Source organism: Leptidea sinapis, chromosome 38, assembly GCF_905404315.1.
Source record: "Leptidea sinapis chromosome 38, ilLepSina1.1, whole genome shotgun sequence".
NCBI lineage: Eukaryota > Metazoa > Arthropoda > Insecta > Lepidoptera > Pieridae > Leptidea > Leptidea sinapis.
Genome location: NC_066302.1, coordinates 3,636,024 through 3,708,112, shown reverse-complemented (window position 1 = coordinate 3,708,112; position 72,089 = coordinate 3,636,024). Strand labels below are relative to the sequence as shown.

The 72,089-nt window shown below is 34.3% G+C and overlaps 1 protein-coding gene across 1 annotated transcript; it reads right to left on the bottom strand.

The window, feature by feature from the left end:
• Positions 1-12,678: 12,678 nt before the first annotated feature.
• Positions 12,679-56,480, bottom strand: LOC126975877 (uncharacterized). Its single transcript, XM_050823969.1, has 7 exons — positions 56,361-56,480; positions 29,524-29,729; positions 27,418-27,571; positions 20,428-20,545; positions 15,809-15,975; positions 15,330-15,386; positions 12,679-12,823 (listed from the first exon to the last, which is right to left on the bottom strand). Exons 1-7 carry the CDS (start codon positions 56,416-56,418, stop codon positions 12,759-12,761), a joined length of 825 nt encoding a protein of 274 aa, XP_050679926.1. The 5' UTR covers positions 56,419-56,480; the 3' UTR covers positions 12,679-12,758.
• Positions 56,481-72,089: the final 15,609 nt, after the last annotated feature.

Below are 72,089 nucleotides of genomic sequence, written 5' to 3'. Positions count from 1 at the left end.
CCCGCTCCAATTGTAAACTTTTGTTAACAGTTGATTTCTTTGAGTCTGTTATTAGTTTGAAGCTTAGTAATATTAATTGTTAAATCTAAAAATAAGAACGTATTTCGTATGAATTACGAGAACAGACTTACAACCTGATCCTATATAATTACTAATGATTATACTCTCCAAATAATTGTCAAACTAAAATGGCAGTGGGCATGGCACATAGTTTGACGGACAAATGGCCGTTGGGACAGTAAAGTAATCGAATGGCGACCACGTACCGGAAGACGCAGTGTTGGTAGGCCCCCTACAAGATGGACCGACGATCTGGCCAATATCGGCGGAATACGTTGGACGAGGGCCAGGACCGATTGTTGTGGAAATCTTTGAGGGAGGCCTTTGCCCAGCAGTGGACGGCTTCCGGCTGCTGATAATGATGATGATGTTACTCTCTTAGAGGAATTAGCTGCCATCATTCTCTTGCAATACCAGAGGAATTGTAGTCCGGTCGAGGTCCGGATAATAATTACGTTTGTGGTGAGTTGTGCGAAGGTGGAACGAGGCGACAGGGATGAGGTCAAAAAGATCTTCGGAGCACTCCTCGTGATGTATACGTTAGAAGACATAAAACTAAGCAACAATTACAAAAGCTACTCGTGTACTAAAATTTACGTCCTAATCCAATGTTAAATTTAAACTCAAATACAAATTAAACAATTTATGTAAATAAGACAAAATAACCCCTATATTAAAGAAAAAGGGGCATAAAACTTATTGACATTTTTTCTTCAATATTATCAGAATAGTATATACTAATATTTTGACACAATGTATGCAAACGTATGTAGAAAAAATACTCAAACGATTTACTTGAGCAAGTTAAAAAATCATAAAGTGAACGGGTGCTACTTGTGGTGGATATATATACTTGTATGGTCCTGTTACCACGAGGTCTGCTTCATGTTTTTTTTATTTATTTTATTTTATTATTTCAAAATTAAAGTTATTATATATTTTTTTTAAATAGCTAATAAAATGCTCGCCTAATGCCTTAATTATTTACGGTATGTGTGGATTGATGTATCTACTGTATTCAATAACTCTTGTATTTTTAATTATGAATTTACTTATTTTTTTGACTACTCGTGTTAGGCATTAGACATTTAAATATTTTTGTTGCATCTTTTTGCATATATTGTAATTGAAACGATTAGTAAATTGCATTGAAAATAAGAACTTGTAATGCCGAATTTGTGTTGAAAAGAGCAAACTTAGACTTTCTTGCTCGTTCTTCTCTAAGGAAATCTGCCTTCCGAATGACCTTATGAAAAAATGACAAATATGTCATTTGAACTTGAATTTGTCACTTGAAACATCAAGTGTGATATGAGATACTTATGAAATAAAATATTTTTGATTACGAGATGGCAAGAGTCCTGATGGAATGATGCTGGTGGCTTGGGCACGGGGAAGGGAGCTGGTGTGAGACGCGACTTGCGTCGACACTCTGGCTCCTTCTCATGTCCAAGTTACGTCAGTTGGTGTTGGGGCTGCTGCTTCGACTGCCGAAGACATCAAGCGTCGCAAATATATTGATCTCAGTGAGTCATACATGTTTGTGCCCTTTGGTGTCGAGACACTTGACCCGTGGGGCCCAGAGGCGCAGAGAATGTTCAAAATACTATCTTCGCGCCTCAATAAACCACAAGAAAGGTAATTTAACAGACTATAAAAGTTAAAAATATTTAATTATAAAACTTTGTCTGTGAAAAATACGACAAGCCGTCAAAATGCGGTCAGCCGTAAAAAATATCTGTAGCAGTCGATTTAAAAATTCTTACTAAAGAATAGTTACTAAAACATCTATGATGTTTAAGTAACTATTCTATTACAATTAGTAACTTTGAAGTATGTTTTAGTTATAAAAAATTACTACATTCATTAGTAATAATCGAAATGTAATCTGTAGGTAAATCTAAAAAAATCATAAAAAATGCATGACAGCCCATTATACGAAATTTGTTTAAATTACGCAGTATCTATTGTTCATGTTATCTAACAAAGCGCCAGCTTGTTTAAAAACAAAAGCGTCGACGTTCGTTTTTATAAACAAGCCCAAACACTTCAAAAGCAATAAATTTTATTTTGTAACCCGAGCCCGTTGACCTTGGTGTCGCTAAGACACGAATGGCTCGTGCGCCATCGCGCGGTGTGGCACCTTGGTACGCGACCGAATAAGGCTACTGGAAACCCAAGCGCTGGCAGCTATCTCGGTCAACGGATCAGCCTAGCTATCCAACGCGGGAATGCTGCCAGAATTCTTAGTACGCTTCCACGTAATGATAGTCTTAATTTTACGTAGTCATAGTATTGTAAATATAGTTAAAAAAAAAAATATTTATTTATTTTTTGATTTGATTTGATAAAAAATCTCAAAATTATTTTATTTAGAATAAATGCATCAACCTGTACACACTGTCAAACATGTCAATGTCAGGAGAATGATTTGTACATAATATAATATGTATTATAATTTTTTTATTTGTGATATACCTTCACCATAATCTACTAATGTAATATTTATCTAATAGCGTAAATAATTTCGCATTTTTAATGCGTTTATAGATGGCCGGGGCTATTATGTAGTAAAAAACTGAATTTGGCAATCTATTTTTCCGACCACGTATACAGCCCAGTGGTTCACTAACCCTGCTTACTGCGCTAGAGGTCCCAGGATCGAATCCCAGTAGGTGCAAAGATGTATAATTATGATGAATATGAATGTTTGTTTCCTAGTCCTGAATGTTTATAGGTATATATGTATGTTTTAGTACGTATGTTGTATTAAATATATCGTTGTCTTGTACCCATAGTACAGGCTATGCCTAGGTTGGGGCAAGATAATTTGTATCAAAGTGTGTCAATATTATAAAAAAAAACTTATTAACATTAGGTATACCTACACATATACCTATACCTATCAAGATCGCCGGAATACGTCGGATGAGGGCAGCGCAGGACCGATCGTCGTGAAGATCTTTGGGGGAGGCCTTTGTCCAGCAGTGGATGTGTTCCGGCTGATGATGATAGTGATAATGATGAAACCTACACATTGAAAGATACTGTTATATGAATTAATGAAGATTTTGTTATTTTTACCTTTATAAAGATGCTGGTTGAAAATAAAATACAAAACAATATTATGACTATAATAAAACACAAGTTTTTTATTCACGACTAGAAGACAGCATACAACATTTATCTTATTTAAAATAAATAATATTTACAGTGTTATTTTAGATTTACTTATGACAATATTAGGTATTTATATTCACAATAATTATATGAAATTGATACTAAATAAGTAACACGCTATCTAAACCCAATAGAAATTTAATCTCTCCCTTGTAAGCATCTATGCTTTGCCCTTAATTGTGCATCCTCTAATATACTGGAAGTAAGATACATAATCACACAAATTACATATCTGGGCGTTTTTTAATTTTGTGTACCAAAGTCACGGACGAGTAAAATAAGAAGGACTTCGTGTCACCTTACATAACAGTGAGGCCCCCAAACAAGCCGGTAAACGTGTAAAAACATAGCCCCACGCATACACTTACACTAATATAAGCCGATCGGCCACCATTATGAGATTTGCCATCGTCTGTGACAGATCATTTAAGGGAGAAAAATTTATGTATCTGGTACACCCCGTAACCGCACACACACTAGCATAAAGGTTGTTAACTTAAACTTAAAAACTTGGTAATATCATGGCGCGGAGTCCTTCTTTTTTTACTAGTCCGTGACCAAAGGTTATATTTGATGAATTAGAATTATTGACAGCTAATTGATATTTATGGGTTTTCTTGTAATCTAAGTTATGTTAACATTATATTTTTTTGAAAGTTTTCATAAAAGCAAACTGATTATTGCTAAATGTTATTTAGTTGTCTCAGCTTGAGCATCTTTATGTTCTACTGAGTTACAATATGATTCCTTTTGTTTTGATAATGTTTTTTTCTACTGAGTTACGTTTTGGCCATGCGACTCTAAGATATTTTACATTATAATGTCATCACGCAAATACAGTATAGAAATAGCACTAAAAATCAATGCAATGAGGCCATATTAATACTTGCTTTAAAAAGGACACTGCTCAGAATACATTCAAGTTTTTCAAGTTTTGATTTTCATGTCGGATTCTGGTTTGTTGAGTGGTATTCACATATTGAGGACAAGGTTTTATTATTAAAAATGTATAAAAGCCCGCTCCAATTGTAAACTTTTGTTAACAGTTGATTTCTTTGAGTCTGTTATTAGTTTGAAGCTTAGTAATATTAATTGTTAAATCTAAAAATAAGAACGTATTTCGTATGAATTACGAGAACAGACTTACAACCTGATCCTATATAATTACTAATGATTATACTCTCCAAATGATTGTCAAACTAAAATGGCAGTGGGCATGGCACATAGTTTGACGGACAAATGGCCGTTGGGACAGTAAAGTAATCGAATGGCGACCACGTACCGGAAGACGCAGTGTTGGTAGGCCCCCTACAAGATGGACCGACGATCTGGCCAATATCGGCGGAATACGTTGGACGAGGGCCAGGACCGATTGTTGTGGAAATCTTTTAGGGAGGCCTTTGCCCAGCAGTGGACGGCTTCCGGCTGCTGATAATGATGATGATGTTACTCTCTTAGATGAATTAGCTGCCATCATTCTCTTGCAGTACCAGAGGAATTCCAGGATGAGGTCCGGATAATAATTACGTTTGTGGTGAGTTGTGCGAAGGTGGAACGAGGCGACAGGGATCAGGTCAAAGAGATGTTCGGAGCACTCCTCGTGATGTATACGTTAGAAGACATAAAACTAAGCAACAATTACAAAACCAACTCGTGTACTAAAATTTACGTCCTAATCCAATTTTAAATTTAAACTCAAATACAAATTAAACAATATATGTAAATAAGTTAAAATAACCCCTAAAGGGGCATAAAACTTATTGACATTTTTTCTTCAATATTATCAGAATAGTATATACTAATATTTTAACACAATTTATGCAAACGTATGTAGAAAAAATACTCAAACGATTTACTTGAGCAAGTTAAAAAATCATAAAGTGAACGGGTGCTACTTGTGGTGGATATATATACTTGTATGGTCCTGTTACCACGAGGTCTGCTTCATGTTTTTTTTATTTATTTTATTTTATTATTTCAAAATTAAAGTTATTATATATTTTTTTTTAATAGCTGTGTGATTGATGTATCTACTGTATTCAATAACTCTTGTATTTTTTATTATGAATTTACTTTTTTTTTGACTACTCGTTAGGCATTCGACATTTAAATATTTTTGTTGCATCTTTTTGCGTATATTGTAATTGAAACGATTAGTAAATTGCATTGAAAATAAGAACTTGTAATGCCGAATTTGTGTCGAAAAGAGCAAACTCAGACTTTCTTGCTCGTTCTTCTCTAAGGAAATCTGCCTTCCGAATGACCTTATGGAAAAATGACAAATATGTCATTTGAACTTGAATTTGTCACTTGAAACATCAAGTGTGATATGAGATACTTATGAAATAAAATATTTTTGATTACGAGATGGCAAGAGTCCTGATGGAATGATGCTGGTGGCTTGGGCACGGGGAAGGGAGCTGGTGTGAGACGCGACTTGCGTCGACACTCTGGCTCCTTCTCATGTCCAAGTTACGTCAGTTGGTGTTGGGGCTGCTGCTTCGACTGCCGAAGACATCAAGCGTCGCAAATATATTGATCTCAGTGAGTCATACATGTTTGTGCCCTTTGGTGTCGAGACACTTGACCCGTGGGGCCCAGAGGCGCGGAGAATGTTCAAAATACTATCTTCGCGCCTCAATAAACCACAAGAAAGGTAATTTAACAGACTATAAAATTTAAAAATATTTAATTATAAAACTTTGTCTGTGAAAAATACGACAAGCCGTCAAAATGCGGTTTTTTGTATTATCTATGATGTTTTAGTAACTATTCTATTACAATTAGTAACTTTGAAGTATGTTTTAGTTATAAAAAATTACTACATTCATTAGTAATAATCGAAATGTAATCTGTAGGTAAATCTAAAAAAATCATAAAAAATGCATGACAGCCCATTATACGAAATTTGTTTAAATTACGCAGTATCTATTGTTCATGTTATCTAACAAAACGCCAGCTTGTTTAAAAACAAAAGCGTCGACGTTCGTTTTTATAAACAAGCCCAAACACTTCAAAAGCAATAAATTTTATTTTGTAACCCGAGCCCGTTGGCCTTGGTGTCGGTAAGACACGAATGGCTCGTGTGCCATCGCGCGGTGTGGCACCTTGGTACGCGACTGAATAAGGCTACTGGAAACCCAAGCGCTGGCAGCTATCTCGGTCAACGGATCAGCCTAGCTATCCAACGCGGGAATGCTGCCAGAATTCTTGGTACGCTGCCACGTAATGATAGTCTTAATTTTATGTAGTCATAGTATTGTAAATATAGTTAATTTTTTTTTTTTTTTGATTTGATTTGATAAAAAATCTCAAAATTGTTTTCTTTAGAATAAATGCATCAACTTGTAGACACTGTCAAACATGTCAATGTCAGGAGAATGATTTGTACATAATATTATAATTTTTTTATTTGTGATATACCTTCACCATAATCTACTAATGTAATATTTATCTAATAGCGTAAATAATTTCGCATTTTTTATGCATTTATAGATGGCCGGTGCTATTATGTAGAAAAAACTGAATTTGGCAAATTATTTTTCAACTTTATTAACCTTTAGCATTTAGCCTATTAACCGACCACCTATACAGCCCAGTTGTTAGTGACCCTGCCTACTGCGATAGAGGTCCCAGAATCGAATAGGTGCAAAGATTTATAATTATGATGAATATGAATTTTTGTTTCCTAGTCCTGAATGTTTAAAGGTATATATGTATGTTTTAGTACGTATGTTGTATTAAATATATCGTTGTCTTGTACCCATAGTACAAGCTATGCCTAGGTTGGGGCAAGATAATTTGTATCAAAGTGTGTCAATATTATAAAAAAAAACTTATTAACATTAGGTATACCTACACATATACCTATACCTATCAAGATCGCCGGTATACGTCGGATGCGGGCAGCGCAGGACCGATCGTCGTGAAGATCTTTGGGGGAGACCTTTGTCCAGCAGTGGACGTCTTCCGGCTGATGATGATGGTGATAATGATGAAACCTACACATTGAAAGATACTGTTATATGAATTAATGAAGATTTTGTTATTTTTACCTTTATAAAGATGCTGGTTGAAAATAAAATACAAAACAATATTATGACTATAATAAAACACAAGTTTAGTTGTTTTTGATGATTTTTCTGATGTTTATTCACGACTAGAAGACAGCATACAACATTTATCTTATTTAAAATAAATAATATTTACAGTGTTATTATAGATTTACTTATGACAATATTTGGTATTTATTTTCACAATGTAATTATATGAAATTGATACTAAATAAGTAACACGCTATCTAAACCCAATAGAAATTTAATCTCTCCCTCGTAAGCATCTATGCTATGCCCTTAATTGTGCATCCTCTAATATACTGAAAGTAAGATACATAATCACACAAATTACATATTTGGGCGTTTTTTAATTTTGTGTACCAAAGTCACGGACGAGTAAAATAAGAAGGACTCAGTGTCACCTTACATAACAGTGAGGCCCCCAAACAAGCCGGTAAACGTGTAAAAACATAGCCCCACGCATACACTTACGCTAATATAAGCCGATCGGCCACCATTATGAGATTTGCCATCGTCTGTGACAGATCAGATTGCGTCGCAATAAAATATTTTAAAAATGCCGTCGTACGTTGTGAAAATGTGTATTAATAATACTGTAAAAGTATTTGTGGATATATTATTATTTAAGGGAGAAATAATTGTGTATCTAGTTTACCCCCGTAACCGCACACACACTAGCATAAAGGTGCTTCACTTGCTAATATCATGGCGCGGAGTCCTTCTTTTTTTACTAGTCCGTGACCAAAGGTAATATTAGATGAAAAAGAATTATTGAAAGCTAATTGATATTTAAGGGTTTTCTTGTAATGTTAGTTATGTTAACATAATATTTTGAAAGTTTTCATAAAAGCAAACTGATTATTGCTAAATGTTATTTAGTTGTCTCAGCTTGAACATCTTTATGTTCTACTAAGTTACAATATGATTCCTTTTGTTTTGATAATATTTTTTTCTACTGAGTTACGTTTTGGCCGTACGATTCTAATATATTTTACATTATAATGTCATCGCGCAAATGCAGTATAGAAATAGAACTCAAAATCAATGCAATGAGGTCATGTTAATACTTGCTTTAAAAAGGACACTGCTCAGAATACATAGTAACAATTTTTATGTTTCCTGAATGCTACTTGTCATCTAGTAGTAGTCGATTTCATGTTTATTCATACAAAAAAAAATCACGTAAACATGACGTGTAAAAAAAAATATTTAAAGCCGTAAACCATCCATAGGACAGGGCAAAAAGTCAAGGTACAAGAAAATAAAAAAACGCACATTAACAGTTCGTAAATAATTAACAAAATGCTAAGAAAGAATAAGAAATCAGAACTTTTTGTACTGTTTTTTGAATCTTGTTATATGTACATCCTGTTAACTTTATTTCATCCTCCCATCTGATAAACTGCCTACCTCGCTTGCCATCCCTTGGATACCATTCACTGCCTGGCTCCATTTTCTTTTTCTCTCATCAAATGCCCTACCCACCTCCATTTCTGTAGGTCTATTTTTTCCAGATTGTCGGTGAGTTCGTTTTTGATCGCAGAACAATGTTTCTTACTCAATCCCTTCTTGTCTCCTCCATTGAGAGGTGCATGTCAGGCCCTTTGACATTTGGCTAATCTTTTTCTTAGAGCTTTGGTCAGTGCCCATGTTTCGAAACCATAAGTCAAACATGGATGAACACATACCTCAAAGGTGTTCTTTTTCAATGCCATGCTTAGGTCTTTCGACTTCATAACCGCCTTTAACCTAAGGGTCCTATCGTCTCCTAGGAGAAGAGTCACGCGAGATAGGAAACAATGGAAAAATTTAGGGGAGGTCAAATCTGCCAAGACGCAAATTATTTATTATTAGTTTCGTAATAAATGGGCTCATTGTTATAATTATACGTACGTACAAAAAGCAATATAAAATAATAAATTCCAAGAAAAATTATCTAAAATATGTCCCAATATTGTTTTAATCTATATGCTAAAAACAATACCCAACAATTTAACTTCGTGTTACCTAACAGAAGGAATTACACAAAGTAAACTTTTAAAACTGCGAGTATTAAAAGAAAAAGGCTTTACCCTAACAGCTTTTGTCTCACAATTTAAAATTATCATAATTAAACGAACTTCCGAAGAAACTGTCGAGAGCACAAAGTTTAAGAATTTAAATTAGCTTCATGATATTGTGATGAAAGTATAATGGCTTTACAGCGTGGATTACTGATAACAGTCGAAGAAAATATTATAACGGTTATGATAAAAAATAATAATTATAATAATAAGGGTGTTGTACACTCTGGTTACGAAATTGAGGTGACCGTGCACACATTCAACAATCTATACTAATATTATAAAGCTGCAGTATTTGTTTGTTTGTTTGAACGCGCTAATCACTGGTACTACTGGGCCGATTTGAATGATTCTTTCAGTGCTGGGTAGTCCATTTATCGAGGAAGGCTATAGGCTATGTTTTTTTTTTCAAAATTAGGGATCCGTAATAAAATTGCTATTTTGTAATACAAGGTGTAAAATCGAAAACCTATTTTTGCGTGCGCTGCAAAAACTATTGACAATAGAACAAAATGATGTACAGGCTATAATATAGGCAATATTTTATTACTTTTAAAACTATCGCGTGAATTATACTTTATATGGCAAAACAACGTTTGCCGGGTCAGCTAGTATATAATATGTATGATGATAGGCACATAAGTGAATTTGCTAGAAACTGTCATAACCATAATGTTAACACCAGGAACTGACATAAACTTATAATGCCTACTAATAGGTTAAGTCGAGTTAGTAAGTCTTTTGTGGGGCTCCTAGAAAATGTTCAATACAAAAGTATTACGTTATTCAAAAGAATTGTTAAAATACGTTTGTGTGGTAAAGGTTACTATAACATAAATCACTTTCTTAATGATACCACAGATTGGGAATGAAGGGACCGCCCTCAGGCTATTAAATTAAAAGTTTAATTGTACAATATTACTTTGTAAATATATTTTTTCGATGAAAAAAACAGCCCGTTTAGTTTGCTGCGCCCGTTCTTCTCAGGTATGAGGCATTCATTTTGGAATGAGTGGTAGTTTTTGACTTTCATCCTATTTTGAATAAATATATTTGAATTGGAATAAATAGTTTTTTACTTACGGATAGTAAAACAGTTCATCAAATTTTACAAACATATACTTATATATAACTAGCTGACCCGACAGACGTTGTTCTGTAAATAATAAATAAAATACTGTTTTTTTATGAATTTGTCAATAATATTTCATAACATCAAGAATTATTTCGTAAAATATGTTTCCTGTTGTTATAATGTAATTGTTTCACAGCAGAACTGTCAAACCGTGCGTCAATAAATTCTCTCACAGAAAATATGTCCATACAAAACAAATATTGGAATTAAAAATAATTATGGGTCTCAAATCGAAATAAAAACTATCCTATCTCTCAAGTTGGACTAAACTACACTCGATGAAGTAATCCGCATTAAAATCCGTTCATTAGTTTAGGAGTCCATCGCGGACAAACAACGTATCAAGTAATTTATATATATTTAGATTATCCAGTTATCCAGGTTTTATACCGAATAAAAGAGTACCTGGTACTGGCATGATGATGCGTTAACTAGCAATTAAACATTGTAAATTTGAATTAACATATATATTATTTACGACCCTTTATCTATTTTTTGTGTAGTTTATTCTTTATTTGTTTTAATAATTCATATTCATATCACTACATATTCATAATATATATACCTACATAGTCCTCCGCCATGGCTATCTGTCTGTCTGTTCGCGATAAACACAAAAACTAGTACACCGATTTTCATGCTGGTCACCAATGGATAGCGTGGTTCTCGAGGAAGGTTTTAGAATATAACTTGTAAGGCTTTGTATACATGTTTGTATATATTAACGATATTTCTTTCAAAGAAAACGCTGTCTAAGCTCTTTGAGATATAACAAAATAATGTATGGTGGAAATAGTTATCTTAAATAGGTCTACAGAAAAGTCTGCGGGGACATATGTCTACTTCTTAAAGATATTTAAAAAAAATTGACAATTATAAAGCGGTAATGTAAGAGCTGTTAACACAAATACGATATTAATCCTTATCATTTTATAACTACATATTATTATAAAATCATTCAGAAATACATTTTTGTTTCATTTTTAACTCATTAACTTTGATTGCAAATTTCCGATGGCTTTAGACTACATTATTCCCGGTTAGTTTTATCATTAGTCCGTTCAATCTAGACCTAAAAATATGAGTGAAGGTACATAAAATCCCAACAAGCTGAAAATCAGTGAAATTGTTCAAAACATAATTATAAATAATATTTAAAATTTCCCCATCATTCCCAGTGTATGGATTTTTTTTTATTCAAGATCAAAGGTACAAAGAAAGAGTTTTTCGCGATTTTCAGCAAAACAGTAAGTTTTATCTGCGATATAACGATTCAAAAAGTGATAAAAAACACGTTATGTACACTACCTCATAGATGGCGTGGAAACGTGTGTATATTATGACGACAACAACTTTTATAACTCATTTTCTGGACCTTTGACCTTGAAAAAAAAAAACCATACGCGGGAATGATGGGGAACTTTTAAATATTATTTATAGATGTTATGCATTAAACAATTTTACTGATTTTCAGCTTGTTGGGATATTATGCACCTTCGAATGTCTAAATTGACCGGACTACATACTATTTTCTATTGTCAGAACATCGTCAGTCGGGTCAGCATGTATTTTATAAAGTAAGATTTAATTTTATCGACTACGAAATATTTCGAATATTTAGTTAATTAATGTTTTTTATGAAAATAAGGGACGAAACGAGCTGGACGTTCATTTGATGGTAATTGATGCGCCCTGCTCATTACAATGCAGTGCCGCTCAGGATTCTTGAAAAACCCCAAAAATTTTGAGCGGCTTAGATGTTAAGTCTCATTTGCCTAGTAATTTCACTAGCTACAGTGCCCTACCGACCGAAACACAGTAATGTCTACACATTACTGCTTCGCGGCAGAAATAGGCGCTGTTGTGGTATACATAATATAGCCGGCATCCTGTGCAAAGGAGCCTCCCACTGGTTTATTGGGGATTAGATAATCGTGTCACATATTGAGAATAATTATAAGCTATAGTAGTTTAGATGCATTTTAAATATTTCATATTACATTTTGTAAGTTTTTAGTTGGCAAATATAACTAAAATTTATGTATGTACAAAATATTTCATCAAACTATACTGTAAATTGAATAAAAATAAATTATTTAGATCGTAAACAATTTAAGTAATATTCATTTCAGTCGATCTGAAAAGTGTTCTTCATAGAATCCAATCCCAATAATGACTATAATTATTCTTCTTGACAATATAGTATTATCTATATTTCCTTTTTTACAATCGGTGCAGTTTTTGTCACGAGATATTTAAAATAATTACAGCCACTGCGATGAGGATCGTTGTTGATTGATGCTGATAACCTGAAAGAACAAGTAAAAATTAATTAATTAAATTAACAATTCTTGGTATGCTAAAAGGCATTTATTTTCTCAAAATTGATTCGTGATCGTAGCATATGGCTCTGTTATGCCGAGGCGAGCTAATCTTTAGCAGCTTTCAATACTATTATAATAATATTTTTATTCGTTTCACCAGTGGGAGGCTCCTTTTCACAGGATGCCAGCTAGAGTATGGTTACCACAACGGCGCCTTTTTCTGCGTTAAGGAGTAGTGTGTAAGCGTTATTGTTTTTCAGTAGGTCTAAAGGGCGTTGTTGCTAGTGAAACTAATGGGAAAACGAGACTTAACATCTTATGTCTCAAGGTGACGAGCGCAATTGTAGTGGCGCTCAGAATTTTTGGGTTTTTCAAGAATCCTGAGCGGCACTGCGTTGTAATGGGAAGGCTGTATCAATTTCCATCAGCTGAACGTCCTACTCGTCTCGTCCCTTAATGTTTATGAAAAAAATTAAACTTCAAAACTATTTTACTATTAATAAACTATTATCATAACCAGTCGTACATAATATTTATAACAGAATGCAGTTTTTTATCCTAAAAGCCAATGACGTTCTATACATATGGACATATCATTCGCAGTCTGATAACGGAACGGAAACAGTGTGCTCATAGACAATGTAAGCACACTTTTTCCCTGAGTGTAAAAGCGCTTAAATAATACATTAACGACTCAAAAATAAGACGATGTGACTTATCATCGGTAAGGTTATTTTATTTACATAATATTGATATGCAAAAACCGTAAGTAATTAATCTATTATTAATAATAAAACCAATATTTTTTCATTAAATATGGTCCAATAATTATTGTCAAGTCCCCAGACAAGACCCGCTTGTCAGAATGTAAATTTAAAATACGCAGCTGAAACTGAAATAGTGTTTACATTGCTGCGATTGACCAATAATATTTTAAACAACTGGAGTAAACGCAGAAATGTATAGACATAGCTGTCGAAGGTAATTATGGTGTCATTTGTGGTATTCCACCTTCGCACGACACGCCACAAGTTAGGTTATAATCCTCACCATCTGGATGTGTGGCGGTCCTCCACAGTGCGGTATTCAAGGAGCTTTCTTCCACGTACTACAAAGCTGTGGAATGAACTTCCTTGTGCGGTGTTTCCGGGACGATACGACATGGGTACCATCAAAAAAAGCGCGTACACCTTCCTTAAAGGCCGGCAACGCTCCTGTGATTGCTCTGGTGTTGCAAGAGATTGTGGGCGGTGGTGATCACTTAACAAGAGGTGACCCGTACGCTCGTTTGTCCTCCTATTCCATAAAAAAAATGTGCCATATTTCGGCTTTGATTTTGTATGAGGTGCTATGTCTAATATATAGATGTCATTGCTAAAAGCAAATAAAATTATTGCTCTAAAATCAACTGACACAAAGGTGGCTTGTGTATTTATTTTTTTAAAAGTCGATACGTATTGCTAATTGTTGCGTAACTATGAATTTACTGAATCAACTTTGAATATTCAACCTTTCGCAGAATAGTTCTCGAAATCGTACAATAAAATATCAAGAAGGGTGTTAAGTTTTGCGAATATGGAAGACAAGGGTAAATCCCGGAGGATATAATTCATTATCAAATATGTTCCTATCGTAGGAGTGATGTGCTGGAACGCATGTCAAAATAACAACTGATGAAACTTTTGAAAATGAAGATTGGTTAGGGTATATTATTGTGGCGGTGGTGGAATTAACTCTCCTTGGAATCAGTTAACACCCATGACCTTTTTGGCATTTATAATAATAAAAGGCTATTTATAATCAAAAATGATTATTTTAGAATTATTTTTGATGTGATTTCTAATATACTTGATACTACTAACAATTCGGAAACAAATGTCGCTCTGAGAGAGAAGAAGCGGCGCGAGAAACTCTCCCAGGATAATTTTTTGTGCTCTTTTTAATAAAATATATAATATTTTACTGATATTGCTATTGCTATTGCTATAAAATAATCATAATCTAGTCCCAGGCTATATTTTATGAAGTAGAAAATTATTGGGGTGCACTGAGCATTCAAATTCAAATATTTTTATTCAAAATAGGATATAAAATCACTTATTGAAAGTCAAAAACTACCACCCATTCCAAAAGGTATGCCTCAGACCTGAGAAGAACGGGCGCAACAAACTCAGCGGGCTTCTTTTTTATATTATAAAAATATGGTTACAATGTAAAATCGTACAATAAAATGTATCATATATAGTTGTCAGTTTTGCTTGTAGATATATATATTTATGAATTTATGTGTTATCCTAATATATTTTAATCTGTTAAATAAATAATTAAATTAAATTAATCATATGAAGTTAACAAGATTTGCTTTTAACTGGATCGGTATACTTTATATATTTTTATTTAGGCCCATTAATATATACAGAATTAATGTTGATCCCATTTTTTCTAATATCCAAGCTTGCAAAATACAACTTAGTAAAATTGTAATGTATACCTGAACCTCGCGTGGATTTTGATGATCCTGTGGGCTTGTATGTTGTATTGGGTGGATCTGAAACAAAATAAATAACGTTGGTTAATCATTACCATCGATATTACATTTTTTTTGATAAATTGTTAATATTTTATCTTATCTTAATCTTAAAACATAAATCGTTATTCATTATCATCATCATCATCTCAGCCGGAAGACGTCTACTGCTGGCCAAAGGCCTCAACCAAAATTCGCAAGGACTATCGGTCCTGTGCTGCCTTCATCCAACTTATTCCGGCGATCTCGACCAATTTGTCGGTCCATTTTGTGGGGGCCTACCAACACTACGTCTTTCGGTACGTGGTCGCCATTAGAGGACTTAATTACCCCTGCGCCATCTGTTAGCTATGTGCCCTGCCCACTGCTACTTCATCTGGGTTATATCAGTGGCTTTAAATAAACCGTTAAATATATATAATTATCATGCATTTTAAACATACCTCTATAAAATATATCTCTTTTTCTGCTGTAGTAGTTAGCAAGAGGCACTTGCATATCACAAAGTACCTCAACCGTTGGAGGAAGATGCTCAATTTTGACCACAGCACTTGTAAGTGCTGTGTATCGAGCATCAATAAGGTTCACCGTTGACTTGGCGTTCAGTGGTCTGGAAATCGAAGCACCATTTTAATCAAAATGCCAATAATAAAATAAATATGAAGTAAATTAATTTTATAATAAAAAAACATGTAAATATAATTTAATGGAGAAAGTATAATCATCATCCAGCTGATATAGACGGGAGACGTGTACTGATGGATAAAAGCCTCCCTAAAGATCTCTACGATGATCGGTCCTTCGCTGCCATCATCCAACGTATTCTGGCGATCTTGACCAGATCATCGGTCAAACTTGTGGGTTGCATACCAACAGTGCATCTTGCGGACGTGTTCGCCATTTGAGGACTTTTCTACCCCACCGGCTATCTGTCCGTCGAGTTATGTGCCCTTCAGTTTCGCAATTATTTCAAAAATATTATATTCAAAATAATTTAGTTTTTCAGCACTAATATTAAACTAATAGGAGTTCTTATTTCAAAGTGAAATAGGCTATAAGAACAGCACAGCTTTCTCTGAATTCAACTTTGTAGGGATTAGAGGAGACCATTTGGTTAGTGCCTCATGGGCAAACTAACTCCAGGAGAGTGTGCAGCCGTGTGCAAGATGTTCAAGTTGTTATCCAACTTTCGTCGGGCATCCGAATTATTTAGACTAAACTGTAAGGTAAGCAGGAAACATACGGGCCATATTTTGCACAGAACAAAGTAATTTTAAATTATTATTATTGTCATTTAGATGTGAATGCTTTACTTAAAAAATATATTATTGCCGGTTACGTAATACGTTCTGGGTATTAAACTTTTGTATTTTATTCTTGTAATTATTTTTAATGAGTCTTAAAAATTCACTTTGTAAGAAGCATCGTTAGCAACAATTTTGTTATTATGTTTCTTTATACATATAAATAAATAAATTAATATTATACTTTTGACAAGGTAATGAACTAGAAATTAGTTACAAACGAGCTTATGGATCAGTTGATTGTAATCGATCCACTACTCTTATGAAACACTAAAGGCATCAAAGGCGTCTTGTCGGCCTAATAAGATATCAACATATGGAAGTATTTTGCAGATACCTACATATAATGTCGTATCATTCTGGAAAAAAGCTTATTTACAGTAATTTGTAAACGCTTCTAGTTGATTATATAGAATTCGATGAATGCAGAGGTTAGCTTATTAAAATATTATTTTAATTGAATACTAATATTGTTAAAGTATTGGCCCGTATGTATACAGAACGCACTAGTGTTACGTAGTCTTAGAGCGATTTAGGAGAGTCGTCAAGTTTCCTAGATGTCTGCAACGGATTGTAGGAATCAATGAATATCAACTGAGATAGAAACTTCGAAACTTACTTCGGATATTTATCCGAAAGTAGTTGTAAAATATTTATTTACAAATACTTTTAAAAGTGGTGGACAGTAAAAGTGAAATGGAGTTGATATTTAATTCTTTCTTCTTGTTGATTTTATAAAATACTTTTGTGTATTATATGTATTCCTACTTGGTATTGGACCTCAAATAACAAATTTGCAAAACAAATAACATTTTATAAAAATTTTTGAAATAAGAATAACGTTGCCATGACGACACAATATTCCACATTTACTTTAAAAAATTTATCAGCCAGTCTTCGTTCATCTATACTCCCTACGATGACCGAATCCCCCGAAAATATTCTTTTCTCAATAGCTGTCACTAATTACTTCTTTTAGTCCACTTCGTTCTCTGATTTCATTGTATCCCTGTCATTCAAATTATTTCCTCATGTTCTTCAGCCTAGAGAAACTCTCTAAGAAGAAAGCGATTCACTCGATTGTATGAAACGTGCAGTTATTGATAGATTGACAGATGACGGCTATAATCTTGTAATAAACGGAGATAGCCGAGATGCACTACATTTAACTGTTCACTTTCAAACTTAACCGGATTATACTTTATCGCCAATCGGCATACTCTAATTACTACTATTGCAAACTTCTTTAAATTTGAACATTTACTCAGGCAGTTCCGCTTCTTATTACGTAGTATTTACATCCTCTTTGTCTTTCACTTATTGCCTCTTTCGTTCTCTAACATCATTGTATTCTTCTAACTCAAATATTTCCTCAGTTTCTTCCCTCGTCTCTATCGCATTCATTCTTCTATGTCCACAGATAGCATTCACAGTTAATTTAAAAACATAATTAAACTCGTAAACGTTATATTGGAGTGAGAGGCTTTCACCCTTTTCAGATATGTGAAATAAATTTGTATGTATCAATACACAAGCTTTAATTAACAAAATGAACTCATAAATCACGTTATCACTTCAAGTACCACAACATTGTGACATGTTTTAATTACGAAGTGTAATTATGAATAATATGCTATTATAATTTCTCGTATAATAAACAATCATTAAACGTTGGTTATTTTTGCGATAATTAATTAATATCTACTTGATATTGTATTGATAATTTGAACAATATGTTATTATTTCCTGATTTGTGCATTGAATGTTGGTGATACGATGAAATGATGTACTAGATTTCCATGTTTTGATGTTACTGTTTTAAGCTCTACAAACAAGAACCTGAATGCAGGGTACATGGAATTTATAGATCATACATTAACATAAATGACTTAGATTAGTGATTGGTCTCCGCTGTGCTCCAACTTGATACCGTACTACATAAGAAAAATAGGTTTCTTATTACGGCAACTTTAATTTTGTAGTGTGTATTAGTTATATTTTGTAAAGATGCTTGTGTACGTTTTGCATTCAATGGCATCTTTAAAATTTTGTATTTACGCTTCGAATTCTTCTTTAAAATTACTGATCCCAGTGTCTTTCTTATTTCTTGTAGTATTATTTTTACAAAGTTTTACATTGCAACCTAGTTATAGGCATATTAGTTACAATTATTAGCAAATTAAAACGGAACATGTGGCACGTTAACGTCACACATTGTTCGAGACTGGCTCTAGTACGCCCACTTGGGCGTAGTATTAGGTCCCGCAATTTGCGACTACGCTTGCGGTATGTAGTTGGAGTGCAGTGGAGACCAATCATTAATCTAAGATAAATTAAATTGATATAGGCTTATAAAAAAGTCAATTAATTTAGTAACCATATAAATTTATAAGATTTGGTTATTTATTTCATGTTACTTTTTAGTTTACTAGCTTAAATAAGTTTAACTTTATGTAATATGTAACATACTGTATAAATAATATATAATATAAACAAATTTACAAAAATTATCTTGCCCCAAATACCTAAGCCTATACTATGGGTACAAGACAACGATATATTTAATACAATATACTGACTGATACATACATAAATACATATAAACATCCATGACTCGGTAATAAACATCCATATTCATCATATAAATAATTGCCCCTACCGGGATTCGAACCCGGGACCTCTAGCTTAGTAGTCAGAGTCACTAACTATTCGGCTATATGGGTCGGCTATTGTTTTAGTTTTTTATTATCTTATATCTCTTTCATAAGTTAATTTTAAGAATTAATTAAAAATTTATTTTCATCTTTCTAAATATTTTGTATCATTTTCTTAAGAGTAGTGTCTATAAGCAATTCGGTTAAATTTTGTAAGGAATTTGGGTTTTTTGAGTCCATCGTCTCAAGGAAGGCTTCAATCTTCTCACGGTTTGATAGAAGTAAGATATTTACGTAGCCAAGGGATTTGGGTGAATAGTTTGGCCGTGGAGAAATTTGCTCTTTTATTTCCTACTTTACGGTGGGCATGCCTCGTCACTGCGAGAAAAGTAGGGTGCGTGGCGGATTTTATATTGTTATAGCTGGCAACCCCGTACTATTCTGTAGATTGATACATGTTTGATAATATTCTATAGCTGTTAGTTATTTTTCAGAGATAAACCATTCTTTACCATTTGCCAGTACAAGTTTTTGAATTTAAGTTTGACTATACTGGTGATAATAATATCTTTTGCACAGGATGCTGGCTAGATTATGGGTACCACAACAGTAATATGTAAACATTATTGTGTTTCGATCTAAAGGGTGCCGTAGCTAGTGAAATTACTGGGCAAATGAGACTTAGCATCTTATGTCTCAAGGTGAACAGCGCAATTGTATTGCCGTTCAAAATTATTGTGTTTTATTCTTGTGCATTCAAATGGAAAGGAGTATCAAATACCATCAACGTGCTCGTCTCATCCCTTATTTTCAATGGCAGATTATTTAATTAGAATTCAAACATAGTGTGATTATGTACATTAGTGACATTTTAGGCTATGAATATATATATATATAAATTATATAGATTATTGACTTTGACTTTATGAGACGACAGAGTAACAAGTTTTAGTGTGAAATTTTAAACTTATTTATTTTTACATTAATTATAAAATGTTTTTTTATTTTTATGTTTCATTAGAGAAATTATTTTACTAGATTATTCTTTTCATATTATATAACATAATTAAAAAAGGTAAGGTTCCTGGTAAAAGGTATAAATACCTGTTTCCAGCCATAATAACGAGTTCGGGCTGTGGAAAGACTCCCTCCACGGAACAAATAATATTTAAATATCCATCACTCAGCCTGTCCATTATCATGTCAAATCTTTTCTCAGGAACTGAAAAATAGTAATAAAATTATATTGTATTTGCTAGATAGACATTGTATTATAAATAAAAGTAATGTTTCTTATTCAACAAGACATAATCGTCTGTAAAAATATATAGTCTGACTGTATTCAAATTTTATTTAAATTCAGACTAACAATCACTGATTAAAATTCAAAATTAAACTAGCTGACCCTGACATGTTATGTACATAATAAATAAAATACTGTTTTTTTATGAATTTGTTTATAATATTTCATAATATCAAGAATTATTTCGTAAAATATGCTCCCTTTTTGTTATAATGGAATTGTTTCACAGCAGGAGTATCAAACCGTGCCTCAAAAAAATCTCTCAAAGAAAATATGTACATCCAAAACAAATAGTGGATATAAAAATAATTATGTGTCCCAAATCGAAATAAAAACTATCCTATCTCTCAAGTTGGACTAAACTGCACTCCATGAAGTAATCCCCATTAAAATCCTTTCATTAGTTTAGGAGTTCACTGGAAACAAACATCAGGACACTGGATCTATATATATGAAGATATATGAATAATTAGATAAAAATACCATAGTTCTGAGAAGAACGGGAAGAATAAATTCAGCTAGATGTTTTTAAAGGAATTATATCACTACTACGACAACTTGCAGTCAACAGCCGCACAGTCAACCAATACCGTGTAGTGGAGACTCCACTGCACAACTAGATACCGCAGGCGTAGTCGGAAATTGCGCTTACTAATACTACGCCTAAGTGGATGTACTCGAGCCAGTTTCGTCACTCACTGACGTTGACGTGTTACATGTTCTGTTAAACTTTGCTAATAATTGAAACTAAAATGCCGGGTTGCGTAGTAAAACCTTGTAAAAAAATACTACAAGAAATAAAAAAGTCACTGGGATCACATATCATCAATAAGTATTTTGTATTTTATTACTTTCACAGTTTACACAATTTGAAAGACGCCATTGAGTGTCAAGATGCCACGCACACAGCATCTAATAGTTGCCGTTATAAGAAAGCTAATGTAGTGCGGTACCCAGTTGGAGCGTAGCGGAGACCAATCATTACTCTAATACCAATAAACAACTTACAAATTATGATAATATAGCTCAACATACAGTCATAAAACATGGCAAATACAAAAATTCTATTTTATAAGGAAACTTTTCACTCTGTAAGTTTGCTACACAAAATCATGCTTCAGTAATCAAAACCAGTATCGCATATTGTAACGGTACCCAATAAACAAAGGTTGAACAGGAAAGCAATATGCAAAGAGGCAAGAGCTCTCGTAAAGGCAATCGTTATTGCAGAGGTTCCTAATGTAGATGTCGTCAAATTGCAGCGTTCGTAGAGAGCGTGTTTTTGGAACAACATCCAACGGTTTGGGAACACGCAGACTGTAATGGATACCCGCAGGTGTGACAAAGAATTAAATTACTGGAATATAAGAGTTTTAGGAATAGAGCTACTGTTTTAAATTAGTAATAATAAATACAATTAATGCGTTCTATGAGATGCGATAAGATTTTGATGAAAAAAAAAGCCCGGTGAGTTTGTTGCGCTCATTCTTCTCAGGCATTCATTTTGGAATGGGTGGTAGTTTTTTTTAACTTTCAATAAGTGATGTCACATCCTATTTTGAATTAAATATTTGAATTTGAATTAAAATACTTTGATACTTTGGTTGTAAAGTTTATGTCTATAATGTGTACTTCGTTAAATAGTTCAAATATTGGGAAAGCTTTAAAATTGATCAAATTATCAGAAGCGCATTGACTGGCTCTTTGAGCTACGATTTCTTTTAAATCGTTTAATTTTGGTATCGGGTAGTATATGCATATGATCGTCTGATTGTCATAAATTTATCTCTGTATATATATGAGTTTACTCAGTTTATAATTTTGATTCATTGAATTATATGTTCATTTGAGACGCAACGCATCTCATAGAACGCATCCTATCTTCATATATGAAGTATATTTAATAGTTATGAAATGAGAAGGACTACTTAAACGTACATGAATATACTAGCTGTCCCGACAGAAGGTGTTCTATTTATAATAAAAAAACTCTAATGAATTTTGTAAACTCCGTTCTTAGCTGACACATACTCTACAAAAGGGATATTTGTAGCGAATTTCAAGTTTCTGGTCTTTATGGTTTCGGAGCTATCGTGATGAGTCAAAATATAGATGAAAATATCTTGTCTATACTTAATATTATAAAGAGGAAAGATTTGATTGTTTGTTTGTTTGCATTGAATAGGCTCAGCAACTACTGTACCGATTTGAATATTTCTTTCACTGTTGGGAAGCTACATTATCCCCGGGTGTTATATGCTATATTACATTTCCAAAAAATTAGGGATCCCTACTAAAAGTCCAGTAATGTAACCCAAGGTATAAAAATACGTACGCGAACGACGTCGTATAACACCCGGGGATAATGTAGCTTCCCAACAGTGAAAGAATTATTCAAATCGGTTCAGTAGTTGCCGAGCCTATTCAATGCAAACAAACAAACAATCAAATCTTTCCTCTTTATAATATTAGATATACAGAACAACGTCTGTCGGGTCAACTAGTAATATATAAAGATATCACACGAACACTAAACAGAAATGACACATCCAGTTACACAAGATCTACGCTATGTCTTGTAGCTTCAAATATTGATGGATTTTATGTTATAAGGCAAATCGGTCATTCGCATTCCATTAGCTTCCCTTCTTTCAGAAGTTTATCGGTTTTGTTCATTTCACATTATTGAATAATCAATGACGATGACTCACTATAAACTTTTATTGTTCGTTAAACTAAATCTTGCGCAAGATCATGCAAGCGTTATCAAATTTTATGTTTTCTGTTTGCCTTGAATTTTGAAAAAAACACCTACTCTAACGGATACAATATACTATCTATAGATAGGGATAAATTACTAATTTCCACTGTCAGTAATTAGGTGTCAAAAATGTGAAGCTGACCAAATATACCCTATAAGTCATTCTTATCGCCTTACGGCCGTTCCCAATATTCAATCTATCTCTTACTTGAGATAAAAATCGTAACTATCGTTGACTTTTATGTCCCAATAAACTTATCGACGTTAACTCACCTTATCCGTACACGCTGTCTGTCAATGGGACGTTTATGGAAGTTTCTATGGAAATTGCAATTCACGCGTCCCAATATAAGGCGATAAGAATGACTTATCGGTTACATTGGGACAGCTTCAGATTATTGACAGCTAATTACTGACAGTAGATGCACAGTAGACATATGTGTCTATTGTGGCAGTAATTTATCTCTATCTGTAGATAGTATATTGGGAACGGCAGTAAGAGACACGATCAAAAGAGATTACAAGTTATTTATTGAATGATCAAAGTTGTAAGTTGAAGTTTGAAAGACTTTACGTCATGTTTGATACATGGGTTCTTAGATAATAATGCTGTTATGATCGAGAAACTTCTATACGCACCAGTGAGATATGAAATCGATATTTTTTCATTTCAGTAAAAGATTCAAGTTTGAAATATTGTATTCAAATTCAAATATTTTTATTTAAAATTGTATTTAATACGCTTATTGAACGTCAAAATCTACCCATTGGAAATTATGTGCCTGAGAAGAAAGGGCGCATGAAACTCAGTGGGCTTTTTTTTCGTAGTAAGAAACAATTACAAAAAAAAACGTTTGTTAACAATTCTTCTAATTTGTATTTATTAAACTATAACTGTAATTTTATTTTATTTTCTCACCAACAACCAAATTTACCAAACAGCGAAATCTTAAAAATACAGGGGATACAAAGCTTTTGGTCGTGGATCACTGCTGCCTGTGGTAGGTTATAAAAAACCTGTATTACTGGTCACTAGGATTTCACTTATAGACAGTGACTAAAAAGCTCTAAAAATCAAAGGATAGAGGTAAATGTGTGTGTAATGAGAGAGAGAGAGTGTGTGTGTGTGTATGTTAGGGAGAGGCACGGTGTATGTGCAACCATGCGTGCGATAAGGTATTCTCGGTCTCTTCGACATTTCGTAACACATTAGTTTTGTAATTTTTTTGGGATGTTGGTAAAGCATATACGTTGGTTAGCAAAATAATAACTTAAAATTCGATTGTCCGTCATATCACTATAAAACAGCAGTTTTCGTAAACAATTTCTGAATATTAGTTGTTTAATACAACTCTGCCTGGTTGGGAAGTTTACCTAAAAGCGGTGATTATGTAAATTCCCTGAGAGACTGTGATATCAGGAGAGAAAGATATCAGGGAGCAATTTCCGCCTCGCTATAAAGTTACGTTCGATACAAACTATCGACTGAAATATTAAATATGGGCAAACTTATAAACTGCTTGCAAGTTTAACATAGTAAATGTGTTGGTTGAATGAGACGAAATCCAGTTGTGGTACAAATTATCTGCACTTTTATGTATAATTATTAACTAGCAGACCCGGCAGACTTCGTACTGCCTCAATCTATATATATAAAAATGAATTGCTGTTCTTTAGTCTCGCTAAAACTCGAAAACGGCTGGACCGATTGGGCTAAATTTGGTCTTGAATTATTTGTGGAAGTCCAGAGAAGGTTTAAAAGGTGAATAAATATGAAAATGTTTGGAATTAAATAAAATCAACAATTTTGTTTTTCCTTTGATGTGTCCCCCGTGGTTCAGAAATCAAATTAAAAGATATAGCATAAAATTAATAACTAATATAATAATAATAAATATAACTGTGGAGCCATCACTCGTATACAAATAAATTTAAGTATTATAGTATTGAGTGTTTGAGCTTTGTTCGGCATCTGAGCTGAGACTTATTTATTTATTTATTTGTTAAGGAAACAAACTGATATAAAACTATAATAAAAAATGAAGTTAAATAAAATATTAAAATTACAATATTGGTATATCCTAGAATAATTTCACTGGAAATACAAAATAATACAAATACATATATATAAACACGAAACCAGAACGATAAGATAAGTAAACATTAGAATATTTAGTACAGCGAGAGACATACTGGTGGATTTGATAATGAACGATACGAGGCTTAAGGTAAGGACAGTAATTGTTGTTTTAACTTAATCTTAAACGAAGCAATAGTAAAATACAAAAACAGGTCGACAAACTTATCTCAACACCATTAAGTAGTAGAAATTGTAGCACACCGTAGTCGGCTACGTGGAATGATGACATAAGCCAAATTGCTAATAAATATAAAATTACTTTAGGATCAGATAGAGTAACATAATAGTAATGATAATAATATAACATTATTGCAGGTAATGAAATCCATAGTACAATAAAATCAAATACAAAGTTACTAATTAATAAACATAACGTCAAAATAAATGCTTTCTACGAAACAGCGTAAACGTTTTGAAGTCCGGACATAAATGACGTAACGTACGTACGCTGTATTGCGTTCAACGTGTCAACTCCTGCATTGGTGTACATTTCGGAGGGACTTAAAACGTAACATGGAAGACGGTGGAGAAGGCCTTAAGGCGACACTAAATGCCAGCGACCTTGAGCGATATGAGTTCACGGCTGCCGGCCCGCCATCTATGTGACAAAGCCAATATTTTCAAAATTCTTGCGTGGAAAACAGTTTATATGCTTACAATCCTCGTTATTCACTACTAATCTGAATAAATGAACCTACACAAAAAAGTAAAATCTATAAGAATAACTTTTCTGAGAGAAGTACCAAAAAAATGCGTCACGCCATGCCAAAAAACTTGTTTAACTTCAAAGAAAAGTGGTAGTCCAAAAAGGCTCGGCAGTGTTAACTATAACCAAACAAGCATGCAAGCATTAGCAACCTACAAATAAGACTTAAGGATATGTGTAAAAGGATTACGTAATGTTCATAGCTCGAAATGCTATACTTTCACCACAAAACTTGTCTAAAAACACTATGTTTGCGTGTTTTCTGCTTACTCTTCGCCTAAACCCAAAAACCAGTCCATAACTCAACTAACATTAGTACTATCACTAGATATATAAGACAAAGTCCCCCGCCGCTGTCTATTTGTCTGTTTGCTGTAAACTCAAAAACTACATCACCGTTTTCATCAATGGATAGCGTGGTTTTAGAGGAAGGTTTTTAATGTATAATTTGTCTAGTTTTTGGATATATGAATGGTATTTGCTGGAAAAAGTGTGGTGTCGGTAAAAAATAGGCTGAGCTTTCAAGTAAAACGCTGTCGAAACCGTTTGAGATATAACAAAATAATGTAACATGGAATTGTGTATCTTGTAAAGGTCCACAGAAAAGTCTGCGATGGCACATGTCTATCTATTAAGGATAACATACTATACATTTTTCTATTGACAGAGCAGCGTCTCTCGGGTCAGCTAGTTAGCTTATAAACTAAATAAACTTATACTATTACTAAGCATGTAAAATTATAAAGTTACTAGTACTATGTTATCGTATCATTATTATTATCAAATCAAAATCAAATCAAATCAAAATCACTTTATACATGTAGATCATAGTTTCTCAACCTTATTTTGCTCACCGCCCACTTTGAGAATATGTTTTTTTCTAGAGTACTTTCGTGTATTTTTTTGCCTTTTTAGACTATATTTTTAATCTATCCACGCCCCATCTGCGCTATCTCAATACCCCCTAATTTTCTCAGGGTCTTCTACTGCCCCCCCCGAAAGTTTCAAACGCCCACAAGGGGGCGTTATCGCCTACGTTGAGAACCTATGATTAGATCAAGAAAATGACACACATGAATGTCAAAAGTTTGTTTTTTACATTTACTGCCACTTCGGAAATGGTTGAGCTTTCAGAAATCAACATTTAACAACAAAGAACATCGCTTAATTTTTTAAGTACTCACCAAATATGGTCATAGGTTTTGTCTTCTCATCCTCAGCCAGGAAGGTGGAGACCACACAGGTATAGTTGCCAGTTAGCTCTGTAGTTGGCTGACTGATGCGTAGTGCTCTGTGCTGAGTGTACGGATTCCGTGACACTTTGAATGACAGATCCAACTGAAAATTTCAATGATAAATACAACTTGAATCCTTAGATCATTAGACTATGACATCTGTGAAAACGTCGAAAAAAAATTCAGCTTAGTGTTAACCTCTATTTTGAGCAATGCACGCACACTATCACAAAGTGTCTGACTTTAGTGTGCGTGACAAGCTACGTGTTATAATCGCCATACGTACGTCACGTTGTTTTGTGCGCATACGTTGCTGAAAATAGAGGTTAACAGTTCACCGCTATTTTTTTGAAGTATTCACAGGTGTCATAGTCTATCGAGACGTATAAATGACTAGATTTAAAAATACAATTATTTTAATAAATTGATTTCTTCAATGAAGAACATGAGAATAATTGTATAACGTAATATAGAACGCATCAAGTTGAGGGTAATATTAACCTCACCATTTTTTAACTACTATAATGTATGTACATTATAAAAGTATATTGAAAATGACCGACGGATTCATAACTACCCACTTTATACAAGAGAATCACTAGAATCCCGAATGCTTCAGTTATCCATTCCATTAGTGCAGTTTATTTATATTTAATTTATAAATTAAATAAGCATAAAAAAAAGTTGCTTGTAAAAATAACTGGAATGTTTACTTAAAAAAATAGCACTTTTTAAAGTTATGGACTCAAAATATGCTTAGATACAGCCTAGCGGAACTCTCGAAACACTCGATTGTATGAAACGTGCAGTCATTGATAGATTGACAGATGACGGCTATAATCTTGTAAAAAACGGAGATCCACTACGTTTTAAGCAACTGTTTTCTTTCAAACTTTGACGGATTATACTTCGTCGCCAATCGCGATACTGTAATTACTACTATTTCAAACTTATGTCAAAGCACGTTTCACACTAAACTAAACTTAATTTTTTATTTTCCCGCCTCTTATTACGTAGTATTTACATCCTCTTTGTTTTCATCTATCTAATTAACACTCACATATATTAATTATACAATATCAATAATCTATCTAGTTTTATAAAAATTGTGAAAATAGTATTAAATTATTTAAAAAGTGTTAATAAAAGCAATTAAATCGCAATTTACATTTCATCGGAGCCATTGGTTAGCGAGACTTATCTCGTCTATGTTTTTGTAACCCATCTTTTTACGACGCGAATTCGTATAGTACAGGGTTTCACTTTTTGGTCTGTGGTAGCCTCGGATCGTAAAATGAACTTTGTCGCCAAAGAAGATTCTAATTTTACTTTCATGCTACGATTCCTTAGAGAAATCGAAAGCAATATCTCTTAGTGCAATATTCAATAAACTGGGATTTGTAAATAGTATTGAATATCCATTTTGGAATTAACTTTTATGACAATCACATCAAAGTTATTTTACTAATGATCAAAATAGGAATCTTTTCTGCTAAGTTTGAAGTTTGGTACGGTTATTAGATAATACTATCAACTATATTTTTACCAACTTCTCGATATATGGAAGTTGGTATAAGAAATTTATATATATTTGTTTACTTGCGATGAGAGAAAGGTAAAGACAGCGACTTAAATATATCGATGAAAATGTTCTTAATATTTAAATTCAAATTTCTTACATAGAATTCATATTTTTTTGGGACTGTATTTCGGTCTGAAGGATGTAGCTACTGAAAATACTGGGAAAATGAAACTTAACAACTTATTTCTCAAGGTGACGAGCGCAGTTGTAGTGCCGCTCAGAAATTTTGGGGTTTTTCAATAATTCTGAGCGGCACTGCATTGAAATGGGCAGGGCGTATCAATTACCATCAGCTGAACGTCCTGCTCATCTCGTGCCTTATTTTCATAAAAAAAAATATTTAGATACCCGGTTGACAGACAGATAGACGGAGTCTTAGTAATACGGAAACCTTAAAATTACTGCTATTATTTATATAACCCTTCTAAACATATATCACGTATAAATAAAACAAATTAAATTTAAAATTGTACCTTGTCCTTCAGAATGCCTAAGGCCTGTGGTTTCTGTGGCGGTATCCATTGGTAGACGGGCTGAGAGCGACCGTTGTAGAACCACTTGAGAACGAGTCCCGTGACGTTGCTAGTAATGTAGTCACAGTCAAGGGTGATCGCTTCTCTGGTACCAAACTGCAGCACTTCAGGGACCCTCATGTTTACAATGCGGACTGAATGAACGCCTGGAACGAAAATTGAGTTCTGAATATTCCGCTAGGGAAATGGTTACTATTGCGGGGTTTTCGTCTTGAATTAATTCAAATAATATCTCAGTCTTTTGTAAAGAAGTTTATTTAAGTCAGTCAACAGTACAGACCATCTCAATAGCGCACTGTGAGTCATGTTTTGAGTTTTTAGTTTTGTTTATTTTTTTTTCGCGTGCATAAGATGCCCCGTCGAAAATAATAATTAAACATTCGTGTAACTTAAATATAATTAAGTAAGAATAAAGACGTTTAAAATATATGCATTTCCAATCATCTTGGATAAGACGACGTATCTGGTATACGTGGTATAAGTAAGGTAGACTTAGGGCCTCGTTCACCATGTCCAAGTAAAGCTGTTATTACTAACTTCTCAATTAACGTTAATTGGAAGCTACATGCTATGAGTATCTTTTGCCAATTTCACAAGCGAGAATTATGCCTTGAGTAACTACTGATTGGTTAAGTGAGTAATGAATCTATCACACTTCATATTCGTTCAATTTTACGTCAAATATCACTTGTCAAACGTCATTGCAGATTGTCATTTAGGATTTTGTTGAATGTTGAGCGTTCATTTCACTGTTTAGCGCCCGCTATTTGTTTACCTTTGAAACTAGAATGCATCTGGAAATAGTATAATACAGTTTTGTTATTTAGTGGTTACTAGTGTGAAAATAATTATTATGGATCAAATTAAAAGAGAGAGAAGTGCATACCTTACACGAGAGGGATATTTTGGTATTATTAAATAGAAATATCTTGGAATGTAAATAAACACATAGGTTCTTGGTATTTGTTCCATGGAAGAATAATCTAACTCGTCCAATTGATGATCAATCAAATCGAATAAATCCATATCTAATAATTTATTTTTATGATTCCTCTGAAATTCATTGAAAGATGCATAAAACAACAAGTGATAATAATAGTAGGCACATAATATGCAACTGTCAAGTAACCGAGCTAATTGGCAGAAGATGTGGCAAGTTAGTTACGGGACAGTTAATCTTAAGATTAGTGTTACTTTAAGGTCGTGAAATTCGCATGTTATGTTACTATTGACTTTACTCAGCTTACTTGATAGTTTACATGAAGTGAAAGAGGGCCTTAAACAAAAAATATAAATATACATCTTACATCTGCATTCTATCAATTATTCATTAGATATACGAGCTTAAAATTTGGGATAAACCCTGCGGTAAGCTTGATTTTTAATGTATGTTCTAAGATTTATTCATATATTATTATGCTTTGAGGTTTAATTACATCCATGAAAAATTTTCACAGTTTTATTCAAAATATTTGCCAAAAACAAAATAAATCTTTGAAAATTGATCAGTTTGCTTCCAGACTTCAAAGGTGTACTGAATTGGCCATTTATTAAAAAAAATGTTGATAATATTCTCAATACAACAAGGTTATAAAACAAGTAAGGCTAGCCAAATAATTATGAGATATAAAGCCTTCAAATCGAAAATAAATATCAAATCGAAAGTCAAACGTTGTAAGGAGCTCAATAAATTGGAATATTCCACAAAGTAGTTGGCGGAAATCCTCCGGGATATTGAGTAATTGGAACGCTGAGCGCAATAATGTCACGGGTTTACTGAAGAATATTAAAGAAAAATTATTAAAAGTTTGTTGCCGAGATTGGTTTACAATACTTTTGGTGTTAAATTTTAAATATCCCAGGGGAATGGAGAGGGATGAAACGACGCTGTAATCTTCCAATTGGAAAGCGTCGTTTTGTACTGTTATTAAATTTAAGGATCCTAGAAAAAGGTGAGGCTTTTCTTAGGCTTATGATCATAATATTTCTTATTTAAACCATACTGACTTGCTTTTGGTAAATATTTTATAAAGATATTCTGGCCGGGAATTTTCGACTTATTTATTTATGACAGGACGAGCTGAGCAGGACGTTCAGCTGATAGTAAATGATACGCCCTAACCATTTCAATGCAGTGCGACTCAGAATTCTTGACAAACTCAAAAATTCTGAGCGGTACTACAATTGTATTCGTCACCTTAAGACACAAGCTGTCAAGTCTCATTTGCCTAGTAATTTCACTAGCTACAGCGCTCTTCAGCCCGAAATACAGTAATGCTTACACATAACTGCTTCACGGCAGAAATAGGCGCCGTTGCGGTACTCATAACCTAGCTGGCATCCGGTGCAAAGGAGCCTCCCACGGGTATTTTGTATTATTACCTTTGCCTTGATGAAGATTGTTCTTAGGCTTTTGATAATAAGCACACACTATTTTCATTTTATTTTATAATATAATGTGTTCTTGTACCACCCGGACAGGGTTAAGAGCGGTTTCTTATCTTCAGAACACACGCGTGAGGTTTCAACCCTTCAGCTTATATTCTAAGCGGATACAGTGGTCCATTTATTTTTGACCAGAAGCATGGCATAATATAATCTTGTGCTTGTAAGGAGTTCTTGAAAATGACGTACATCCAACCATCTCTTAATTTACACTTATCGAGTGAAATTTCCAAAATTCCCTTCTTAGTGCCCATCTAGATTAATCTCAATAACGATATATTGAAATTAAAAATATTTGAAGTCTTAACGAGTGTAATTTATTGTCAATTTAAACATGTCTGAATAATATTTATAGTTACTTAACACGTTTCAATGATTTTCCAATAAGCGCGATCATGGGTAACTGAAGTTAAGAGAAGTTGAAGGAAATCCGGAAAAAGTTTCGGAGCTGCCTAGTATCTACATGCTACATACAAAATTGGCACTTATTTGTTGTAATATTAAGATAGATTATGTAATGTAAGCATCCTCGTTTATATATTGATAATTATTTATTCTTATCTAAATTGTATAATTTTATAACCCAAGAATCACTCAAAAAGTTTCCATACCATACCTTCTAGGAAAACGTATTCATATTGGTATGATAATGGATGGAATGTACATTATTTATAATATAAAAATATTATGCTGGCGGTGATTTCTTGTTACAAATACGAGTACTTTGATAGCCTGAGATACTGGCTTAGTTAAAATACTTGCTTGAATATTAAACTTGGTTATAATTTGCACGTAAACAATTAATTTAAAAGTTTTTTGTGGTCATATGCAAATGTAACTTAAATGATATTTGGAATTATTATAGTATTTATTTTCTTCTTATTTGTACAATTACGTAAACTTCATCGTGATATCTGTTATATTCACTGGTAATTCTATTCACGGAGAGTGATAACCTCAACTAGATTCTGCATAGTTACAGAGAAAAGGGTTATTTTTTTTAATGAAAAAAAGGAACGAGACGAGCAGGACGTTCAGCTGATGGTAACTGATACGCCCAGCCCATTACAATGTAGTGCCGTTCAGGATTCTTGGAAAACCCAAAAGTTCTGAGCGGCACTACAATTGCACTCGACACCTTGAAACATAAGATGTTAAGTCTCATTTGCCTAGTAATTTCACTAGTTACGACGCCCATCAAACCGAAACACAGCTTACACATTACTGCTTCACGGCAGAAATAGGCGCCGTGATTGATAAGGCCGGTATCCTGTGCAAATGAGCCTCCCACTGGTATAGGGGCATAACTATAAGGGTTATACTTAAGACATTTACGCTATACGCTTATAACAAGACTAAACGTAAAATTCACAAAACAATATTCGCGCAATCTTAAAACAATGTTACATTTCAACCATTACCATTTTTAAAGACTAATATTCTGGCACAAAATTGAAAGTATATCCTTCAGGGCACATTAGGCAGTCACTGATGCGAGAACATCATTATTATCGAAGTCAGGTGAATTGTTTCGCGGTTTCATAAAATCGAGACGAAAAAATTCAAGTAAATTTCCATCTTCAAATCTTGAATCACCTCAATGAGTTTTTCATTTATGATAATTGTTTTTTGAATTGAGTTTTTATTTGTATTGTATCTTGATTAGAAGGAAAAAAGAGAAATAATTTATTGACAATTTAATTAGTTTCAAATTATTGAAAGTCAGTGGGAGGTTTCTTTGCAAAATAAGGAAAAAGGACTGGGTTAACACTAAGAAGGAAATGTATATACGATGTATAAAATATGCTTTTATAACATGATCCCAAGATATGTACAAAACAAATTTGTTACAAAAATAATTGTAAAACAATGCATGGGTGCTAAAGGTTACTTTCTTAATGATGGGGAATGGAGCGACCGCCCACAGGCTGTTAAATAATAAATTAATTGTTATTATTGCCATAAATAAATTTATTGTACGATATTATATTGCAACTATATTTTTATTAATAAAAAAGGAGCCCGCTGATTTTCTTTCACCCGTTCTTTTCAGGTCTGAGACATACTTTTTGATTGGGTGATAGTAGTTGACGTTGAATAAGTGATTTAAATCCTATCTATCTATATATATAAAAATGAATTGCTGTTCGTTAGTCTCGCTAAAACTCGAGAACGGCTGGACCGATTTGGCAAATTTTGGTCTTGAATTATTTGTGGAAGTCCAGAGAAGGTTTAAAAGGTGAATAAATAGGAAAATGCTACTAAATTAAATAAAAACAACAAATTTGTTTTTCCTTTGATGTGTCCATTACATAATTTCTATGAGAGAATTTATTGACGCACGGTTTGACAGTTCTGCTGTGAAACAATTTCATTACGACAGCAGGGTGCATATTTTACGAAGTAATTTTTGTTGTTATGATATATTATTGACAAATTCATATAAAAACATTATTTTATTTATTATATACAGAACAACGTCTGTCAGGTCAGCTAGTTTTGAATAAAAATATTTGATTCTGAATGGATGGGTGCAACCACTGTTTGAGATTCGGTTTCATGGGTGCCGTAGCTAGTAAAATTACTCGGCTAATGAGGTTTAACATTCAAAGTGACAAGCGCAATCGCAGTCCCTGTCAGAATTTTGGGTTTTTTGAAAAACTCTGAGTGCTACTGCAGTACACAGGGCGTATCATTTACCATCAGGAACGTGTTGCTGGTTTTTCACTTTTCAACCAACTTCATAGAAGGAGGAGGTGCTTTTGATAATTCTTTTTTTTTATTTGAAAGATGGTGCTTCCCGTGTGGTCCAAATGTCCATGAGGAAACCAAGTTATTTGTTGTATTTAGATTTGCATATATAGCTCTAAGCAAATAATTTTCGGACGATCTTTTACCGTTTTGTGACCCTTAAATGTGCGCAGAGTATTTGACTGGGTCACATAGTACATAATATATTAAATTATTATTATTATTTATAATAGACTAAGCAGCTTTCCCTGATGCGTCTCTATCATTTGCCATATCTATCCAAATGTTTGTCCAGTCTATTCTTAAACTGATTAACAGATTTTGATTTAACCACATCCTTGGGCAATCTATTCCACATATGAACGACTCTGTTGGTCAGAAAGTGTTTCAATGGATTTGATGATGCTAATTGATATTCTAGCTTCATATCATGTCCCCTTAGTCTAGGATTGCTCTTCCTTGGAAACATGCTCTCAAAATTTGGGACATTATAATAATTATTTAGTATTTTGTATGTTTCAATTAGATCGCCTCTTTCTCGCCTGCTTTTGAGGGTGCTGAGTCCAAGCTGTGTAAGTCTTTGTTCATATGTAAGATTTTTCAGTTCCCTAGGCAACTTAGTGGCTCGCCTCTGTACCCTTTCCAACAATTCAATATCCTTAACAAAATATGGATTCCAGACCTGAAATGAATACTCCAGTAATGGTCTGATATAAGTTTAAATTATTAAAATTTAGATTATATTATTGAAAGTTATTTAAATATATAATAGTTTTATTTGAGGTGTAATCACTATTGGGATGTGATAACAATTCGATAAGGATTTTGTATATTCCATTCCATTGTAATAGCGATTTTAATACTAAGGAACATACATTATTAACATTAAAAATAGAATCAAAAACATCACCGCGAATTCAGTACGCTCACCCTGATGTAGGACCTCCGAACTTCGGAAAAACCGTGAATGAAGCTGTTTTAGACTTTATAATGTCTCACGAAAAGTTGTTTTTTCTTTTTTAAATAAGTCATTACTTTAAACGTATCATCAAATTCAAATCATGTTCGGAGTTGAAGAAAGAGGACTTAGTTCCCGCTGGTTTCTATAGTAAGTTAATTCAAAGCATTTTTTTTCAATGAAAATAAGGGACGAGACGAGCAGGACGTTCAGATGATGGTAATTGATACGTTCTGCCCATTACAATACAGTGCCTCTCAGGATTCGTGAAATACAAACAATTATGAGCAGCACTACAATTGCGATCGTCACCTGAGACATAAGATGTTAAATCTCATTTTCCCAGTAATTTCAATAGCTTCGGTGCCCTTACGACCGAAAGCCAATAATAATTATACATAACTACTTCACGGCAGAAATAGGCGTCGTTGTGGTACCCATAATCTAGCCGGCATCCTGTGGAATGGAGCCACCCACTAGTAGATATGCCTATAGTAATTTCATTAGAGCATATTCGGCTTCTAATAAACAGTGGTAGCATTAGTAATCTATTATTCATATACACATTATATATGTAGACATCGAGGGTTACTCCCAAGAGACTGGTCTAATACTAAGTGATATCTCCATAACAATCTATGTATTAGATCTTGAAATACACAGCCCTTGACAACACTATAGAACTACACTTGGCATGTATATCGACTGTTGATGCAAACAGACATTTCCAGGCACTTGACTGGAAATTGTGTAGCGCCGGTGTAGTATGGACTAACTGACTCCACAATAAACTTATTTATTTGTGATTGAGCAAAGGTTTAAATTATATTAGTGATTGAGTTTTTAAATAATTTATTATCACGGCGAGCCGCTTCAAATTCGATACTATAGTGAGGAAGAATTGATAATTTTTTTGATATTTTCCTGTTTATCGCGTAGTTTTATACATAATTGGTCTCATAACGAGAGATCTACAAAGCTCTTTTAAGCTAATTTAAAAATAGTTTAATGGTATGTTTGTATGTCCGCCATTTAATAAAAAATATACATTCAATTTGGATGGATATATTCAATTTTAAATGCGTATTTCTTAGAGAAGCTTATATATGTATTAGGGATTTTTTTTATTTCAGAGCAGGCAAACAGGCAAGAGGCTCACGGGATGGGGAGTGATGAGGCAACCGCCGATGAACATCCGCAACAATAGGTGTCATGACATGCGTTGCCGGCCTTTTGAGATGGGAGTATGCTCCTTTCTTGAAATGTCTGATTGTCAATCTTCAGGCTACCAGTCAAGGATACTTTCCCAAATTTTTATTCATTAAAAAAAGATTATTGTCACGGTGTCTTTACTTCTACATAAAAGTATCAATTAAAAAACTGTATTCGATAATTTAAGCAATATTTTCAGCTCCCCCTTATTTTTTCTAGGCAAAATCCGATTTGAAACCTATCTTGTGCATTCTTAATATAAAAGTGTATATATGGGTGTTGGTTTGTAATAGTAAGTCAAAGATGACTTACTTTACCAACGATTTTCTTGCCTGTTTCCTCCCTATAATCTAACTTATCTTCGTAATCCTTAACTTTAATATTGTACAAAATATTACTTATCAAAGAATGTTAGACTTAGTTCGACTCGTGACCATGTATCTTGCGCTCGCTTATGATACTGCCAGACTCATATCCACAAAGCAATGTAGTTTGCGACTGCTTACGATACAGCCATGATTAATATTTCCCAGCGTAGTTACGTGCAACAAAACCGCGAGATTCTCAGCAGTTTGTGCACAAGTCATGCTCACTAACTTGGCTAATATGCGCTGTATGCAACCGCCACTTACAAGCTTAGTTTTGCCTCTCATTGCCCTCATAAATTTACAGGATTGGCTTTTATTTGGTGGTAATTTGCAATTGTTTATAATAACAAGTTAATTCAATAAGTTAACACAACAGTACATTAGTATTGCATCCCTGTTAAGTAATAGTATGTAGTTTTGTAAAAATATATATACATATTTATCTATTTATAATCGCTTATAAAATGCTCACAGAATACCTTTATTTATTTTTAGTGTATGTGGATGATGAAGCTACTGTACTCAATAACTTTTGTATTAATTTACATTTACTTTTTTGACTTACACGTGTAAGACATTGACTATTTGACGTTTGAGTGTGTCTGTTGCATCATTTTACATATTATAATATTGTAATTTGGAATGATTTGTAAATCGATGTACTTAAATGTAAATCATGATATAAAAGAGTGGCAATGAGTTTCTTGCTTCTTCTTTTCATTAGCTCAACCTTTTACGAATTAGCGGTAGATTCAATAAGAATTTTTTTTTGACATTCATAAGTGTCATTTCCGTGACCTACGTGAATAAACTGGTTTTGATTTGATTTGATTTGATTTGATTTGATATCTGTTCCATATGGGTGCATTTTACAGATGTGGTCTTTTTATGCAGTAAAATTAATTTCTTTGTATAATTTTTTAAGTTTTACATAAAAAAAATGAATATTATCAATTTACAAACAAATTAAATAAATTGGATCTAATAAACTTAATATTGCTCAATGTGGCTTAAGAACTTTCATTTAATAAAAATTATAAAACTAATTTAGCAAAAAAATTACATTTTTTTGTTCAAACAAAACAAATCTTATAACTATATTTACAATACTAGGATTACATACAATTAAAACTATCATTACGTGGAAGCGTACCAAGAATACTGTCAGAATTTCCACGTTGGGTAGCTAGGCTGATCCATTGAAGGAAATAGCTGCCAGCGCTTGGGTTGTCAGTAGTCCTATTGAAGCGAGAAGATAGTACTTTGTACATTCTCCGCGCCTCTTGGCCCCACGGGCCAAGTGTCTCGACACCAAACGCCACAAAGGTGTTAGACTCACTGAGACCAACATATCTTTATTATATAAAAAAACCCTTAACGTAAATGTGACATCCGCTCTCAAGAACTCGAATGATGAAATGAAAATAACAAAATATACATTTTTTCTCACCAAGTTTTTATCACAACAAGCTTAGCATCCTATAGGTTTCATCAATTTGATTAGTAGCCATATCTTCCGCTTGGTTTGAATTAAAATATTGGTTATTTTACAATTTTCTATGATCAGAAAATGTTCGCACCTTTTCGATTTTTTAATTCCAATATAGTTACTCGTTTTTATGATATGGTGTGTTCAGATGATGGTAATTGATACGCCATGCAAATTACAATGGAGTGCCGCTCAGAATTCTTGAAATACCTAAAAATTCTGAGTGGTACTACAACTTCGCTCGTCACCTTGAGACATAAGATGTCAAGTCTCATTTGCCCAGTAGTTTCACTAGTTACGGCGCCCTTCAGACGGAAACACAGTAAGTAATGCTTACACATTACTTCTCCACAAAAATAGGTGCCGTTGTGGTACCCATAATCTAGCCTCCCACTGGAGATGAACATCTGGGCGGCATCCTAATCTTAAAGTGAAATCTTAAATACACCTATATTTTTATGACTGTATTTATTCATATCTTTAAAATTTCATAAAATATCGTGCACCTGTTGAGTTATGCAGGTAATATTGCACGATGCCTTGCATATTGTCTCGCTCCACTGCACACCCTTGTTTACGCTGCGCAAAGGCACTAATTTATAACTTCTGGTACGTTTGTTGAAGTATATGCAAATCCTACATCTACTTACGATAATATTACAATTTTAAACAATTTGTTATGTTTTATAGCGATAACCCTTACTTCTGGGATTAATTACACTAATAAAACTGAAAACAATATTTTATGAACGATGCGATTTCTTGCGAGCGCTCTTCCAACTGAGCCAACCGTCCGTGAGACGTCTCGTTGATAAAATTTTGATGCTTTGTTCAATTCTCAGGTTGTTTATCTACTGGATCTATTTTACAGTTGATAACCTGCTAAACCCCAATATTTACATATTAGGAATGAGATGTCGCTCTTGCAAATATAAACAATTTGTGACGTTTTTAAAGTGATTCTAGGATTAATTACACAAATAAAATTTTAAAACAATTTTTTTTATCGATGCGGAACTCGAAACCACGACCTCTCGCGTGCTCTTCCAACTGAGCTAACCTTTCGAGTGACTTTGCCTTACTAATCATATTAATATAAATAAAATTTAAGAAATTGCCGAAGCTTTTCTCAATTTAAACAATTTCAATATATTTTATCATACTTAATAATATATTATACAGCTACCAACTTAAAATAAGAATTAAAGTCCATATTTTTTTGTTAAAGCAGCAACTTATCAGCGAGATCGTTACGCTTCGGAAAGGGAACAGCTGAGTGTGTGTGACGGAGATGACTGTTTTTATTTCATAAGTTAGAGAAGGAAGGCGATACGTAGGTGGAATCACGTAGCGGAACAGAGACGCGTGCGCATCGTTCCACTTAGCTGGCTAACCGTTGATAATAAGATATTACATTGGGTGCCATATTGTGTCGTGTTTACCCACTGTGCAATTTTGCATTGTCTCGTTTTTTTGTTTGTTATAAAAACTTAAGTTCATTTTATTACTAGATACCGTTACTATGATGAAATGCATTACTTTCAAATACTGGTATTAGCCAATCAAATATGTTTTCTCATTTCTATAAGTACTTCGCGTTTTTCAATAATTGCTTTGAATGATATCTCAATTACCCAAAGTAAAATAAATTTTTTTGAAGTAAAAATTGTGAATATTATAAAGATGATTATGTAAAAAATAACACAATTTATAACAATTATATAACATAAAAAATTTAACTATTACAATTTAATTTATTTAAATAAATTAAATTTTACATTAAAAAGTTTATCTCTCAGAAAAATTTCATCGATCATTTTAACGACTGTCATCGAATTTTCGATCAGGTCACGCCCATGCGATGGAGCGACCAAATTAATTCTGCTATGAGCAGTACTATTGAACGAGTGTACCAGACTGTCGGCCATCAGGGAAAAGTGGTGAATGCTGGTGGGGCGAATTATATTTGACCCAAAAGACGTCACTTCATGATGAAGAAGTCTCTGCGAAGAGTGTCACGAAGAAGAAGAAGTAGTGTCATACACCATAATAGAAGTTAAGAAAGCGAGCAGTCGGATACACAGTGAAAATAAATAATTTATTATAAAACTAGCTGACCCAGCAAACTTTGTATTGCCATATAAATGGTCGGTAGCTAAAATTAAGTTTGTTTTTTACCTCCTGAGAAAGTAAGAAAGATATAAAGATTCTAACTAGTTATTTATTTTAAGCTATTCTTTCAATTTGATTTTTGAAAGACAGGGGACACATCAAAGGAAAAACAAAATTATTGTTTTTATTCCATTTTCATATTTATTCACCTTTCAAACCTTTCCTGGACTTCCACAAATAATTCAAGACCAAAATAGCCAAATCGGTCGGGCCGTTCTCGAGTTTTAGCGAGACTAATGCAGCAATTCATTTTTATATATATAGATAACTGTTATCATCTCTTTCTACGTTCGGATTCATGAAGAATATGTACTAAACAAATTGATTTTTTGAAAAATTGTTCTAAAAATAAGCAAGAAATGTAAGGCTTTTTATTTTATTTCATTTATTTATTTATGATAATGTAACATGAAATTAACCCACATCATGTTTGTAACTAATTTTGTCTTAAATAGAGTTTTACGATTATAGTTATACATCTTCATTTTTAAGTTAAAGTATTAATTTCTCGTTACGTTAATTTACTAGCTAAAATAACTTTTTTTAAAATTATATTTAGCGTGACGTCACCAAAAAAAAATTATCACGGCGAGTGTTCCGAAGAGCTGTTTAACCTGATTCTTGCCGCCGAATTCCACCTTCGCACGACACACCACAAGTTAGGATATCATACCCACAGTGCGGTGTTTCCGGGACGATACGACATGGGTACCTTCAAAAAAAGCGCGTACACCTTACTTAAAGGCCGGCAACGCTCTTGTGATTCATCTGGTGTTGCAAGAGAATGTGGGCGGCGGTGATCACTTAACACCAGGTGACCCGTACGCTCGTTTGTCCACCTATTCCATAAAAAAAATGGCCCAATGGAAGACCAGTGTTGGTTTTCACACCAGCAAACATTCTGAGTTAGGACCACTTTGCAACGTACAGATTTCGCTTGTTTATTTTTTGTCTCCTTGATGAGTTTTATTTTAAGCTATTTGTATATTTATGTGTAATATTATGTATTTTTCCAGTTTAAAAAATAAACATTTTGATGCCATTTCATTTTCATAATTTTATGAATTTCATTGCCAGTGTTTATGGTGGCAGTAGACTAGGGGGATGATAAATATATAAATATTTAATTCTCGAAGTCTGTGTCTCGGTGTCTAGAGAATACCAGAGTTCGAATCCCGGTAGGTGCAAGCATTTATATGATGAATATGGATGTTTGTTTCCGAGTCATGGATGTTTAAATGTATTTAGGTATGTTTATATGAATTTATGTATGTTTAAGTAAGTATATTGTATTAAATATATCGTTGTCTTGTAACCCATAACACAGGCTATATATGCTTAATTCGGGGCAAGATAATTTGTGTAAAAAGTGTTATGTTATGTATTTTTCTCGAAAACAGAAGTTTGACATATCATAATGACAGACAAACAAAGCATATGCAAAAGAATTCCATAAAAAACAGCTCGTGCTCAGAAGAGCCTATATCCGGTTCGTTATGGCACCTTTGTGCTCTGTTCACCGGAGCGGCAACACCTTGCTCGCGTGCTGAGATGGTGATTAAACGTTTTATATTACACTAGAACAAAGGCGCTAAGAACAATAAGATGACGTTTTGTGCATCTTTTAATGGCATGTGTTTGTCTGGATATTTTCTATGCATTAATTTAGTTTTACGTATTCGCTGACAGAGTTGTCGATAAATGAAAGAAATGCAAATGTTGTGTAAACAATTTCTGATGGGAGCTTTGTAGTTGTATTTCGCTTCGCCTCTGAGAATTAAAATTCAGAAACTATTTCATATTTAGATTTTTTTATCATTAATAAATGTGGCGATGTTTCCGAGACGAACCGACATGAGTGCCATCAAAAAAAGCGCACACGCCTATCTGGATATAAAATGATCAATATAAAAATTATAGACCCATGTCTGCCTACCTCATTTCAAAAATTTAAAAATTCTAACCCTCCACATGTATCTTTGAAATATGCAAATTCGTGAAAAGAAATTTACACATTTATACAAAAAAATAAAATAAATTCCGTCTATTACCCAAAAGATATATAAATAAATTAGTGGATCCGACAAAGGTTGTCCTGTACACACCTCTTAAATTTGAAAAATCGGTCCAGCCGTTAGGAGGAGTTCACTAACATACACATGAGCAGGATAATTATATTATATGGGTGGAATTGATAATCTAAACCAACCTCAAATGCACTGGAACACACAAAAAATCATCAAAATCGGTCCAACCATTTAGGAGGTAGTTCAATTGTGAATCTGAACCATTCTCATCCACCTGAAGACACACAGAAAGTTTCATTAAAATCGGTCCAGCTGTTTAAGAAGAGTTCAGTTATAACAGTCGCACAAAAGAAATATATATATACTCAGACTAGCTTATGCCCGCGACTTCGTCCGCGTAGATAAAGAGTTTTAGAAATAATAACTTTGGAATTGAAGATTATCTCATGTCCTATTCCAGTTCCGGCTACTGTTTTCACTCCCATTCCCAACATATTATATTAATCTTATTTCAAGGAAGATTGCTATGGCAAACTAACCGAGCCTGGTGACGGACAGACAGATAGGCAGACGGACGGACAGCAAAGTCTGAGTAATAGTGTCCCGTTTTTACCCTTTGGGTACGGCACCCAAAAAAAAATTGAGAGTATGTATGCCCATACATGTAGCAAAATGTCAAAAAAATCTATTTAACCCCAATTTTTTATAGCTAAAAAAAAAGAGTTGTGTGATAGTGCTTTCCTCCCAAACTATAATTTTGCAATCGCGCAACACTTGTGCTGCGTTGCTTTGTTTTGGGATATTGCACAATGGAGTTTCAGTATGATTAAGATTTAATAAGTCTGTAAGCAAGAAAGTAATTCAAGAGGCAGCCTGAAAGCTGTATGAGCAGTTTTGCCTCCCTCCAGTAGTGTGGCAACGATTCCTGATGACGCGACAGCCAAAGCAATACCCCGGTTATTTCTTACTTTTGCTAATATTAAATTTATAAGAAAAGTTTTTCCAGTGCCACCAAGAGCATCTAAGAAAAAAATGTCCCCAATCTCTCTTTCAATGCTGGCTCGAATTTGTTGATAAACATTTGCCTGTTCGTCTGTCAATAATTCCTCGTGATGCGATACTACCTCTCCCAGGGCGCAAGGGTCAGAATTTATCTCTCGTAGATTTTCGCAATTATCCAGGTTTACTGCGGATCTTTTTGGTTTAGGTAAACCGAATTGATCCAAATGTTTTCCAGCTTGTGCTAAAACTACATCTTCGATCAATATCAAGCACCTGTTAAACACCTCATTCATGAATAACTTCGCAACATTTTGCAATTCTCTTTCCAGTTGCCGTTTAATGTCATCCGAAAAACTGTCCCTATATTTTTCCCAAAGGCTTAAGGGATTAGTAAGTTGACAAAAACCTATCATTATTGTGAACAGTTCGCGCAGCTTGAAAGGAGAATCGCACAATGCAGCTTTTTCTAAAGTTGTGTTCCAATGTTTATCGTCCTCTAGCAGTCCAAGGGTGTTACTCGCTAATTGAAATGTTGTATGGAGGATACCGTTGACAGTTTTTAAATATTCGAAGGATGTCGGCCCTCTAACCTCATGTAGTAATAAGCGTAGGTGGTAGCACTCGGTGTTATTTGGATGTATCGTATAGACCCTACCGAGAAAAACGGCTAAAAAAGCACGTTTGTTTTATGGAAGCCACCTTCAATATTTATTTTATTCTGTTTTTAGTATTAATTGTTATAGCGGCAAAAGGATCTGTGAAAATTTCAACTTTCTAACTATCACGGTTCATGAGCCTGGTGACGGACAGTCAGATAGACAGACAGACACATAGGCAGACGGACGGACAGCGGAGTCTTACAAATACTGTCCCGTTTTTGCCCTTTGGGAACGGAACCCTAACAAAAATTGAGGTGGGCACCCCATACCATACATGTAACCAAATTTAAAAAAAAACTATTCAACCCCCTATTTTTAAAGCTCAAAAAAAGAGTTTCCCCATACACACTTTGCACCCCAATTTAGCTTCTGCCTGCGACTCCGTCCACGTGGGTCTCGTAGCTTAAATATTGTAGCGCCATACAAACCTCCACACCCCCCATTTCATCCCCTTAGGGGATGATTTCCGGGATAAAAACTATCCTATTTCCTACCCCGGGTCTCAAAATATCTCTATACCAAATTTCATCTAAACCTGTTCACACAAACTTTGCACCCCTTTTTAACCGCTTTAGGGGTGAATTTTTTCAAAACGCTGAAAGTCATTTTCTTGTATTGTAATAAGGATTCCATAAGCAAAGTTTCAAGTCTCTTACTTATAATTTTACTCCAGCCCCATACAAACTTTGCACCCCTTTGAACCCCATTAGGGGCGATTTTTTTTAAATACTGAAATTAATTTTCTTGTATTGTAATAAGGAGTTCATACGCAAAGTTTCAAGTCACTTAATTAAAATTTTACTCCATCCCCATACAAACATTCAACCCCCATTTCACCTCTTTGAGGGTGGAATTTTCAAAAACCCCTTCTTAGTGGATACTTGCGTTATGTAAACTACCTGTTGTGAAAAAATCAGCTTTCTAAGTTCAACGGTTTGGGCTGGGCGTTGATTTAAGTGAGTGAGTCAGTCAGTCAGGACTTTTACGTTTATATAATATATAGATTAAATCTCCCGCAATCAAAAATAGTACTACATACTTCGAGTCCTTACGTAATGTCTCTAAAAATATATAATAATCTACCAGACAAAATTTGAAGCATAGATAACGAAAATGAATAATTTATCAAAATACTAAAAAACTTTCTATTAGAAAAGTATGCCATTAATGATTTTCTAAACGACTCAAACGAAATAAATAAAAATATGGGTCTCTCTACTACAATCATTTACACCAAATGTTATATTTTAGGAATGTATTTATGAAATTGCAATAAATTGAAATTGAGATTATTTAATTATGTGTAATCATTACTATGTTTCGGTCTGAAGGGCGCCGTAGCTAGTGAAATAACTGGGTAAATAAGACTTAACATCCTATGTCTCAAGATGACAAGCGCAGTTGTAGTGCCGCTCAGAATTTTTGGGGTTTTTCAAGAATACTGAGCGGCACTGCATTGTAATGGGCGTAGGGCGTATTAGTTACCATCAGCTGTCCCCTATTTTCATAATAAAAAAACAAACTGAGAGTTTACTACCTATCTGGTTGAAAACCCTTAGACATGAGAAGAACTTCAGCAAACAGAATATATTATTGTGTATTGTATGTAATGTAACGCGTTGGCGTAAGATAAACGGGTCACCTCATTGGATGTGATCATCGGACTGACAGAGAATTATAAAAAAAAGCGGCCAAGTGTGAATCGGACTCGCCATGAAGGGTTCCGTAGTAGCAAGTAACATAAATTAAATCTTATTTTAGAAGTTACAGTTAAAATAATTAACAGTATGCAGACTGTAGTTATGCGGGGTTGATTACGAAGAAACCTTTCCAAAAAAGTGAGAAAGTCCTTCGCTATGTTAGTCCATCTTGGTGGGTCATCACGGAAAATATTCGTTCGTGGACTTTAATATCTAAAGGTTAGTATCCTAGACCATTAAACCCGAGATATTCATCTCAATTTTATACTTATTTCTTAGACAGATAAGCTCTGTTCAATACAATCTATGAGATTTTAAGCTTAAACTTTCCAAGAGTCACTTAAAAATTCAGCGGCAAGTAAACTGAAACGAGGTCTTCTACAGCTTCTTAACGAAGATCTTGTTTAATAATTGCAGTAATGTATGATTAAGTAGAGTTATATGAATGCTTAGACTAACTATTTGCAACAATTTTTATGTTTTTCAATTATTACTTATTGTAATAAAAACGTTCATCTTAGATATAAAGAGTTAAAAAAAAACTTCGATATTTTATTTTTTGTGGGTTTTTCATACGCAAAGTTTCAAGTCACTTAATTAAAATTTTACTCCATCCCCATACAAACATTCAACCCCCATTTCACCTCTTTGAGGGTGGAATTTTCAAAAACCCCTTCTTAGTGGATACTTGCGTTATGTAAACTACCTGTTGTGAAAAAATCAGCTTTCTAAGTTCAACGGTTTGGGCTGGGCGTTGATTTAAGTGAGTGAGTCAGTCAGTCAGGACTTTTACGTTTATATAATATATAGATTAAATCTCCCGCAATCAAAAATAGTACTACATACTTCGAGTCCTTACGTAATGTCTCTAAAAATATATAATAATCTACCAGACAAAATTTGAAGCATAGATAACGAAAATGAATAATTTATCAAAATACTAAAAAACTTTCTATTAGAAAAGTATGCCATTAATGATTTTCTAAACGACTCAAACGAAATAAATAAAAATATGGGTCTCTCTACTACAATCATTTACACCAAATGTTATATTTTAGGAATGTATTTATGAAATTGCAATAAATTGAAATTGAGATTATTTAATTATGTGTAATCATTACTATGTTTCGGTCTGAAGGGCGCCGTAGCTAGTGAAATAACTGGGTAAATAAGACTTAACATCCTATGTCTCAAGATGACAAGCGCAGTTGTAGTGCCGCTCAGAATTTTTGGGGTTTTTCAAGAATACTGAGCGGCACTGCATTGTAATGGGCGTAGGGCGTATTAGTTACCATCAGCTGTCCCTTATTTTCATAATAAAAAAACAAACTGAGAGTTTACTACCTATCTGGTTGAAAACCCTTAGACATGAGAAGAACTTCAGCAAACAGAATATATTATTGTGTATTGTATGTAATGTAACGCGTTGGCGTAAGATAAACGGGCCACCTCATTGGATGTGATCATCGGACTGACAGAGAATTATAAAAAAAAGCGGCCAAGTGTGAATCGGACTCGCCATGAAGGGTTCCGTAGTAGCAAGTAACATAAATTAAAACTTCATGTAGTTCGTTGTAACTTTGATCGATATTTTATAATAGTGTACTTTTTTAAAATAAGTTATTCATAACACGAATTATGTGTTTAAAAAAAATTACTTACTAGATCTGGTTCAAATCAATATTCAGGGGAAGTTTGAATGGTAATGTACATCATATATATTTTTTAGATTTATCATTCTCTTATTTTAGAAGTTACAGTTAAAATAATTAACAGTATGCAGACTGTAGTTATGCGGGGTTAATTACGAAGAAACCTTTCCAAAAAAGTGAGAAAGTGCTTCGCTATGTTAGTCCATCTTGGTGGGTCATCACGGAAAATATTCGTTCGTGGACTTTAATATCTAAAGGTTAGTTTCCTAGACCATTAAACCCGAGATATTCATCTCAATTTTATACTTATTTCTTAGACAGATAAGCTCTGTTCAATACAATCTATGAGATTTTAAGCTTAAACTTTCCAAGAGTCACTTAAAAATTCAGCGGCAAGTAAACTGAAACGAGGTCGTCTACAGCTTCTTAACGAAGATCTTGTTTAATAATTGCAGTAATGTATGATTAAGTAGAGTTATATGAATGCTTAGACTAACTATTTACAACAATTTTTATGTTTTTCAATTATTACTCATTGTAATAAAAATGTTCATCTTAGATATAAAGAGTTAAAAAAACTGCGATATTTTATTTTTTGTGGGTTTTTAATTCACACTATTAAGATATCTAATATATAAAATTCTCGTCTCATGGTGTTGAACATTGAACTCCTCCGAAACGGCTTGATCGATTCTCATGAAATTTTGAGTGCATATTGAGTAGGTCTGAGAATCGGACAACATCTATTTTTCATCCCCCTAAATGTTAAGGGTGGACCCCACACGAAATTTTTGTTTTATTTTTTTTTGACATTTTATTTTAAATTTGTTTGATTATGAGTCAGCATTAAAAATACATACAACTTCAAATTTTTACCCATCTACGATTAACAGTTACTTTTGTATCGCGATTTTAATATCGGCCATACAACGTTTGCTGGGTCAGCTAGTAATATATATATTAAAAAAGCAAAGAAATCTTTCATAACTATTTATAACGTAAAGGATTATCAAGACCACAAGTGAAGTCATCACATTTTGAAGTCATTTAGTCACAGTGCGTCTACGCTAAGATCATCTATCTTAAATTATGAGAAGGGAATGTATTATAAAATTTTCTAATTAGCGACTCCTAATTTTATTTTCACTGGTTTGGTGCATCATAGTATTAGTTCGAAACACAATTTATTTTAGTGTCACAATTTTTTATATTATTTTGTTCTTAAAATATGTTTGTTCACTTATAAGCGTCACCCAATGGTGTCATTGAAAATCAGTGCACATTTATGGACACTGTAACTGTAGACTCCAGTTTTGAAAGATTAGTGCCACACAGATAATTTAGTATTGCTTTTTTATTTTGTATTGAGTAAGTTAGGTATTAAGATTAATAATATATTATGCAAATGGTTTAAGTTTTCTTTAGTGCTAATTCCACCAATATTTATTTTCAAGCAATTCGACACGTGTTTCGCCTCTACACGAGGCAACCTCAGGACGTGTTGTCTCGCAGGAGACTCGTGCCAGATTTTGGTGTCGAATTGTTTAAAAACAAATATTGGTGGAGTTAACACTAAAGAAAACTTAAGTCATTTGTATAATTATGGATTTCCGTAAAGTAACGCCTACTTCAATGTTTTTTATATTTTATTATTTATATATTGTGAAACTGAAAATGCAGTAGGCAGGGCACATAGTTCGACGGACAGATGGCTGTTGGGGCAGTAAAGTCCCCAAAATTGATTGCTTTTTTTTTCTATTTTTGTATGAAAATCTTAATGCGGTTCACAGAATATATCTACTTACCAAGTTTTAACAATATAGTTCCTATAGAATCCGAAAAAAGTGACAGACGGACATGACGGATCTATAAGGGTTCCGTTGTTTGCCATTTGTCTACGGAACCCTAAAAAAGACTGAAAAACATCATTGGTTTAAAGTTGTAGCACACGGGTTGTCATGTAAGTATAACTTCTAAAGCTCAAGTTATTTTAATATAAACGTCAAGTGTATCCAACGCTTCTCGTGACGTAATATCCGTACCTACAAATCTACCGGATATTTTGTAAGAATTCGTTTAAAATTTTGAGCAAAGGAAGCCTAGATGGAAATGTTATTTCGTTAACAGAATTTAGCTTGGATATAAGATTATTATAATACAAATATGACGATAATTTTTCCTGACGTGATCGTTCTCAAATAATTTTGTCTTTTAACTTTAATAAAACACATTAATAACAAACTTCATTTGCTTAGAGATGAAATTTCAAATACATTGAGGCCTACGTTATGTGATGGATGATTTCTGGATTCAATGCGTCATATTTGGTACTTTATATGATTAATTCTACAAGGATTAATTGGACGTAATTCCAGAACAACGTTCCAAACCACTATCATATTGAAATTGAGTTAAGAACACAAAACTGGTCATTCATATTAACTGACTGACAAAAAATGGCAGCCCTACTGTCACTTTTTAAATGACATCATGACTTAGTAGCCCAACCCACATGTATGGAATACACTAATATTTAGTAAGCCTTAAACACAAATTTAATTAAATTTTGATATTTGTGGCTTTTTTTTATGGAATAGGAGGACAAACGAGCGTACGGGTCACCTGGTGTTAAGTGATCACCGCCGCCCACATTCTCTTGCAACACCAGAGGAATCACAAGAGCGTTGCCGGCCTTGTAGGAAGGTGTACGCGCTTTTTTTGAAGGTACCCATGTCGTATCGTCCCGGAAACACCGCACATGGAAGCTCATTCCACAGCTTTGTCGTACGTGGAAGAAAGCTCCTTGAAAACCGCACTGTGGAGGACCGCCACACTTCCAGGTGGTGGGGATGATATCCTAACTTGTGGCGTGTCGTGCGAAGGTGGAATTCTGCGGCAGGAATCAGGTTAAACAGCTCTTCTGAACACTCCCCGTGATAAATGCGGTAGAAGAACGTTTTTCAGGAACTACATCCAATTATGCAATGAAAACTCCAAATATATATCGTTTTTACCAAGGCCGATGGAACATTAATAATGATTAAATAAATATATTAGACTAAGAAGTACATTCTAACTTTATGTTCCTGTATATGATTTTTGAATTTTAATGAAATATGGTAAAATAACTTTTTTACTTTTAAAAATTAACTTTAATTACTGTATTCGGCAATATATGTATGTCATGAACTTATTTTTTTTATGATAATAAGGAACGAGATGAGCAGGACATTCAGCCGATGGTAATTGATACACCCTACCCATTACAATGCAGTGCCGTTCAGGATTCTTGAAAAACCCAAAAATTCCAAACGGCACTGCAATTGCGCTCGAGACATAAGATGTTAAGTTTCATTTGCCCAGTAATTTCACTAGCTACGGCGCCCTTCAGACCGACACAGTAATGTTTACACATTACTGCTTCACGGCGCACGTCATTACAGCAGTAAATAGGCGACATTGTGATACCCATTGTCTAGTCGGCGTCCTGTGCATAGGAGTCCACTGGTCTCTAAAAATTCAAATTTTTTCAGATATAATAAAGCAGAAAGCGAAAAAAAAAACCTCATAAAGATACGAAATTTTTTTATTTTAGAAATTTTCTACCAAAATGTAAATATTATAATGAGCGTCTGTCATGTACCGATACCCGCATAAGCTATTTAATACACGTCTTGAAGCAAACGTCTAATTTAAATCGAGATTTCACTCGGGTGACAATGATTTATCATTTATGTAGGAATTACTTACATTCGAGCGACTTAGTGAGACACGTCTGGTTTCTAAAATTCAATTATGTTCTTAATTTCTTCGCGAGCTTCGGGTTATGTAAAAATTAGTTAATATCAACTAAAAATAGCAATTTCTGTCTATTTGTCTCTTATCAATCTGAAAGTAATTTTAAATATCTTGATATTTAAGTTTTATTTAGCAATAAAAATTTGGGAAACATCAAATGCTGGCCATTAGCCTGAATTTGTAACAGAAAAACTAAATTCCAATAAATAATTATAAGACCAAACCATAATGAATTATTATTCGCTATTATCTTAATTAAGCGCGTATACCTTCCTCAAAGGCTGGCAACTCTCTTGTGATTCCTCCTGTGTTGCAAGAGAATGTGGGGGGCGGTGATCACTTAACACCAGTTGACCCGTACGCTCGTTTGTCCTCATTTTCCATAAAACAAAAATTATTTAGATATAGATTTTATAACGATTCGTCATTCGAACGGATAAATAGTCTAAAACTTGCAGAATTCTTGATAAGAATTCATATCCATTCGGCTTAGAATCAAATCGATTACGGGTTCACTGCCCTTACTCAATGGTATCAAATGAATGCATCGCCGCCATTATAAACATGACATTTAAGCATTGCATTGATGATGACAAGTGAGCATTACGACGTCAAAGTGTCGCTGCAATTGATGGCCCTTTACACGATACGACACGATAAATCACTCGACGATTGTGGCGAATGTTATTGTGTTGTATTGTGAGATTGTTTCATGTATTACAAATAGCCTGATCGAATTCTTCCAACTCAGTTGAGTTATTTACTTTTGTGTAAAGTAATATGTATATAAATATCAATTAAATAGTCATCTAACAAAATAATGAAAGTTTTTGTTTATCAAAATAAAGAATGAGACGAGCAGGACGTTCAGCTGATGGTAATTGATACACCCTGGCCGTTATCAATGCAGTGTCGCTCAAGATGATTGAAAAACCCAAAAATTCTGAGCGCCTCTACAACTGCGCTCGTCACCTTGAGACATACGATGTTAGGTCTCATTTGCCCAGTAGTTTCACTAGCTACGGCTCCCTTCAGACCGAAACACAGTAATGCTTACACATTACTGCTTCGCGGCAGAAATAAGCGCCGTTGTGGTATGCGTGCAAAGGGGCCTCCCACTGGATGTTTAGGCACATAGATTTTGGATTTATGGGAAGGCTGGGCAAAGTGGATACCTTAAGACATTTTAGGTTATAGCTTAAAAGGTATACGATACAAAAACAAAATAACTATCACAAACCAGTTTTTATTTATTGCTCTATCAAATACGAACATCAAAAAACTTTTAATTATTAAACAATAATCAACTGCAATTAAAATTTAAAAAAGTACGAAAGTATTCGCTTTGCCCGGTACCCCGGGTAAAATTGAGAACCTACGAAGAGTAAGCAAAGCTTACTCTTCGCCTTAATTTTTAACGAATACAGTTTGGTTTTTTCAATGACAATTCAATCATAATATTATGTATGCAAAAAAAATTATTCCGTAAAGCGTAAAATTGATAAGGATCAAATAAAATAATAAAATGACCTCCGGAACTTCTCAATGTCACAAGATAGTAGTACTAAGCGCTTATAACTAACTATTTTTAAGGATTCTAATGAATGTAGATTTATTGAGCACATCTGATTATAAAGCAAGACGGTAGAAATCGCACTTGTAGGAAAAAATTTTCTTTACTTTAAACGTTTACAAAAATGGAGGAGGTTCTCAATTTGTCGGTATGTTTTTTTAAAGTTTGTTATCTCACAACTTTAGAATGGGTGAACCGATTTTTATAATTATTTATCTTATTTGAAAGCTTTTCGGGTTCCAGTTGTTGCCAGCCAAGGTAGGTTTGTAACGACTTATATAGTTATAGGTGAGATGTGCTTGAGTCACACGCGTGACGTGAGGTGGCGAGAGCGGTGCCGCGGCGGGAAGACACCGATTCCAAAAATAACAATAATCAAAACTAGAATTACATTAATGAATTAGATTGTATATGAATACTCAATTATTTTTATACTTTTTAGTGCATAAAATATAATATTCTATTGTTTTGGAATAGTGTTTTTGAAGTCGGTTGTTTATTTGTTATAATTTTTTTAGTCACTTTGTTTTAAATATATTTAAGAAGTACGTTTTTATTGCAATCAATTATAACGGTGACTTATATTATGAATAATTGACAAACAAAATAAATCGTGGAAAATTACTAACCCCCTTATTCATAACGGTCCGCTAACTTAAAACAGCCGCTTAGGAGTGTTTTTTCTCATTCTGACTTTGGTCAATAGAAGAAGACAGAGTGAGAATTAGCAATGCTTTAAGTTAGCAGACTATTATGAATAAGGGAGTAAGAAATTATACAATTCTATTTATATATTACTGAGATTCTTTAAATTGTAACCTTGTTGCGCAACCGTAGAATTAGCTTGCTACAGCGTACCTGCGGTTTTATTTTTAATTTAAATAAAAACAGTGTGAGGCTCCTTTGCAAAGGATTACTTTGCCGGCTAGATTATGGGTACTACAACGGCGCCTATTTCTGCCGTGAAGCAGTAATGTGTAAACATTATTGTGTTTCGATCTGAAGGAAGCCATAGCTATTGCTAATTACTAAAATAGGTAGTTATTTATCTCTATCTGCAGATAGTATATAGGGGACGGCCGTTAGGCTTATGTTGTGCTTAACGACGTTTTAGTTAAACACAAACTTTACACTGTTTTGTAATAGAAAAATATAAACTCTATTTTAGACGTCGTTATTATTAGGTTTTACCATTAGGAGGCTGCTTTGCATAGGATGCCGGCTAGATTATGGGTACCACAACGGCGCCTATTTCTGCCGTGATGCTTCACGGCAGAAATAGCTGTAATGTGTAAACATTATTGTGTTTTGGTCTAAAGGGCGCCATAGCTAGTGAAATTTCTGGGCAAATAAGACTTTACATCTTATGTCTCAAGGTAACGAGCGCAATTGTAATGCCACTCAGAACTTTTTGGGGTTTTTCAAGAATCCTGAGTGGCACTGCATTGCAAGCGGATAAAACAGTTTGTGTGTCTCAAAGCTAGTATTTAATATTACAAAGTATAAGATAATTAAATAGGGTATAGAAATATTTCTCAGCAGTTACTTCGTATTTATAATTGAAGTTGTTCATGACTTACTCATAATAATTAATCGGTAGCATTAAAAATAGGCTTCTAAAAAAATAGGCATTTATACTTTTTTTTTAATGAAAATAAGGGACGACACGAGCAGGACGTTCGGCTGATGGTAATTGATACGTCCTGCCCGTAACAATGCAGTGCCGCTCAGGATTATTGAAAAACCCTAAAATTCTGAGGCACTGCTACTGCGCTCGTCACCTTGAGATATAAGATGTTAAGTCTCATTATCCACTAATTTCACTAGCTGCGGCACCCTCCAGACCGAAACATAGTAATGGTTACACATTACTGCTTCATGGCAGAAATAGGCACAGTTGTGGTACCAATAATCTAGCCGGCATCCTGTGCAAAGGAGCCTCGTACTGGTAAAACCTAACAATAACGACGTCTAAAATAGAATTTATATTTCTCTATTACAAAACAGTGTAAAGTTTGTGTTTAACTAAATCGTCGATAAGCACAACATAAACTTAGTGTTAAGGAATAATTGAAGGAACGGAGCGCAATTTTTGTCAGCTGTCATCCATCTGTCATAATTTAATCTAAATCTTCAATACGAATATGATCTACCAGTTAGACACACCTTAGACAAGCTTCGACTCGTGTTTAAATATAAGCAATTTCTATAAATTTTTGAACGGTAAACAACAGTAAGACACAGATTTGTAATTGAACTTTGTGAAACTGTTCAACACATGTTTAACTTTTTTGTAATAACACAGAAAGTGTTTGTATTTTCATTACATAAAACATTATAATTATGATTTTTCCAATAATGTAATCTATTATACTATTTATCGCGATATTTCATAGAGGTTTTTACTCAGAAAATAATTGGAAATATAAACCCACGTATGATTGAAGGAGAGTAGAAATAAAATGTCTCGTCCTACAGATGTTCACATGTTAACTGTCAGCTTCACGATATTAAAACTATCACTACATATAAACCCTCCGCCGCGTCTGTCTGTATGTTCGCGATAAACTTAAAAACTGCTGAACCTATCTTCAACCTGTTATCACAAAAGGATAGCATGGTTCTCGAGGACGTTTTTAGTATATAATTAGCAAAGTTTTTGTATCCGTTTTTGTATATATTAACGAAATTTGTTGGTGATGTGTGAAAAAATTAGCCGTCTGGGAGCTTTGAACGAAAACGCTGTCTAAACCCATTGAGATATAATAAAATAATTTATTGTGGAATTGTGTATCTTATATAGATCTACAGAAAAGTCCGCGATGGCATATGTCTATCTCTTAAAGATAACATACTATATCCATTTTAATATTTTCAAAATTTGCAATTATAAAGCGGTAATTTGAAAGCCGTTTGCAGAAATACGACATAAATCCTTAGCATTCTACGTCTAGAAATAAATAAAACTTACATTGTAAAAGAACAGCTAGCTTTAGTATCCACCACATATTACACAATTCAAAACACATCACATGCACAAATCACCTTTCAAATTCAAATTAAGAATGTAACGGACAAAATAGCGGTCAGTCAAACATTTCTAGAAATACTTTAAAGGATAATTTACCAACAGGGATTTTAAAAAATAGTTCAAAAAATTACGTTATCGACTCAAGTGTTAAGTAACGTGTGTGGGGTTTGAACCCGGTACGGTAACTAACCGCTAAAGCAACTGACATCCGGCCGTCCGGTGGTAACCGAAGCATATCGGAAATGCTTGTATGTTAAGTAATTCCTTATTAAAAAGGTGGAATTTTAACGGAATCAATTGCGATTTATGTTACCACATTCACAGTTTCAATGCAAAGTTTTTGTTTTTCATCAAAAGATGGCCCCGGAATATTCAGATTAAAATATATGTTTGTAAACTACTATCATCGCGGAACTTTTACATACTCTACGGATACTCGCGATGTATTTTTTATTAAATTTGGTGCCGATATTTCGCAATGGCATGAATCGTGGTCACGGTGGAAATGCGGAGGCGGCGAGAAACTTTTGACACATTGACACTTGACACTAATAGTACATCAATCTGTCCACGTGGCGCCTGATTCGTTTTGGTCTTTGATTTTCTAATTCACGACACACACTACTGACGAAGTTAAGGTTAAAATATTTAAATTTGAACACTAAATGGTGCATGTTTTGGTTAAAAGACTCAAAATTTTAACACTTAAAGTTAAATAAATTAGTCTATCGTAAGTATAACACTGACTGTCTTACTCTAGCATATTTAACTTCAAAAAAATATACTGGACCGTCCTGGGGACTACATAGAAATCAAATCTTAGCAATGCCTCCTAGTTTCTGTGTCCGGAGCAAAGCTTAGTTACACCATCCGAAGTTTTTTTGAATGAAAATAAGGGATAAGACGAGCAGGACGTTCAGCTGATGGTAATTGATACGCCCTGCCCCAAAAAATTCTCAGTGGAACAACAATTGCGCTCGTCACCTTGAGACAAAGGACGTTAAGTCTTATTTACCCAGGAATTTCAGCGACAGTTCCCAGCGCCATTGTTGATGTCTACACAGTACTGCTTCAAGGCAGAAATAGTCGCCGTTGTGGTGCCCATAATCTAGCCGGCATTCTGTGCAAAGGAGCCTCCCACTGTTGGAGTTGCGTGAACGATAGTATTTTTGTTAGTGATACATATTATTAGCTGGGGCAATATAAAATATATTATAAACTGTATAGTTTATCAATAACAGGTTACTAAAAATCAGATGGATCAACGGAACGGATGGGTACGGAAAAGTACCAATGACTGGCCCGAACTACATGCCTTAGTTTTCACAGATGATAAATGTAATAAAATGAATTCTAACATTAATAACTTGGGCCTCCAAAGCCCCCGCCCTGCTTCGCTGTAAAAGCTTTTAGGGATATCAGCACAGAGGAGGTTTTTAGTCGGTAGGGGGTGTTTACACCCGAGCCCGACATATGGGCCCCGTTTCGGGTTCTTCAAAAGGTAAATGTATTTCCCTCCTCTACAAAAAAAACACTAATAAATAGAAGATTAAATTACTAGGTCCTATTCTTCTTCGTACTCGCTAGAATTTAAAGATATTTACCTTAAATTTATGTATGTTTATCATCTAAGATATATCTATCCTTTTCTGCGGTTGTCCGGACACATTTATGGACGGGATCGACTACGGCACATTTAACTTCGTTGGTTCTTCGCTTAGATGAACTGTGACGGCGTCTGGTTCTTTCTAATTTTGTATGGACAGGAATGAAATTGTCCAATTAAGCAAGAATGCCAGTAGAAGGTGTTTGATGTCAGGTTCCTGGAGCATCGAGAATGAAATCGAGAGAGTATGAAACTCCAGCCAGTTTTTTTGTACACCTATAAATGTCCATGTTTCTGACTCATACAAATCTGGTTTTGATGAGCTATGGTTTTCGGGGCCTTATTTAATAATTGGTTTATCTTTTTTATTGCCAGTTCAGTAATCGCTGCACGCCTCCTAATCTCGGCTAGTAACAGTTGAATTTTGTTGTATTTCTAGTTTTATTTTCAGACTGCAGGCTATTTATACGATTGGAATATTGTCCAATTTCAGTACCTCCTGGAAACCTCTTGCTGGGACTGTATATCATCATAGTCTTAATCATCGTAATGATGACTGCTAGTTTCAAAAAGGTAAGAATAAAATACGCACTGCAGTTTTGCTTATCCAAATAGTAACTAAATATAGTACAGTCCTACACTTAACCGAACTGTGGAATCAGATTTCTTGTGCGGTGTTGGAAGGACGATATGACATGGGTACCTTCAAAAAAGCGCGGACACCTTCTTCAAAGGCTGGAAACGCTGCTGTGATTTTTCTAATACTGCTGGAGAAAGTAGATAACGGTAGACGGTGATAACTTAACATCAAACATTCTAAATGGCTTCTTGATCTTGCATACGACGAAGTTGAAGAATTGATCTAGTTCATACACTGTGAGTAAACCCACATATACTCTTATATACACATAGGAGAGTGTTCCGAAGAGCTGTTTAACCTGATTCCTGCCGCCGAATTCCACCTTCGCACGACACGCCACAAGTTAGGATATCATCCCCACCATCCGGATGTGAGGCGGTCCTCCACAGTGCGGTTTTCAAGGAGCTTTCTTCCACGTACTACAAAGCTGTGGAATGAACTTCCTTGTGCGTTGTTTCGGGGACGATACGACATGGGTACGTTCAAAAAAAGCGCGTACACCTTCCTTAAAGGCCGGCAACGCTCCTGTGTTTCCTCTGGTGTTGCAAGAGATTGTGGGCGGCGGTGATCACTTAACAACAGGTGACCCGTACGCTCGTTTGTCCACGTTTGTTTTTCCTTCAGTTTCATAAGCATAAAAAAATAATGATAGTAATAATTTTTTTGAGGTAACAAGCATACATAATTTACATTTTTACGTTGACAGCCGCATTTGTTTCTCGGACTATGTCGCAGTTATCAGCGCCCAGACTCCAGACAATTTTGATTATGCTTATGCTTACACTAACAAATGGAACACAATATAAGAATACTAAAACTAAGCATGTGTGTGTGAGTGAGTATATGTGGGTTTACTCACAGTGTATGAACTAGAACAATTCTTCAACTTCGTCGTATGCAAGATCAAGAAGCCATTTAGAATGTTTGTTTTTACAGTCATTGAATGTCAAAAGTTATAAATTAAGAATTTTGTTTATTTTATGATATAATCATTATTTGTGAGTTATTTAAATATTTATACATCCATTATCTTAATGAACCACAAATTTATAGTACACAGTAAACTGGGTCTTGTTCCCAAAATTAGGCTCACCACAAACAGGTCGACGTTTTCACGGTGGATTCCCAGTATGATAATATCAGTAATTGTTACATGTGATATTATCACTCGCCAATTACGAATGCTAACGCACATTTGCATATTGATATTGTTAACACTTTGATACATTACTATACCAATACATATAACGATATTATATTAATTGGCACTACCTACGCTAGCGACCGAAAGTCCTTTTGTACATTCCCGTTCTCCATTAATATCTGTCGAATCATACATACTGTGTTGGTTTTTTCATATAAAATATATTACAGAAATAGCAATAATAGAATAGAAATATATTTTTTTCAAAATGGAGTGACAATATCTTAATATATTGCAACCACGCTTGGTAAATCTCTTGAAGGTACACTAATTCATAAAGTGGCTTTGACATAGACAGACCTGTAAGTCAATCTCATCTCCCAATACATCTTTTCATTTACATAATAAAAATTAGCCTACTTAATATAGGTGGCCTGCGCAGAACCATGTATTATCGTCTCCAATATTGGCATAATTTTTATCTTAATACTATATATACTAATTATATTACGTACTTTAATTCTCAAGTACTTTCAAATAGTACTTAAGCATTGTTTATCCATTAAATATTGTTAAATTTTGGGGGTAACTATAATTTCATCGTAATTGCAGATTATTATATTATACCACAGTTATAGGCTTGAGACGATACAATGCAAAGTTCATTTAAATGAATGTTTGAAATTTGTTTTTTTATTAAGTGTGTAGTTTTACAAAAAGCTGATCGATTGCATACAACTTGTAGAAACGCTAAAATACCAACAGGACAGTGTCACGTAAAGAAGGTTAATATTAGCTAATAAATGAAAAGACTTAATCTTAGAACCCTATTGTTCAAAAAACTTGAGACATCACATTAAAATGATGAGCCATTGTCATTAATATCTCATTAGCAGTCCTTAATATATGCCAGGCGAGTATGCTCAAATAAACAATAAATTTCTTACTAGATTATTGTGTGATGTCTACCAATTCTCGAATCCATACAATATTAATATTTATTGCCTACGGTTATCCATCCGGCGGTTGTCATTAAGCTGGCATCTATTTCATACTATGCTATACTTTCGTTGTCGCTTAGCTGGTATAATAGGCTATATTTTCTAGTTATATTTTTATTACCATAATAAGCCAATGTAATAGAATCATGACAGGTTAAATATGTCATCAAAACTCATCACCAAAGTTTTCAAGGCATAATGATCATTCTGGTAAAGTGAGATAAATTTTATCATTGGTTTATATTTTTTTTTATTGAGAAGACAATAACCGTAAACTAATTCACAAACTGAATCAATATCAATCAACAAAAATCCGAGTGAACAAACTCAGAAAAGGTAAAACATTATTAATTATATTTTTTTTTATAGAATAGGAGGACAAACGAGCGCACGGGTCACCTGGTGTTAAGTGATCACCGCCGCCCACATTCTCTTGCAACACTAGAGGAATCACAAGAGCGTTGCCGGTCTTTAAGGAAGGTGTACGAGCTTTTTTTGAAGGTGCCCATGTCGTATCGTCCCTGAAACACCGCACAAGGAAGCTCATTCCACAACTTTGTAGTACGTGGAAGAAAGCTCCTTGAAAACCGCACTGTGGAGGACCGCCACATATCCAGATGGTGGGGATGATATCCTAATTTGTGGCGTGTGGTGCGAAGGTGGAATTTGGCGGCAGGAATCAGGTTAAACAGCTCTTCGGAACACTCCCCGTGATAAATACGGTAGAAGACACACAATGAAGCGACGTCTCTACGCAACCCCAAGTGATCCAGCCATTCACAGTTAGTAATCATAGTATATTTAGACTATATTTGTAGTATAACTTATTTAAGTAAAGCTACCTTGATTAATAGAATGTTTTTAAAAAATCTCTCTGAGGCTTGAAATAAGAAGACACGTGTTTTTTTATTGTATTGTCATAAAATCATTCTACGACATTTTTTTTGTATTTAATTACAATCACTTTAAACAAATCAGCACTAATGCCATATATGCGTCGCATAATATTCATTTGTGCATGACTGCTAGTCGTGCTATTTAAAAATCTTCTTCCAGACTCTGAGTGAAAAATTTTAATGAACATGAGCTGACTAATATATTTAAGTTGTTGTTATATCATTCTATTACCAGGGATTTCATTGTGTGTATATTGTTAATTAACGGTATTATGTTTTTGTAGAAGTAGTATGTATGGTATATGTAATATATATCTTTGGTCAATAAACTATAAATAAAGCTTTTTGTTAAATGATTATTGCTAATCATGAAAATGAAAGTCATAATATCATCAATAAATTAAACTAAAGACTTGACCAATTTAAAGATAATAATCAAATACTTTACGATAAATAAATATAGTAATCTTGGAGTGGATAACAGTCTTAATACAATAACATCGAGCTGTTTAGCTTAAGGACATCTAATCGAATATTCAAAGTCCATTCTTTGTTGATAGTGCGGGAACATTATTTACTTATTAACCTTCATTTTGGTTAGTTAATAGAGTTTTGATTGTGGACAAAAAAGATAAGGATACTAAACATGAGACTATAGGTCAGACTATGTTAACCTGCTTATTTAAGAATGGGATGCAGCTTCAATTCCCGCTGGAAGCTATTAGATTTTGCATCTGAGTGTCCTGATTTACTGCTGATATTTAATTATATTCAGGGTGTTAGGAATGTTTAAGTAATAAAATCCAACGGGGCAACGAATCACTCTTAACTATACACTAGTTCACAAAGATAATTGAAGTTGACTGTATGTTTCGGCCATGCATTGTTGAATGGATTTTTTTATTACAATAAGAGACGAGACGAGCAGGATGTTCAGCTGATGGTAATTGATACGCCCTGCTCATTACAATGCAGTGCCGCTCAGTGGATCACATCAATACGCGATTTTAATTATATATTAAACTAGTAAAATCGGTCCAGCCGTTAGGGGGAGTTCACTAACATACACATGAGCAGGAGAATTATATTATATGGACGGAATTGAGAATCTAAACCAATCTCAAATTCACTAAAACAAACAAAAAAATCATCAAAATAGGTCCAGCCGTGTAGGAGGTAGTTTAATTGTGAATCCAAACCATCCTCGAATCCCCTTGAACTCACACAAAAAATTTCATCAAAATCGGTCCAGCGGTCTAGGAAGAGTTCCGTAACATACACGCGCACACAAGAAATATATATATAAAGATTTGAAACCATTCGGAAGATCATTATAAAATATAAAACAAACATAATAAATAAATAGGCCTTTTAAAAAAAAATGGTGCCGCTTTAGTACAAATATAAAAAGCTTGAATAAAACATATTGTAAATAAATAATTGTATTATTATTATCATTCATCCTTTGTACGTAAAACATTCTTAGCCTCAGGATAATATTTACATAACATAATGATAAGGAACACATAAGCCATCTCTGATTAATTAATGATCATTATTTCATTTACTTGCTATTTTTCAAATTAAAAAAAAAGTTGCAATTAAACAATCTAACCACTTTAACGGCCGTTCCCAATATACTATCTACAGATAGAGATAAATTACTACCTTCTACTGTCTGTAATTAGTTGTCAATAATCTGAAGCTGTCCCAATATACCCGATATGTCATTCTAATCGCCTTATATCGGGACTCGTGAATTGAAATTTCCATACAAACTTCTATCGCTGGTAAGCTATACGTCGTCCCATTGAGAGACACCGTGTACGGATAAGGTGAGTAACCGTCGATAAGTTTATTGGGACGGAAAAGTCAATGATAGTTACGATTTGTATATCAAGTAAGAGATAGACTCAATATTGGGAACGGCCGTAAGTAGCTTTGGCGATAGTGCGGATAAAACTGTCACCAAGCCTTAGATATATTTAAATAGTTGATATTATGCAGTAAGGTTCACGGAGATAGTACAGTAACAGTTAAATAAAACAGCATACGATAGGGTCGCCGTTGGTCCGTGACGCAGGATACGTCGCGATCGCCGGACATCCGCGTCATGTGTACGCTACCTTATAGATGCCGTTACACACTGTGATTATTACAAATTTATTTCCGAATATCCTTATTGGTATACAGCCGTTTTCAATTACGTATCTCTAGTAACGGATATATTGCCATCGCCATTTAATGACAAGATCTTATCTATCCATTGTTATGTCCAATATAGTTATATTATTAGTTATAGTCCAATGCTATCTGCCGATAGGATATTGAAATGTAAGTAAGCGTAAAAATATAGATTTGTCTACCTCTAGTAAGATAAAATAAGGAAAGATAGGTTATTGAAAACGGCCGTTAGAAGAGAACAACTGTAATCTGTATTGAGACAGTAATTACATCTTCTATAATATGTTATATTTATATTTTATTAAAAAAAGCGCGAAGAAAAAATGCTGGGAGAGTTTATTGCGCCTCTTCTTCTCTCTCAGAGCTCCATTTGTTACAGAAGCGGTAGTAGTATCTAGTATATTAGAAATGACGTCAAAAAGAATTATGAACGAATAAATTTTGAGAAAATAAATGCATTTTATACCTTTTTATCTAAAAGATGAAGAAGTATGTGCAGATAATATTATTTAGCTTGGCTAAAAATCACTTACCGGCTTCTATCGTTATTATTTTATATTATATTTATATATCTTAATCCGTCTTAATTAAAAAAAAAACACTTTTATTAATAAATTTCTTTATTATGTTATTTTATTTTATTGTAATTGGTAAACTTACAGCTAAATACAATAATAGTTAGGAAAATATTTACATAAAAGGCTACTTACAAGTTTTCGCACATACTATTTAGTGTAAATTCCGTCAATATTAGTCTTTTAAACAATTCGACACGTGTTTCGCCTGTACACGAGGCATCCTCAGGAATATTGTCCTTTGTTGACTCGCCAAAATCGGGCACGAGATGTCTCGTATCGAATTGTTTAAAAGACAAATATTGGCGGAATTAACACTTATGAAACCTCAAAACATTTGGATAATTATGGATTTCCGCAAAGTAACGCCTACTTCAATAATTTTTTTTAATAATTATTATACTCTTTGCACTTTTACCGCTTTTCGATTGTTTTCAATGTCACGACTGCTGCCCGTCCAAAGCTTTTGAATACTTAATTTTTCTGCTATTTAACCTGAAAGTCTTAGTTAGTAACCATAAACGAATATTATTTTGAAAATATATTCCCCTGGCACATTCCCTTTTTGGGGTCGGCCCTTATGATACAAGATCACCACTGTTCGCGATATTGGGTCATTACTGGCGTTACCTACCATCGTCATGTCTTTGTTAACGGTCGAGGTAGTTGGTGGGCGGCCTCTGCTTCTCTTCGCCTCATATCCATGACCCGTCTCGTCATTATGGTGTTCGTCCCTACGCATTATATGCCTATATAAGCGTAATCGGCCTTCCTGCATTTTATTATGTATAGGTGCAATTTTAAAGGTGCCTGGGATGTACTCATTCTGAATATTACTTCGATAATATTAAAAAAAAAGTAAATATAATCCGGTATATGAAAGAAAAATCTAGATATTGGCTGTGAGCTATCTTACTAAAGGTCCTTCTCTGTGCTAGCAGTAAACCGATTTAATATAAATTGATGTTACTGTTCGTAAACGCGAGCCAATTGGATTCTCTCAAGTTCATTACATTACTATCACGTAAGACACGTACGATTTTTACCTTTTCAATAAACAGTATATCTAAATAAGGGGCTTGTATTCCATCGTTTCATTGAATATAGAAACGACTGCAACCACTTGATGAGACTAAACAGGAAATGATTTTAGTTGATTGGCAAATTTATGTTATCAAGATTTTTTTTTTATAGAATAGGAGGACAAACGAGCATACGTGTTGTTAAGTGATCACCGCCACCCACAATCTCTTGCAACACTAGAGGAATCACAGGAGCGTTGCCGGCCCTTAAGGAAGGTGTACGCGCTTTTTTTGAAGGTACCCATGTCGTATCGTCCCGGAAACACCGCACAAGGAAGTTCACTTCACAGCTTTGTAGTACGTGGAAGAAAGCTCCTTGAAAACCGCACTGTGGAGGACCGCCACACATCTAGATGGTGGGGATGATATCCTAACTTATTATTGTAATTTGAAAAACAAATAAAGAAATATTATTCAGCGGTGGCAGGTGGGACAGTAAAATTCTTGATTGGTCACCACGTATCGGAAGACGCAGTCTTGGTAGACCCCACAAGATGGACTGACGCAGTCATGCATTGGTTTTCTAGCAAGGTATGTGGATCTAACTAGTCGTAGTTGAGGTTTGGAATATGCAAAGATTGCTTACCTATCCGGTACCATAGACACACGTAAGGTATCTATCTAGTATCTAGCGTAAGGAAAAATTTAAAAAAAGGAAATAGTGGAACCAAATTAAACTTAGACAATTTTTACAGTAGTGCTACATTTATTTCTGTTTATAACGACGTAGGCACTGCCTAATTGCATATATGATATGCACGCCCCTGGACTGACGATCTGGTCAAGATCGCCGGAATACGTTGGATGAGAATCGTCGTGGGAGATCTTTGGAGGCCTATAAACTATAACTACTTAATATGACGAGAGTGCAATTTGTTGGCGCAATGGAAGGCTTCAATACACCCGATTGGAAATATTTTTTATACTACATCTAAATAATAAGCAAATAAATTACAAATATCATTAAAGAGACAGATGGATGACAGCTACTTGAAGTTTTTTCTAAAAGATTATTAAGTATTTAAGTGTTCCACATAGCTTGTACAACCAGTGGGATGCTCCTTTGCACAGTATGCTGGCTAGATTATTGATACCACAACGGCTCCTTTCTGCCGTCAAGCAGTAATGTATAAACATTACTGTGTTTCGGTCTGAAGGGCGCCGTACCTAGTGAAATTACTGGGCAAATGAGACTTAACATCCTATGTCTCAAGGTGACGAGCGCAGTTGTAGTGCCGCCCATAATTTGGGGTTTTTCAAGAATCCTGAGTGACACTGCATTATAATGGGCAGGGCGTATCAATTACCATCAACTGAATGTCCTGCTCGTCTCGTCCCTTATATTAATACAAAAAAAAACATCATAAAGTTATTCTACAATATACGTTCGAACATTGCAGAAATAAACCTTTTCAAGCGCAACCTTTTTGTACGGTCTAAGATCAAATACTATTTTGTACGTAATAGTGACCTGAAAGCGTTTCATCACTCAGCTTTGGATTGATTCAAGTTTTTTGCTTTTACACCGCGTACCTAGTTTCAGGGGATGAGTGTTAGGGTAAGCACATATTTAAAAGTTTATAGGATATTATTTTCACTTTATTCAAACTAATACATTTAGTGTTTTATCAAAGTATTTACATCAACGTTTTTACCGTGAATAACGTCGATAAACTTGCTTCAATAGAGGAAAGCAATAGGTATTAATACAATACTGTTTTTTTATGAATTTGTCAATAATTTTTCATAACATCAAGAATTATTTCGTTACGTATGCTACTTGTTGTTATAATGAAATTGTTTCACTGCAGAACTGTCAAACCGTGCGTCAATAAATTCTCTCACAGAAAATAAGACCAAACAAATATTGGAAATAAAAATAATTATGGGTCGCAAATCGAATTAAAAAGTATCTTATCTCTCAAGTTGGACTAACTACACTCCATGAAGTAATCTCCATTAAAATCCGTTCATTAGTTTAGGAGTCCATCGCGGACAAACAACGTGTCACGTAATTTATATATATGTATTAAGAAGATTAAACTTCGCTCTCATTTCACATTTATGTTTTTGATGGGATATTATTTATTATCAAACAATATATTGTTAAACTTATTTATATTATATTGATAAAATGTTTTATCCCCAAATTTTTATTAAATCCATTCCAGTATTTATTAAAACATGGACACCCCAGCAGTTTCACGTGAACTACGTCCGTATTGGTTTTATGTTGGTATATTTTTTGTTCCGCAAATGTACTTGTATACGAAGTATATTTATTGTGAAAAATATTATTCACGTTTTGATTTGATTATTACTTTGAAAACTGCGAGTATTGAAATAAATTGAATGAACGTAAAGTAGTTGAAGTCGGTTCAACTATCAGCCTTCGAATAAAGTTGATTATCAGCAATAGGTGAAACATAAAAAATAGGTAAAATGTGAAAGTGTTTTTATCAAAATTACAGATTTTTATTTAAGGCAACACTAGACTCTTTTTGCCCATATTCTCTCTTTTTATTCCAGTCAAAGTCAAAAGTTAAATAACAGGACCAACGAGCTATAATCACTTGATGGTAAGTGATCACTGCCGCTCTCATACTCTTGCAAGACCAGACTGATCAAAGGAGTGGTTCCCGGATTTACAATTAAACTATGGAATGAGTAACTCATTTCTGCATAGGAAAACTGTTTTTCTATGCGGTGTTTCCCGAACGATATGACATGGATACCTTCAAAAAAACCGCGTAGATATTTCTAAATCTCTCGAAAACTTTATTTACCTGGCACTAATATCATTGGATGGGATTTTATCACAATTTTATAACCATAATACTATATTTTTTTTTGTACTCCTCTTCTATGAAAAATATGTAAACTGATTAAAAGAGTTCTTCCAGTGTGTCTTAATATGACTCAAAGCATAAACTCGATTACCACTCACAGTGCGCTACTTCGCCTACGTTCTTTCGCGGTAGTTGCAGATCGGTAAGATATGAGAACTATTGAAAAAGTTTTTTTTTTATGGAAATAAGGGACGAGACGAGCCGGACGTTCAGCTGCTGATGATTGATACGTCCTGCCCATTTTAATTCAGTGCTGCTCAGGATTCTTGAAAGACCCAAAAATTCTGTGCGGCACTACAACTCGTCACCTTGAGACATAAAATGTTAAGTCTCATTTGAGACCGAAACACAGTAATGCTTACACATAACTGCTTCACGGCAGAAATAGGCGCCGTTGTGGTACCCATAATCTAGCCGGCATCCTGTGCAAAGTAGCCTCCCACTGGTAAGACAGTAATGTAGGTACACCTGTCTTTTAAGCCGTGAAATGCTAGTAATGCTAGATAAAACATTATTATCAATGTCAGTGTTGCTATCATAAGAATTACCTTAATTACAAAGGTAATTAATATCTATGTTGGATAAACAAATAAACGCTGCGATACATAATTATTCCATTTGTCATACTCAAGATGGAAAGGAAGAGGATGGAAGAAAGGAGAAGGAGTATGTTAATGAGATAAGATAAATTACGTTGTCTATCATCAGAAGTTTCTTGTTTATGGACTATGTTATCTTTTATCCTAATTTTACACGAGAGATAATTACTTAAACTCTCAGCAAAGTGCGATCAATCAAACGAATTTTGAGAGATTTACAGAAGCAAAATATTCGGCACTTCGACTCTTCCGGCCTTGCAAATAAACTTGGCTTAAATTAATGCCTGAGAATAAGCCAAGCGACAACACCAGCCTATCGAAACTCTCTAAGAAAAAAGCGATTCACTCGATTGTATGAAACATGCGGTGATTGACAGATTGATAGATGACGGCTATAATCTTGTAAAAAACCGAGATGGCTGAAATCCACTTCATTATAAGTAACTGTTCGCTTTCAAACTTAGTCGGATTATGCTTCGTCGCCAATCGACATACTGTAATAAATAGTTTTTCAAACTCATGTCAAATGACTGCACGTTTCATACTAAACAAAATTTCAAATTTTACTTAGGCAGTCCCGAATCTTATTACGTAGTAATTACATATGTGAACAACACTGTCAAAACAATAATAATTCTGAAGTTTTCCGAATGTCAAGCAGCCATGCAAATAAACGCAGGAAACGTTATACTATTTATTTATCTATTTTTAAACATTTTGCATATTCTTGGTTTGTTCCCAGTTATAACTTTATATTATCAAGCTTACTTGTAAGGTTGTTTGACTTATTGTTATAATAGGATGATGAAAATAAGGACTTATTACATGCCATACGAAATAAGCAAGAAAGTTTATCTGAATACTAAAACATACACGACTCATTTTAATGTATATTATAACACACTATTAATATTTATAATTGTTTTTATGGAACTATAATTGGACATTGGTTCATTGGACTATTGGTTGGATTGGTGCTTGTGTCTCCCCAAGAGAAAGTCGCCTTCGATGAAGGCTTAGAGGCACTTGCCCAAAGCCAACCTCTGGTGGTGTTTAATGAGTATTACACTTAGATTTTACGTGTCCCACATAACCAACGCATACTTAGGCTGCATTGGTATGTATGAGCATTCATCACCTTCCTCCCGTCGCTATCCCGGAGGGTAGTCCTTTCCCTTTGTCTGAGGGCAAAAAAAAATTGGACTTCCTGAATGAAAAATTTCTTATAAACACACAGTTCAGATCCGAGCGCGCTCGGTAACGTACATGCTCACTGAACTTACGAATATTATTTATATTTGCGATCTGCGCGGCAACCGCCGCTGCACGCTATTGTGACTATGAGTTCCGAAAAACTCATAGCCAATGAATTGCTGGCATTCCTTCAGCACGCAATTGATACTATGGACGAGATCAGTACCGTCCAGATCTGTGCATCCAATTTCAAGAGTGAGGAGATCATCAACGCCAAGATGCTCCTGTACGAGGTTCTGATGAAAACAGACCAGATGCCGTCCCGCGGGAGGGAGAGAAGGGGAGAGGGAAGTCTTCAGGATATGATAAATCTTCTGAAAGTGACTGATCCAGACGACGTTCCGTCTTTCGTGGCAAGGACTTTGAAAAAGTTACCACCCGTCACCTTCGACCATGTCGACGTCACCAGGTTGCTGAAGGACATCACAAACCTCAAGGCAGGCCTGGCAGAAGAAGTATTGAAATTAGAGGCATCTCAAAACACCATCAGAGACCTGCAAGCTGAAGTAGCGACGTTGCGCAACAATACTGTTGTAAGTTGGTCAATAGAGGCCAATAACATCAACACACGACGTGGGGCTTGCATTGCTTCGCCAGGGAGTATTGAATCAGCGGAATTCGACTCGACACCGGCCGCTGTCCCCGCATGTGTAAGCGGTAATGTACTTGCCACCCGTCCCTCACCACCTCCCCTCTCGGAGGTGTCGTCTGCTGTCGTCACGTCAACACCTCAACGTGACTATGCTGCTGCCATCCGCCAGCAACCCAGAAAGCGGACAGTGCTGAGGACAGCAAGTGGAAGCGGGCACGCCCGCAAAGAACCCGCTTTTAGAACTGTGTCGAAGGGTCAGATCGACAAGGATGGCTTCATTAAGGTGGAGCGAAAGAAGAGGAGGCCTTCTAGTCATAATCAATGTGGCACAGCACTGATAGGACAGAACCAGCTCCTGCGTCCCGTAATCCCAGCAACGTATATCTACGTCTCTCGTTTTCACCACACCACCAAGGCCTCCGACTTTGTTCAGTACTTGGTGGAGAAGACAAGGTTACGGTTGGGGGTCGAAAAGTTGGTGACGCGTCACGCAGTAGATTTGAACTGTTTTGTTGTTCGCGTCCCGACAGAACATATATCGACCTTCCTGGACGAGAAGCTGTGGCCAAAGGGGGTCGTGTTCCGCAAGTATCGCGGACGTCGCCGACCGCCGGAAGTTACCGAACCCGCGCCTCACATCGCCGCGAAAATGTGACGTAGATTTAAGTTATATAAATATGTATGTTAGATTATAAGGTTTTATTTTATGGGCCTTATAGCCTGAAATAAAACGATTTATTATTATTATTATAAAAGCTCTTTTAAATATTATGAACCCTTTACTAACCATCCAACCAGTATTTTTGTTGCATCATTTTACATATATCGTAACTGTAATGATTTGTAAAAAGATGAAGCATTTAATGTTGATTTAAAAGTTGATTTAAGATAGTTTGATATGATCTGATTTGATTAAATTTATAACAATTAAAACAAAATTCATGTTACCATTAATACTTGTATCTATTTTATATTCCTTGTGCTTAATAAATATTAATTTAAAGCAAAATCATACAACAAGTATTTAAATCTGATATCCGTACGACCGACCCTTGCTCGGATTTTTAAGAATGTACAAAACTTAACAAAAAAAAATCTAATAGGACATCTGGATTCGAACCGGGGTCTTCTGCTTTCCGGATCACCCAATGTCCTATCAGAGCTATTATAGGCTTGTATATAGTGGCAAAATTTACCTTTGAATTCTAATGTTATTGTAGCTGTTTCTCATTAAAACACGGAGAAAA

Excerpts from the sequence above, each read along its gene's own strand:
- LOC126975877 (XM_050823969.1), bottom strand. The coding sequence starts at position 56,418 with ATGTGTTTTGAATTGTGTAATATGTGGTGGATACTAAAGCTAGCTGTT. Across the intron at positions 27,572-29,523 it reads TAGGCATTCTGAAGGACAAG|TTGGATCTGTCATTCAAAGT; the intron begins GTACAATTTTAA and ends TGAAATTTTCAG. Across the intron at positions 15,976-20,427 it reads GTTATTATGGCTGGAAACAG|ACCACTGAACGCCAAGTCAA; the intron begins GTATTTATACCT and ends TTCGATTTCCAG.